A 72,089-nucleotide genomic window follows, 5' to 3' on the forward strand; every position below is an offset into this window, starting at 1 on the left:
AGTAGATGCCCGCGCCGGATGTCACCCTGACCGCCATGTTGTTTAATTTTCACCTTTTTTTATGTGCTATCGCATCACCATCGGCTTCCTACCGACACGTAACTAGGCTCTGTGTACCTGCAGCAACGCAACCTGTACTGTGTGCAGTTCGTATGGTGCTGTTGTAACAGCGTGTCGCATGTCGCAGTTTAAACTGCGTGGTATGCAGCTGCTGCAGCGAGGTTTCTGATTACGTTTGTGTCGATGACCTTATTTGCGCTGATGAAGATGTGATAGCGCATGAAGAGTTCAATGACAAGGTCATCTTGAACAGCGTGCTCGAAAACGACGATACCGAGGACCAGAGTGGAAGCCATGTGGAGAACCACGTTCGACATGATGCGAACGTTCTCAGCAACCCACGATGATGATGTCGCGATGGACCACTTGCTGCACAGCGAAGAAAGATGTATGCGTTTGCTGCATGGCAGAGGACGACAAGCCAAGCTTATAGACGTTTGGCAATAAACTTTCCTTTTACTGGCCATTTTCTTATTTGCATTGTGTAATTCCGCGATAACAAAATTCTTGCAAAGACGAAATTTTCCCGTTTCCCCATCAGTTGCGTTACTGCGGAGTTCTACTGTATTGCCAAACGTGCACCCGCATTTTAGAGCGCAGCCCTAGACGCCAGCTTCGAGCGTTGAGCATTGGTGTGCGTCGTCCGTCGCTAACCGAGAGAACCAACTCAGCGAAAGAGTAAACTGAGCGCGGAGTGCGGAGAGAATGCTGAAACGGGGAGGACAGACGCAGCGTGCAGCACGACACTACAAGATGGCGCCGTAGTATGTATTCGCCTAAAGTCACTGTAACGGGAAAAGTACCGCGTTCCTTTTGTCTTCGCCGCCGCGCCCTTTCGGCGGCTTCGCCCCATAAATGGTCCAGCTCGCTTGCCTGGCTAGTGTCTCCCGGCCGCAGACGCACGGCGCTTTAGAGGGCGATTGTTTTTATAGGCTCAGGAAAGCGTGCAGGAACATTACGACATCCCGTATCGTTTTGAGACTTCATCGAAAGCCTATCGAGGCATCGAAGAATGCCCGGGTAAGGCCCTCTTTGCCATTCCCAGCGGGAAAAATGATGCCAAACGACGGGCTGCACAGAATTAGACGGGAAAATTTTGTTCCCACGACTGGTACCCGCATTGTGAGGTAAGCGCTTCATTGAGAATTCGCGAATGTTTCGGGGAATGTTGGTGCTTACCCTGCACTAGTGCAGCTTGTTTCGCGTGGTTGTCGCAGGAGGTTCATGCACAATACCATTTTAATATGTTTGGCGTAAAATTGACGCCTTTGGGCTCACATATAATGATCAGCGCCCCATGAAAACTGACTGCTACAGATGGGTACCGCCTGACGTGACTGTATGACGAACACAAACAACAGATGGTAGCATGAAAATAATGGCTGGTGCTCTCGCGGCCGGTTCGCTTGCTTGATATGCCCCGAAATCGGTATTGCGTGACGCGACTGTATGACGAACATAAATACCGTGCGGTAACATGAAAATAATAGTACGCATGTCATGTAAGACATGATTTACATGCCATGCTCATGATGCACTCGCGGCCGGTTCGCTTGTTTGATATGCACCAAAATCGGTATTGCGTGACGTGACTGTAATGCGAACGTTAATAACAGGTGGTAACATGAAAATCATGGCACGCATGTCATGTATGGCATGATTTACATGCCATGCCCATGATGCTCTCGCGGCCGGTTCGCTTTTTTGATACGCACCAAAATCGGTATTGCGTGAGGCGACTGTATGACCAACATAAATAACGTCATGATTTTCACGTTACCACTTGTCATTCGTGTTCGTCATACAGTCACCTCACGCTATAGGTTGTATTCACGTGACGTCAGGTTGGCGGAAGCGATAGCGCAAAGTGCGCCGGCTGTGCTGGCAACCGCGTGGGCGCCAATTTGAAGGCCGTCCGTCCCGACCGGTGCATTCACCGTCCGCTGCCTACAAGCTGTATTTCCTGCAAATTCCTCTTGTCCTAATTTATTTGGCTCAAAAAGTATTACATTTACCGGTTGTGAAGCTGCTGCAGCCATAGATGATAAGCACTCGGCTCGCTTGAGCGTGTATGCCGAGAAATTGGACGCCGATGCGAAACGGCGATACACGGACAAAGTGGCTGTCTGCGGTGGCGTTGATCCACTCATTCTGACGAGCAAGGAAGCCTCATTCGACATCGCACTCGTACTGAAGGTGGAACTTTCAGACATAAAGGAGTACTTGGTGCACGCTACCAGTTTTGTGACGCATCAACAAGTGAATGACAAGAAATCTTTGGAAGAGTGGGTTTGTCCAGGAACCCTTGCTGAAAAGTTACGGCGACTGCGTCGTTGTGCGGAGAAAGGTAAGAGAATCTAGCGTTGAACTTGTATTTCAGCTGTAAGCGCGAGAGGCGAGCGTACCAAACAATTTCATGGCACTGCGATTCTCTACTAACCTCGTTGAAGCAGCGGTGTTAACAGCGCTTACGAAGTAATGCATGTAAAAGCACCGCTACACGGGGTACTTTCGATTGCAGTCGAGTGCGAGCGAGACTGAAATTTCGACGTGATTGGCTCCGCCACAGCTATGATCAATTGCGATGAAAATTTATTTCTAGGACTTTAAATTATTTTACGAGACCAAGGTTACAAGTCACCTGTGCATTGATGCAAGTGTACAATAGCTCGCAGCCAGAAGTCCACTTTAGCGAGAAAAACAAAAGCGTGTGTGTCATTTTAGCTCGCAATGTATCGCGCATGTGTAAATATGGACAGTCCAACGTTGAGTACTTTACTGTGTCCTGCTTTTCGCAGACGTCTGCGCCAGTGCAGTGCGGTAGCAACCGAATGCATTTGCTGTGTCATGAGATTTTTTTCGTGTTTCGTTCGCGGCTTTCCTTTTTTTTATACACAGCTGTCAGAATATGAACAGTTTCTATTCGCAGGTGAACCACTCTCAGGCGCTTATCACACAGCCTTTTGAGCGCGGCGAAGGCGGCTGAAACATTCGTCACGACGCTTCGCCGAAACCTCCAGACTACGTCTTCATTGACCGCGAATAACGTTCACCAATGAATAAAATTTATGCGGTTTTGCGTTCTCATGTGTGTCACCCTTCGATTTTGTGCGATTGCTACATTCAAATACGGTGCAATTAATCATCATATCGGATGGCGGGCGCAAAAAACGGCGGAACTAAATATCGCGCATAGGCACGAACAGGGGACACGGCCGCAGACATGGCGGCACAGAACAGCCGAAAGCAGGGCCTTCCCGGCATGCCGCGCGGGCTGTGGTGCGGGAGCGCAGGGTTGCTCGGGGGTGAATACCACCTATACCAATTTGGGTGCATTTCAAGGTAGCGAACCACCCGCCATCGCAGCATGAGCGTGGCAAGTAAGTCATGCCGTACATGACATGGAATTTATGATTTTCATGTTACCACCTATCACTAACGTTAGTCATACAGAAATAGCTCGTCCTAAAAATTTTAGTATATATGCATTTCATTAAACGACCGCGAGCGCCCTGAAACCATGTCATGTAAATCACGTTTTACATGGCATGTCTGTCAGGATTTGCACGTTATAACCAGTCACTTATGTTCGTCATACACTCTTGTCACGACATACCAATTTTGTTGTGTATCAAGCTATCGAAGCGGTCGCGAGCGCACCATGAGCATGGCATGTAAATCATGCCGTACATGGCATGCATGTCATTATTTTCATGTTATCACCTGAATTTAAATTTCTCATACAGTCATGTTATGCCATACCAAATTTGGTGTACTTCCCATTAACGAAGCGGCCAGGACAGCACAAAGTCGGGGACAGACAGACAGACAGACAGACAGACAGACAGACAGACAGACAGATAGATAGATAGATAGATAGATAGATAGATAGATAGACAGATAGACAGATAGATAGACAGATAGATAGATAGATAGATAGATAGATAGATAGATAGATAGATAGATAGATAGATAGATAGATAGATAGATAGATAGATAGATAGATAGATAGATAGATAGATAGATAGATAGATAGATAGATAGATAGATAGATAGATAGATAGATAGATAGATAGATAGATAGATAGATAGATAGATAGATAGATAGATAGATAGATAGATAGATAGATAGATAGATAGATAGATAGATAGATACGTAGTCACAGAAATTCGTAAAGAAATGCTTCGCATTTAATAAATGCAGACAGCCGAGCGCGTAAATGCCGCGCAGTTCGCATTTCTTTATCGCGTTAGTACGCGTGGGTGCGCATCTAGGCAAGTGAAAATTGCCGCTATTTCTTTCCTAATCAGTCAGAGAACAACAGTATGCTTCATTCGGGGTTGTAAAAGCGCACGCAATGCGCAACACATGCGTTACTCCACGTGAAATCAACACCACACCACCGCAGCTTCGGCGGCGCTGGACCAAATATGGCAGCGCGCACGACGGTCGCGGTACTTTTCCCGTTCCAGTGACTTTATATTCGCCATATGCTCTGCCGAAGCAGAAGCTTATCGCCGCCAACGCCGACGCCTAGAGGTCCTGCAGTTCACGCAGCCGAAACAGAAGATAAGCGCCGTTGCTGCCAAGAGCTGCCATGAATTAAAGTACGCGTACAGTTTCACTCATATCTCACGTTAGGACGTACCGCAATCGTGGGCAACTTTTTATTATCCGTTCAACAACTGTCCTAACTGAATAGGGCGGAAAGTCTTAGTTAGAAGTCTTCGAAAGTCTTAGAACAACAACCAAATGGCACATTTATTGTCTTTACAATGTCCTTGAGGGCAGGGAAAGTACCCAAAACAGGCTGCGTCTTCGAAAAAAGTTCTCACAAAGTTCCTTGAGTGTTTGCACTCGTTCATTTATTTGTACAAGCTGGCGGATGCATGCAAGGCGGTGATGCGGGCTAGTTGGTTTGAATCACTAGTAACCATATTTGTAGCGCAAAAAAACCAGACGTAGACACAAGTATGTTGTCCGTAGTAATAAATCAGTTGATGTCTAGCGCCCGTCCTGTGTATGTGTTCCTTACTTGTGTCTACGTCTGGTTTTTTTGCGCTACAAATATGGTTACTACGGATGCATGCGTTTTTTGCATTTATTTATTTACGTATGATCAGTAAAAAAACTATATGAAAAAATTCAGACGATCCCACGCGTTGTGGGAATCGATTTCATGCGAAGCAGTCAGCGAGTACTTCTATGCTGTATCTTATGGCTTTGAGCAAAGCGTTACGGCGTGGATCGACGTGTTTTTGTAAGTGAAGCAGCTGTCTGCACATTGTGGGCTTACCAGGCACGTCTACAACACTGGCGTTTAAAAAGTAACTTGCGGTGCGACGTAACGTCAGCCCTCACGTTAGAGTACACACGTCAGTATTATCGCAACTAAATGCACCTTATCGTGCAATCATGTGAATGTCACGCGTAGCTTTCATTAATGTATTCCTCCGTGGTCGAGCAATGCTTCAGTATAGCTTGCTGAACCATAGGAGTACAAATGTAATGTTTATTAGACTGCTATAAAAGCGGAGCCAACACTGCAACCACAGACGTCAACCTGATATGACGCCTGTATCGTAGGAGTACATATGTAGTATTCATTGCTATCTTGTAAAATCAGATAGCCAGCACCACAACCACATTCACGTTCCACCGACATTACGCTTAAATATGCTGTTTTTCCGAAGCAGTTTGTAGACCTGGCGTGGATCTGTGGTAGAATACCTGATTGCCACGCAGAATGCTTGGGTTCGATTCCTACTGGGATCCTAATCTTTATACTTTCCATTCGTCGGGTCAACCATGCCGATGTGGGTTTTTCTTAACGCTCTCCCATTGACATTACCAATATCTGTTCGCGCCGTTCCGGTGTGGATATAAACTGCCAATCACCTGTGGCGCATACCCGTACACCGCGTCCCGTGGTAAACGGGTATGTGCCACACGTGTTTGGTGGAAAGGGTTTGAGGACGTACGCGACAGGATTTTCACGTTATTCATGTCATGACCCGACAGTCATATTTGTCAAATCCTTTTACCTTCCCATGCCAAGTTTGGTCTACACCAAGTAAAGGAGGCGATCATGAGAGCACCCAGACGTAGGGGGCGATAGATAGATAGATAGATAGATAGATAGATAGATAGATAGATAGATAGATAGATAGATAGATAGATAGATAGATAGATAGATAGATAGATAGATAGATAGATAGATAGATAGATAGATAGATAGATAGATAGAAATGGCCAAAGTGCCTTTGGTTCGCTAAGAGATGCTTCGCATTTAATACTAACACAGTTCTCTCTGCGTGGCCGCGGGAGTGCTATCGAGAGCCCGTGCTCAGACTGCCCGTACAACGACTGCACACACACTACCACTTGTGAATCCCGTGACTTTTGACCTACAAGCATTGGCTTTTTTGCATGGCTCGTGTTGCCGCCGATGCCGCCGACAAGATATCCCGAAGTATCATCAGGTCTCGTGAAATCTTAAAAACTTGGTGCCTCATGATATATATAAAGCTTGCACATTAATAAAGCTTCTCTCAGCGCACTACAGAAACAAGGGCGACGCAGGAAATGTGAATAACGCCTACGTTTGTCGGTTATCTTCTGTATCGTAAAACTGCGATTCGGCCTAGTTGGAACACATTCATCTTGAAATATTTGCGCAGGCACACAAGGACACAGAAGAGACACAAACACGGGCGCAATGCGCCCGTGTGTGTCTCTCTTCTGTTTCCCCGTGTGCCCGCGCAAATATTTCAAGATTCTGTATCGTCCTTGTGTCTGATGTGATGTGTTTAACAGAGCATAACGTGATGTTGCCACAGTGCCGAACTGCTAACCTTGTCTGTTCTTGTCAGAATCACAAAAATCTACGTTTATATATATATAAACATATATCATCACCAGCAGCCTGTCTATGCCCACTCCAGGGCAAAGGCCTCTCCCATGTTCCGCCAATCAACCCGGTCCTGGGCTTTCTGCAGCCACGTTATACCTACAAACTTCTTAATCCCATCTACCCACCTAATTTTCTGTCTCCCCCTCGCGCGTTTGCCATCTCTTGGAATCCAGTCAGTTACCCCTAATGACCACCGGTTATCCTGCCGACGTGCTATGCGTCCTGCCCATATCCATCTCTTCTTGATTTCAACTATGATATCCTCAAACCCCGTTTGTTCCCTGACCCACTCTGCTCCCTTCCTCTCTCTTAAGGTTACACCTATCATTTTCCTTTCCATCGCTCGCTGCGTCGTCCTCAGTTTAAGTTGAACCCTTTTCGTAAGTCTCCAGGTTTCTGCTCCGTAGGTAAGTAGCGGTAAGATGCAGCTGCAATATACCTTCCTCTTGAGGGATAGTGGTAGACTACCATTCATGATTTGAGAATGCTTGCCGAATGAGCCCCATCCCATCCTTATTCTTCTAGTTATTTCACTCTCATGGTTCGGCTCCGTGGTTACTACCTGTCCTAAGTAGACGTACTCCTTTACAACTTCCAGTGTCTCTCCACCTATCGCAAAGCGCTGTTCTCTGCCAAGATTGTTCCACATTACTTTAGTTTTATGCATATTAATTTTCAGACCTACTCTTCTACTTTCCGTATCCAGTTCAGTAATCATGAGCTGTAATTCGTCTCCCGCGTTACTCATCAATGCAATGTCATCAGCGAATCGCAGGTTACTGAGATACTCTCCATTAACTCTTATCCCTAATTCTTCCCAATCTAGGGCCCTGAAAACCTCCTGTAAACACGCGGTGAATAACATTGGAGAGATCGTGTCTCCCTGCCGTACGCCCTTCTTTATTGGGATTCTCTCGCTTTCTTTATGGAGGACTATAGTGGCCGTGGAGCCGCTGTAGATTTCTTCCATTATGTTTATGTAGGCTTCGTCGATACCCTGATTCCGCAGTGCCTGCATGACTGCTGATGTCTCCACCGAGTCAAATGCCTTCTCGTAATCTATGAAGGCTATGTATAGGGGTTGGTTGTATCCCGCGCATTTCTGTATCACCTGATTGATAGTATGAATATGGTCTATTGTTGAGCAGCCTGTACAAAATCCTGCCTGGTCCTTTGGATGATTGAACTCTAATGTCTTAATAATTCTGTTAGCAATTACTTTTGTAAATAGCTTGTAGACAACGGACAGTAAGCTGATGGGCCTGTAATTTTTCAGGTCCTTGACGTCCCCTTTCTTATCGATCAAGACGATGTTGGCATTCTTCCAAGATTCTGGTATCCTCCCCGTCGAGAGACACTTCGTATACCGGGTGGCCAGTTTTTCTAACATAATCTCTCCACCGACTTTCAACAGGTCTGATGTTACCTGATCCTCACCAGCGGCTTTGCCTTTTTGCAGTCCCTTTAGAGAATGCAACTTAGATGTGCCTTCGTGCAACGTAGATGCGCCTACGTATAAACGTAGATGCGCCTTCATAAAAACAACTGTTTATGTTGTCGACGTTTCGACGGGAGCCCCGTCTTCTTCCTCTTATGCCATGTTAAGAGTAGAGGGGAAATGACGGAAAGGACGGGAAAGAGCAACGTAACAAGAAAGAAGGGGTAGGAAAAAAAGCAAAAGGAACAGAATGTCAAGAAGGTTAGTAAGAATGATTTTGCTTAACGCGAACTGGGCGAGTTTAGGAAGCCATGCCATATTTTGACAATACAGCCTCCGCTCCCCCACGTTCCCGTTAACGGAAAATGCAATGACCCCGCGCGTCAGGTATTGCACTTTCCGGTATAAGGACACGGGCGGCATTTGTGACGTCTTTCCTCGACCTTTACCGTGTTAAAGGAATTGGTGGGGTGGAAACTGAGGGCTTTCAGCGCATGCTTTCACATGTCGGCGTGGGTGTAAGATCTCAAGAGGCCGGTAGTGTTGCCGCGCCGTCAATATTCATTAAGTGCATTGGCTCTTCTTGAGAGAAAAACGTGTAGAAAAAGAAAAGGGGCGTAAAGAAAAAAAACCGAGCAAAAGCGTGTTAGTGTATTAGCAGTTTAAGTACAGTGCTATACGACGTACACTACACTGTGCGACGTCCGGAACCACTTATCTGTGCATGCCGGCTGTGATTGAAGTGGCAAATGAATCGTGCATAGTGAGACGCATAAGCTCACAGCGGCGCCCAGGAGCGGCATAATTCAAAACATTATTATTCTCGCAATGGGCGGCAAGAGGCCGTGCACTGATTAGAGAATGACGTTTGCGCATTTCAATTATCGTAATGCAGATAGGGTGCCTGGTTGTTCATTTATTCCGTTTTTTATCGTGTTGAATTTGTACAAAAAGCAAGAGTCACGCTGTTCCCGTTCTCTGGTTGTTCGAAAATGGTTTTGCAGTGTGTAACCCTGATACCGTCAAAGTGTTTATCTTTCAATGCGATATATTTAGCAAGCGAAAAGCCGGGCAGGGAATGTACATGCGACCGACAGTTGTTGAACCTACTTCTAAAAGGCGTGTCTGTCTGGCCTACGTATTGCATGTTACCTCTCCAACATCCCAAAAAGTATATGACGTTGCTTGAGTCGCATTCGACGGAATTAGGAGTCAGAGAGGAAAGAAGTTGCGACATAGAAGTGCGTGGTTTGGTCGGCCAGCGAAGACGTGTTGTGTTGTGATGTAGTGCCTTCAGTCTGTCTTTTAACAAGTGCTGAGAGGTGACGTCGTGCGAGCAGCGAAGAGTTTTGTAGGCAGCGTCACCGAAAGAACACACGTGATCACCGATTGCGGAAGCGAATTCAGTGCTCAGCGCATGTATGCGGTAGGACTCGGAAAGCCGGTAATATGAAAGGACTTTTAGTCTTCTCGCAATTCTCGAGCAGGGTTCTCAGGTCGAAAAGGAAATAAATAGCCAGAAAATTGGAAGAACTAAAGAAAAGTCGCCAACTTGAGCCGAGGGCAGTAAAAGTAGCCAAAAGTAGCCACGCATGTGGGAAAACGCCTTCCATATTTCCATTTATTGAATAAATGCAAACGCCTTTCGTCGAAAATGTAACTATGTGCAGCACAAACACTTCAGAATCATAATTTTTAGGATGCCAGGTTAAATTCTTGACTTTAGTTGCTTAAGTAATTTGCCTTCCCTCTATCATCCAAAAATTTTAGTTATCATGTACAACTTCGTTTATACCGATACTATGGGAACAGCACCCCTTAATGCTCAGCAGCTTAGAAATGCTCAGCATTGGCTCTGAATTTATCTGTTACTTTTTTTAATATAGATGTCCCTGGCCTCTTTTATACCTTTTTTATGTTCATGTGTAACCTGGCATATTTTTTTATTATGACAAGTCCATTTAGTTCGTTTAAATTTAGCGGATAACCACTTTCTCTTATTCATTAGTTGTAATACGCGTGATTTCACCTACGGCTTTCGCTGTTTTATATATGCAAACACATATTTTCTATATAACCACACCAGTTAAGCCTAGAACTTGGTGGAAATAATTGTCAGAAAATAATTTCCTATCTGGACGGTTGTAACTTGTAGGTATGTCGGTTCCTTGTCTGTTACAGCAATAGAAAGTGTACTGATACGACCATCTTTTCAATGAGTAATAGTAATAATTTCTGGGTATTACTTTTCAAAACAACAATCTGATTATGACGCACGCCGTTGCGGAAGATTCCCGAAATTTTGATCACCTGGTGTTCTTTAACGTGTGCCTAAATCTATGTACACGAGCCTGTAGCATTTTCGCCTGCATCGAAAATGCACCACCGTGGCCGGGATTGGACCCGCGACTTTCGGCTCAGTTTTAAAGAGGTAAATCTTTCGCTTTTTTGATGTGGCGTACGTCTGCGTATGAAGGCCCATAGCCAAACCTGCCGCAGTGGTCTGCAAGGCATCCTTCTCGTATGCGAGTCACATTCTGCTTGGGTTTTCTCAGTTCTTCATTCACACAATGGCACGTAAGATGTAAGGTTCTCTACAAGACAATGACATCCGATAGATTACGCCTTGTATGCATTCTCTAAATTCCATTTCTGTGTCTGCTATGGCGCGCTTGATTCAAATCACACACCTGATCACTCTTTTCATACAAAATGCAGAATTTTTCCCGAGTTCTAAAGATTAACACACTTAGCAACCTTTTTCAAGCTACTCAGAACCCTTCTGTTTCATTTATTTTATCAGCCCAATGGGAGAAATATCAAAGTTTATTTGCCCACTCACACACGCATACAGCCACTGCGCTCTTATAATTACCGTATATTGTACCAATGCTCATATACCGCATGAAAAGAACAATGCAAAGAATTTATAAATGACTGTCACAATCCATGCATGGCAAATACACACAAAGGAATTTACTAACCAACGAAATAATTGGTTAGGCAATACAATGTTACCTAACGACCTCACATTTAGCTCCACAATAAATATATCTGTACAACAAATATCAGCTCACTTCAAAGTATCACTATAGTGAAGATCAGCTTGCATTTTCGTATGATAGTCGGCTTGCCAATGCATCAAATCATAAGTGAGATTCCAGCTGCTAACAATCATTTGTTGTCCGATTAATTTCCTCTACGTATCGTTCGGCCACTTTGTTCAGGTCCAGAAAGTTCTCGTCACTTAAATAGCATTCAGCTGGAGAAAACAAAAGTATAGGAGCGTATTCTTCCGCTTCTTCAAGACTCGATGGGCAGTACAAGGAATACATGAATTCAGCACAAGCGACCTTGAGTGTCACCGCGTTTTCCTTCAACAGGGCAAAGCCGGCCTGGAGGAGCGCGCGGGCGTTCGCCCACGCACCTCTCCAGGCCGGCCGTTAACGGTGTTAAAATTTTTAGCTATGTCGAACGCACTGCCCATCCAGTGACAACACCTCTCTGAGGTACACTGTACCTGGTGTAGGTTTCAACGCTATGCAAGCGGTCGATGCATATAACACAACGATTCCCATATTTTCTCACATTCTAAAAACCACAGTGGGTAATTATGCCAATCACAGAATACACTCCCCAGCTGCTAGAGTCCTCGAATCATCTCCTTCCTCCGATCACCTCATCACCCTTCTTTGGGTCCCGGCACACAGTCTAACATGACCATTGGGCCGAGCACTTGTCAATCGGGTGAAAACGACCTGCCATAGTCACGAAGTGCCAGGAATTGACTCCTCAGCTGTCACGATCTATCCCTATTTTAGAGAAATTCCCGCTTAACCTACATAGGCGACTGCAATCACATTTTTTCTAAACTGCCTGAAGAAGCCCATACTTCCGTGGCTAGTGTCAGAACACCAGGAGCAATGGGAGGCACCTCCACGCAGCTGGCAACCAGAGCTACATCTTTGGACGGTGGGCTAGGTTAGAGAGCTCGCGAAGCCCGTCCATCTAGGTGGCCTGACGGTGGCCTTATACCAGACGCAACGCTGAGGGGGCTGTGCTTCGCACTACTGCAGCCTATTGTTTTTTGGCTGCACCAGATCCTACAAACAAACAAAATTTGGCCTGTCGCATTGTCTCATTCTTTATAGCACAACTCGGCAACAGCATTTTGCAGCACCCGCTCTCTAACATTTTAGCCAAAAGAAATGCTTTCGTGTTTTCATCTCATGAATATGAATATGCTTAGTGATCCTCTGCGACTTTCATGTGTTACAATTTTCTAGTACATCATGGCCAAAACCTGCGCCGACGTACCATATCTTTTTAACGCGGTAGCGTTAGAGAGCTCGTGTCGCAGAAATTCCGCTGTCGGCGTCGGCACCGTTGGTTGTGAGCGAAAAATCATCCGTGAGCGAAAAATCGAGAAAGTAGCAAATAAAATAAACGATAAAATCTCTGGTCCCAATGAGGATCGAACCCGGGCCGTTCGCGTGGCAAGCAGGTGTCTTACCACAAAGCCACGATGTTGCTTGCAGCTGCATCGGACAAAAACACTACATAAATGTCATGTAGTGAAAGGAGTCTCGACGCATTTTGTTCGGCAGGTGTCACGACGAAAACTAGCCCATACGGTAGGCGCATTCGCGCTGCCATCAAACTACGTCGAAAAACACCGGGATAGTGCAGCCATCGCCGCTAAATACACACACGAACTTTCAAACACAAAATGGACAACTATGTCCATCTAGAGGAAAACATATCAAGCCAACGCAGCAAACGCTAGATAATGTGCTGCCATCTGTGAGGCATTGTCAGAAATGTCTCGACTTTTCATGGCATCCGAGAGAGCCGGCGCGCGGCGTATATCTTGGAGGCCATGCGACTCTTGCTTTAGATCGAAAGCCTGTAAAATTCGCGCGCGTGCGTGCGTGTGTGTGTGTAACAATACACATTAATAAGTATGCACTTAGTGGTTGAAGTGCGCACTAGGGGCCGGATTTCGCTATCGCGTTCAACTCTTAAAGGCGAAGCTTAAGGGTCCCCCAATTTTTTATGCTAACCTACGCTTCCTGTAATATGAAACATGTTTTGCTGTAGCTCTCATAAATGTTTCCCAAAAATTACTCCCTGAACATATTCTGTTTTCTACATCTGTCGAGTAGCATCGTATTTGCAACGTCCCCTTGTACTTCAATCATTTCATGAAACTTAAAAATGTACCTCAACTGCGAGGAAGAAGATCGGCAAGCACGGAGGCCCATCGCCATCGGCCGGCAGACACCGACAATTCGCACTCTGTCTACGCCCTGCGTGCTGCTGCTACGATCGTCGCTCTCGTATAATACTCAATAAACATTATACTTTCCCTTGTAACAGGTCATCTCCAATATACTTCAACGCGGTACTTACAGTGGCAAAGTTGCTAAATACATAAACCGAATGCACCTAAGCGATGTGCCACGAAGCGAAAAAGAAAACGGTACATTCCGCAAGGAGATAGGGTGGTTATTCCGTAGCTGAGGACCTCCCAAAGCACGAAAGAATCTACCAACCAATAGTGATACAGAGCAACACGTTATACCAGTGGTGATACATAGTAACACGTAGTAACACCTTATAACGAAAAATCATAGGTCTAGGTGCGCGCATCGGGGTTCAGCAACTTCATTAACCCTTCCCTTCCATCGCAACAAGTTGCAACGGCTGCAGCCATAAGTACTCTATACAAGTACAGAATAAGAAGAGCGACATACCTACGTTAAATAGACAAATCAGTACCTGTAAAAAAAGCAGGAACTTGAGATGTGGGCAGCTAGAAAATGCTATGAATGAAGTTTACTGGTTATAAGGCTTTGTACGGCAAACTTTATCTTTCATATTGATCATGCATTTAGCTTCCGATACTAATTTATGCACAGTACTGCGTAGTAGCATCGCCAAATGCTTCGACAACATAAAAAAAATGTTAAGGTGATTCAGCGCGAACATGGATAATGCTATTCAGGTTTGTTAGCAGTACTGTATCACATACTTCTGCATTTGCAGGAAGAGAAGAACGACACAGCTGCAGCACTGCAACTAATTGTATCAAGTCAATAGCGAGGATAGCTTAAAGGGCCGATCGCCAAATTTCGGCATCGTAACCGTAGAGCTACGTTGCGCAAAAAAATGCTGTGTGGATTGTATCCCGAAAGTATGAGACGCCGGTGCTACGCGAAACCGGTCGCTATTTACAGATGGTGACGCACACGCGCTCTCGAATAAGAAGTACTTGGAGGAATAGAGTTCCTGCATATCAGGTGCATGTGTAGCAAAAAGGTTCTCGTGGGATCGTCTCTAACTACGGCCACCGAATGCAGTCCTTGATCGTGTAAGGAGCCCGCAACGAGCGTGTCGCGAGGCGAAAAATTTGTGCGAGTTCCACACTGTGAGATCTATACGAAGTGCGGAGAACAGAGCTGAGAATTCGCCTACCCGTGTTGACGCTTGGCTTGTGTTTGTCTGAGTCGAAGCTACGCGTTCGCCTGTCTTTCTTGGCGCACGATCGGCCTGCGCCTCACTCTCCCGAAGCTGAACATTACTCGCATTCGCTAGAGTTCCGCCTACGCTTTCCTGTTCCGTACATTTACGTCTGTCTCCCGGCGCTGGCGTTTCCCTGGCTCGTACAGACAAATTAGCTCTTCGTTGATGCTGGCGCTCCCGGACAAACGCGCGCTATCGTTTCAAAGGTGCAGTCAGCTCGGCATGGCGGGCCAGCATGGTGGGAAAGAAAAATATTTGTGAGGCGGTGGCACGTTCTCAATCTATTTTAGTATTGACTTGCCCTGTAGCGCCCTCTTTCGACCCATTTTGGTACTTTGAGCGTGGCGCCAAGCGACGACATGAGACGACAGCCCGCAAATCCACCCTTAAAGTGATCCACCCTTATATAAAGAGAACAAACTAAGTCTCCTTGCATTTCTACGTTTTTGAAATTTAGCCGTCGTGGCTAGAAGCGGAGCTCGAGTTCTCGTGCTGAACAGCCCAACCTCATAGTCGCTAAGCAATAACGACAGGCGACGAGATGATAACGAAACGGGTCAAGTAAGATAACACGCGTCATCTTTTGTACTAAATAACCCCACGCATACTATACGTCACCTTCAACTTTACTATTCTCGTTCACATATCGATTGCTCAAACTATACATCGCAGTAGGCATGTTCAAACACATCCTTTTTTCGATTCGAATCAGGAAAATCACCACACATTCATACAAACGAAAGTCGGTGACGCACTAAGAGTGTTTTTTTCCTGAATAATACAATGTGCGTTCGACAAAATCACCACACACTCATACAAACGAAAGTGGGTGACGCACTAAGAGTGTGTTTTTTTTCCTGAATAATACAATGTGCGTTCGACAGACTTCAAATTTCGCTGTGTGACCGATAACACCCAGAATTACGCGATGTATGATGCTGCACGCCTCCGGACGATAAGCGGCAAAGGTTTATCAATTACTGCATAGTGGTATTCAAGGGAGTGACAGTTGGGAATCGAATGAGTCTATTCTAATTGCTTACGTATTCGAACGTCTCAGTACCGGTTCAAAATAATATTCAAGGGAGTGACAGTTGGGAATCGAATGAGTCTATGCTAATTGCTTACGTATTCGAGCGTGTCAGTACCGGTTCAAAATAGCAGTTTGAAGAATACAATACAAAGCGCCAAGTGACCCTTGTGATTATAAAATCAAGTCGCACAGAGCCATTTCGTGGTGTATACTTAACTAATCGAATTATATCATTAGCAAAAAAACTGCTGCATTTTCTTTGTACAGGGTGAATTGTTCGCTTATGTGATTAGTTTAGATAGAAAAGTGGTTATTTCTCTGTCTGTTCTCTTTCAATGCAATGTACTCGTGTCATTTGAGGTTGATTCATATAAGCACGGCTAGAAAAACTGAAATTAACTCATTCTTGGATTGTGCGTTGTGTCGGCAGATGGTTTTGTTTAATATTATTTTGCACTGTGCCCTTGTCCCTGTCATGATACAGCGAAATGGAAGATGCCGTACCAAGTGGCCCATTTAGTCACCTTTATAATAACCAAACTTCTCTGTGCAAATATAACAATAACATTCTCTATTAATGGGTATCGATTCGGCCGAGTATCCTGGAAAAGCATCGGCTACTTAAAAAAAATATATAATTTCTCACCGATGTCAAGATTCCTGGAGCGTAGACTGTCTGCATCTTCATGTGGCTGTGAAATGGCGAACGCGATGAGAGTGTATATTGGCAATTCAATACGAAGCTTTTATTATGAGGGGTTTTACGTGCCAAACCCGCGATATGTTAAGGCACGCCGTACTTCAAGGCTCCGGAAATATCGTCCACCTGGGGTTCTTTTAACGCGCACCTAAGTGTAAAGCCGGCCTCTAGCATTTGGCCTCCTTCGAAAGTGCGACCGGCGCTGCCGGGTTCGTACCCGCGACGTTCTGGTCAGTAGCCGCAACAGCGCAACCATTGTACCACCGTGGCGGCTACAAAGGTTTTATTCTACGTGATGTAAGAAGGGGTTCCAGGTGCAACATTTATGGGCCCTTTTTTTCTTTTGCGTATTCATTTGTGTGTGCGATTGTTTATTTACAGTTAACGTCGCCGGTTCTATCCCGGCCGCTGCGGTCGCATTTCGATGCAGGCGAAATGCTAGAGGCCCTTGTACAGTGCGATATCATTACACGTTAAAGAACACCACATGATCGAAATTTTCGGAGCCCTCCACTATGGCGTGCCTCATGATAAAAAGCTTGGTTTTGGCACGTACAACCCCAGGTATTATTTTTATTTGTTAACAGTTCCCCAAAGGCATCAGTGAGGAAATGTTACATGAGGATGACTTCGTCCCCGTAAAACACTATTTGCATAATAGGATGAAAATTCCGAGTGGTGTAAAAAGAAAGACCACCGAACAATCATATCCTGTAATAAACAGAACTATGCACTAGCACAATGTGTCCCGATGATAGAAATTCGGCAGCATGTTACGCTTTCTTTTACACTTGGAGGTACAAGCCTGCTGCAGACTTGGTAATACATTAATTTATACCAGGAGTGTCCAACTGACCAACTGACATCAGCTACCTGGCCGCAGTCAGGAACTTTGTCCGGTGAATAAGTGGGAAGCGAGAACGGGAGGCGGGGAGATTGGGACAAAATGTCAGATAGCGTTGCCATTTGAACGCAGGCTTTTTTCATATTTCGCATATCAGTCCTTTCTGAAGGAGACTGTCAATACCATTCTGCACAATGACTAAAACCTGGACGCCAATCCTGACATATACAGCCTATGTTTCGCGGTTATCTTTCAGCAAGCGGTGACGGCATGGGGTGCGTCACGAACAAAAATAGTGAAGACCAGTTACGTCTGTCTAGCTTACCCGAACAAAGCGTTATCAATCATCATCGGCGAGAAAATATTGCGACCACTATTCAGCAATGTCCCGAATAGTCACAAAGTCATAAAAGAAATATGAAACGAAGACTGTCGTGTGCGCGCCGCAGGCCACTAGCGAAAGATCGGCGGGCCGCATGCGGCGCGCGCGCCGCGTCTTTGAGACCCATGATTAATACAACACGGGACGAGACCATCAATTCAGAACCAGCAGAAGGGAGAATATCTTGCGTGAAGCCTAGCACATGTACTCGAATGGAAACACTGGGTAGCGTTGGCTACTGAAGGCTACTTTACTTATTTATATAACATTTCATAAACATACTTCCGGAGCCTGAGCGCAGTAGAGGTAGTTGCACCTAATAATATGCAGCAAACAGAGTAATATATTAGCACGCGCACTTATTTTGTTATATTTATGTAACTGGTCCGTTACACGTATAACCACTGCCTTGCGCAAACGGCGCGCGAGCGTCTGGGAACCTTCGACATTATTTCGGAATCTTCTAATAGGCTTAAGCACGCAAACGCGAACAGTTGAGCTCATTCTAGAACTAAGGCGGCCACCGGCAATAAGGTTCGAATGTTCGATGCCGCCTGTACAAATACCGACGCGCCTTACCGCAGGTAAGATTACCGGCGGCCGACGCTATGTTCGCCGCTATCAATGTACAGCGTGAATAGCTTGTTTCCTTGTCTTTTCATTTTCCTGGCAAAGTTCACCCAAATACGTTTAGTCTGAACGCACAGACCGCTGTCTTCGTCAGCGTCACGACCACGTGAAAATATGTCATCGAGAAGTGCAAGGCAATCTAATTTTCTACAGTGCTAGTGATGCGGCAATCGAGGTATAAAAGTAGCATCATTTGGTATTACTTGTGCGTACAAGAGAGTTCTGATACAAAGTATTGCGAAAAAGATGCGAACGTGGTAGTATAAGGTCAAGAGAAAGCTAGGTACTTTTAACTGCTGCTAATTATTTCTGTAACAATCTTCTGAAAATGTCTGACTTGGCAAAGAGATCAGGTGGACTCAATGGACTTTTCGTTAATTTCTCTCTATCCTCATGTAAGTAATTTGATAGCTGGAAGCGAGTTGTTTGCTTTTAAACAGATTAAAAGTTCTCGGTAAGAGGATATGACTTATTAATGTCGCGAAATTTCGCATGCGTATTCGAACAAGCAATGCTTACAGCTTCAACTTCAGTGAAGTTGCAGGTAGCCAAGCGTGCGGTTGGCGTTAGTATACACTTATTTGACTAGCACCTTCTATGATGTTATGGAGTAAGAACATTAAACATGCCGATCACCCTATATGAAGCACCAAGGAAGACTACCAATACATATTCAGTTAAACAGGCGAATTAGAGTGTACTGTGCATAAAGAAACGTAGACTGCTCACATCGGTCTCCGCCTCAGGATTGGAGAATTGGAGATGCGAATTGGAGATGCCCCTCGTAAGCTCCTTTAAATAGGCCACAACAGATGGGAAGGCTACGTAGTTTATATATCTTCCGATCTTGTCACAGCCCAGTCAAAACATCTGGCCACCTAATATTGCCCATCATACTCGAAAACTTTGCGATCAATCTACAACATTATTGAATATGATTGAACAACCGCGTGCACCAACAATAGGTAAGTAGATCTGCTCTGTCGGCAGTGCAGATAGGCAGTGCATGCAGGCGCTGCTGAAAAAGTGCGTACGTCATGGTATCTGGTTCAAAAAAAGGTGCTTGTAAGATAACCTTAATATAGAGATACATCAGTCAGAGCCCCAACACATACAGCAAATCAGCTCCAAAGCTGACTGATCACGTAGCGAAAATTTTGACACAGGACAAGAGAAGGGACGAAAACGAGCGCAAGTGTTTGTCCCTTCTCTTGTCCTGTGTCAGATTTCGGGCTATGTAATCAGTTATGCAATACGAACATGCCCAACTTCATACTCCTGTCAGCTCCAAAGGTCATCTGTATCAATACATGGCAAATCAGTTTGACGAAATCTCGCAATGTTTTGTAAGAGGTTTGAAAAGTATGACTGGTATCTACCCGTTTGTAGCACAAAGCTAGAAGAAAGTTCATAGAAAAGAAATACACCACAAGAAAACATGGATAACGAACCAGAGTCGTGCCATTCATGTCCGCGTTTTCTTTCTTTTCTACTCAGCTCTGTACCAACTAGCCCAGGAGCGCATCTTAGTGTACAAGAAAATATGCACGTCTCGCTTAAAAGGTAGAGCTCCCAAGTTAACGAAAATTTGTTTTGGTCCAGCAATCGAACCCTGGACGAACACCTATTCGTGGCGGTTATGTACTGATTCAGTTTTGACCAGGCGCTAGCAATTGGCAGCGTCAAGGCTAATTAGTTGACAACTCGCAGTACATGGACACTGAATTAGTCAAATCTGTGCTGCGGCATGCCTCGAAATAAAGTAATGACTTGAGTAACCTGATATAATTGTCATTCATGGTACCTTCATGGTTTTGAGGGAAGATACTGAAAATATTGACGTCAGAATTTATGAGTGTGAATAAATTCCAGTGGCTGTGTAGCTAAGCAAGGCAACTCGCTGCGTCAATTTTAACGCGATACGTCAATTTTAACGAGACATGAATACAGTACAATGTTTCATCCAGAAGAAAAGGATGCCAACTCATAGCAGACTAAAAAAATATCCGGCAGGGGGGCGTGGGTGATGTATTGTTTAAAATATGTTTTGAGTGATCAGGAATGACATCTAAAATAATGATAGCCGGCGTTATTCGGGAAAATGCATACTACGGGAGGTTTTTTAAGTTACACTTAGTTCCTTGAACATTGCTTTAATGAAGCGTGACCATCTAAATTGTAGAGTATTTCGAGCTCATTGCTTTTTTTTTCTGATCTATTTTCGTTAGTACTGTCATTCTTGCCGTGAAATGTTGCTAAACGGTGGCCAATACAAGTTATTCCTAATGAATATATCGTTTATAAGGGATGAAAATCAGAGCGTCTGATTGTATAGACGTGCACAGTGCACATTAATATACGTGCGATTGAATTCTCGCACGCCGTCCCGATTGAAACGCAGAAATTGGGGTCGTATATGGTATCAAATTGATCAACGTTACCGGAAGGCACACTATACGGTCATTATTAAAAATAAAATGTTATCGTCCCTACACAATTACTCCTTTACTCTTCCACTGAAAAACGTTCGGCACTGCTCTTTTCACACACATTGTCTTGATAATTGAACCGTTATCCATTCAGAGTCAATAACAATTCTTGGAATAAACCTATCAATGTTTGAAATACAAATTATAACGACGCTGCATTTGGCTGAGACAAAAGACGCCATGTGGACTGCTCTTCTTAATGAGCGCCTGGAGATATTCTTGAATAAGCGTGACAAAAATAACATTCCGTAGAAATACATGGTGTCCCTACCAGGAACACAAGTTCACTGTCGCGAAAATACGCGTCGATTCGACTAAAACGTTGTCAAAAGAACACTGGCTATTTATGCACATAGCCGGGTCGTTTCCTTCTAGCAACCCTGCAGTACCAATAGCTGCTCAATCAACAGAGCCTTCCGATCATCACCTCCTCCTCACGCCTCAACACTAAAAGTCATAGATTCCCTTATGCATTCACCTAAGGCGACTCGATAGCGAAATCCATCTTTTTTCTTCCCAGTCAATGAATTGACCCTGCCCCCCCCCCCCCCCCCTCAGAGATATTTATTTACCTAACGTGGTTTTCCACTGCAAGCAGAATCGAAGGCATTGCAAGCTTTCTGCGCCTCACCTGGTTTTCCACTGCCTCCTGTGATCGGCCCACCATTGACCAAGCGACGATTGCATGCGATGACGCGTCATCACGTGATGATGATGTTTGCATCACTCGTGTTGACGCCGGCGCCGCGGGACGGCGACGGTCAATTTTTTTTTTCGAGGAGGCATCTACGGCTTTTGCCTTAAAATAAAATTGGATGATGCTTAGGGTTCACTCTGAACAGCGGAATGTTATAGCGTCATATGATACCATTCTCATCGCCTTCTCATTCGCTTTGCATGGACCCCCCCCCCCCTTGAGGCACACAACAGCCTAGCTCTCATGACACGCACGCTTACATTAGTCGTCGGTACCACCTTAGTGTCATTGTTCATTGTGACCAGTCATCTTCATATTCTACAACTCTACTTCAACGTTCTCCGCACACTCGAGATTTCTTGCTCGTAGACAGCAACGATGGCAGCAGTACATCATTCCCACAAATGTATTATTTTAATCATTCTATGCGGTGTTCGGGTCCACTCGAGGCTTATCGCCGCTACCGCTGTGTCGCCACACTGTGGTGCACAGGAAAACTATAAGTCCCTGTCCTTGGTCTATGACTTTGGCTCCGGCAGCGCGCCGTTTGCCCTACCGGAGATGATCACGGAGGCCACGCCCTGCTCACAAAGCACCGGCTAGCTATGCGTGCCTTCCGTCTTCCTCCGCTTCCACGCCTGTCCTATTCCCGGCAGAGCGAGAGCATGCGGTTCAGATATATTCACCATTTGCAGGCACTGGATATACCAGTGAGCGAGGGGGCCTCGATTTGATTATCGCTACCACCAGTGTTCTTCCGTTTTTTTTTGTTGTTATTATTGAGCGAATCGTCTCATACGCCGTGGCCCTCTAGACTGATTAGGATCTCTGTATTCAAGCCACCAACCCCGGCTCTTCTGCAACGCCAACGTACCGAAGGCGTTGCCACTGTATGCTAACAAAGAAAACGAAGGAAATGAACACGCATATTTTGGCTACACACTGCCACTGAAAGGCATACTGTGTTCTTAAACAAGAATTGTTTGAAAGGACGGAATACATTGGAATATGATTACATTTCACGTTGTCTCTAGCATATTTTGCCGTCATGTTCAGTTTTGTCAAACTCTCTTTACTGTTGTCATCAATGATGCATCCTTAATATGCTAAACTTTCTTTCGTTCTAAACAATATAAGTGCTACAGACATGTTGTGTTTACAAAAGTACACAATTTCAAAAATCGCAGTTTCGCCCCAAGCGCGAATCAGTGAATGCGATAGCAAGACACTGCAACGTTATACGAGGTAATACTAGTAGCTACCTCATTTCGATACGACCACCATAACTGAAACAAAATGGTGGCGTAAGGAACTGCGGCGGCTACAGCGAGCGAAGCGACCTTCGTGCTTTCTATGGCTTCAACGTGTCGAGTACCAGACACGTACAAAAGTGTGAGCCATCGGCTGATCCGCTGTAAGATACGGTGCGCGCGACAGTGGGCAAACAAAACCATGTGATCAAAGTACGCAATTCCTGCCGAAGCAGTGTCGCACTACCCCCCCCCCTCCTCCGGCATCTGCACCGTTTGCGTGATGGAGAGGGCTGGCCTATTTCATCTATGCTTGAGCCGCGTTTGTCGACAGCGCTCACCCGCTTTCAATCGCACACTGAATATGGTACCGGTGACACAATGACCCTTTAAATCGCGATCAGGGCCGATCCCGATGAGGCTTGATCCGGATCAAGTGATGATACACGTTCACTTTTAATCACGATAAGGTCCGATCGGGATCAAGACGATCCCGATATGCCCATCAAGATCTGGCTCCCAGATCCTGATATGACTGACATCTGCGCCAAACTCGATCCGGACTTGGACTATCTAGGAGCGATGATTGTTGATCGCGATCAAGAAATCCGATCTGGATCGACTCTGATAGCAATCAAACGTGCCACTGTGACACCGGTCTAAGCGCGGGTGTGGGGGAGGTTATCAATGTGGATATTACGGGGAACAAGACGGAGCTCCGATAGCGACGGTAACAACGCACCTCGAGTGTCCATGCAATAAACAAATTCGTTGCTTTTCAGGTCGGAATATTATCACATGAACACGATTACTTAAGAATTTTTATATCCATTGATCTGTTGCCGTATATGATGACATGCTCACTTCTCTTCAGGGTGCGAAATATTATCGTAAGCCGCTCCCGCGCACTCAAGAGCGCGGCAGCAAGGCTGCGAAGAGGCGGTCGAAGTAAGCCTTATGCTTTTCAGCCATCTAGGCTGTACTCGGAGCGCGTGGCTGCTGATCGTGATGGTGGTGGTGAGGACTTCGTGACGCACGCTTACTGCATCTGTTAAGTAGTCGTCGAGTTTGATTTTCTCGGCTTTGATGGCGGAGCACTGCATTCCTTCGTATGCACGCCCGCCAGCTCCAGCCGCTTCGTGGGGTGCGGCACGTGGGCGCAGTGTTTTGAAGGCATGACGTGCAGCGCTCCACTGACGCCACCGAGAACAACAGACCGAACGGTTGTCTACCGGATGCAGTCACCATGTGTCACGAATGCTCTCACCCCCACGGTCACACTCACAGCCAGCAGCCGCGCTTTCCGAGTATTGCTTTTCAACTGCCGAGCACTGTGCCTTCTTTTCCCCTTATATGTATGTTTTGCAAATACGGATGTTCCTAGCTCAATTTCCTATTGTGCGGAGCCATGAAGACAATACACTGAAGCTTCGCAGCAGCCGGCCCTTGGATATTTTAGCGATAGCAGAAGGGAGGCTGGTCTTGATCAACGCTGCCGCAACATGAATGGTTGACCTTGTTCAGATAAAAAAAAATTCTGGCACGTTTTGTGTGACTGAAAATGCAGGCATACAAGGCTGGTTGGATTCTGCGTGTAACTACTGAGACAATGACATCACGTCGGCTGTTTACTCGTCTGCAAGGAATAGCAAGGGCGTCGATAAAGAATCACGAAAGGCTGGAAGCGGATATGCTTGCAAGGAAAAGTGACGTGCCCTGTTCGCCAACTTCGCTGATAGCGGCCAAGAAGGAGCTAACATTTCGTGCGAAACCATCTACGGAATCAAACTGATCGTATCAGCCGGACGCGCTCCTCCTTTGCAGCCAAACGGACGACATGGCTGGTTCTGAGATATCCTGACTTTGGTCTGACATGTTTTAAAGAGGATAGAAGATGCATGCAATCTGCAGATTAAGGACTGTGGCACTGTCGACAACGTCATACGGGAGTGCAATTGTTTTTGAGAGCTCCTGTTGCAAAATATTCAAGTGTTCTCCAATTCCCTCTACTTACGAACACGGTAGCGACGTGGTCTAGAGATGACATAACCGACACAGCCGGCACCGCTAACCACAGCACAAGTGACGAAGATTATCAAACGGTAATTCGATGCTTTGTCTCCTGCTACCAACTGATCCCGTGTCGGTAATTCTAATTTCCAAATAATACTATTCATCCACCTCTCCTTCGTCAGAAGCTTTTCAATATTCACCTGGACTGCGCCGTAGCTCTCCCGACAAACCAATCGTCTTCCCCCGCCTTCGCATATTCGAAGTCAGTGGCTTTGCCCTCTGGCCCAAGGCTCTACCAACAAAAAGAACATAACCTATATTGCCTAATAAATGCTACTACAGCAAAAAAGAGTCCAATCAAACTAATAGCAGCGGCAGTGTCATGCAAGCAGCAGAAGTTTAAAATAAGTTGTGGGGTTCGATGTGCTGTAAGCAGGACATGACTATGGTGCGCTCTAGTGGTGGCATCCGCATTTCATTCTGACTGCCTGAAATTGTTTGAGGTAAATTTAATTCTCAGCAGACCGGTGTTCTTATAATTCGTCCTCATCGAAATAACCCGCCGCGACCGGCAATTGAACCCACATCCTCGAGCTCAGTAGCACAGCTGCTTAGCCGCAAGGATAACACGAAGTTGTAAGCAGCCGATGTGACAGCAGCACAAATTTGTATCAAGCCGCTTATATATTCATCGGTCTTGCTTCATTTTTGTCCTACGTTCCCACGTACTAACGTTGTGGAACAACAGTGCAGCTCACGACGCTGGCTAACAACGCGTGACTATGCGAACGACACAATTAAAATGACAGCCGGCTTACCTCACGAGTACGTTTCCTACGAGCGCGTGTAGGGCACCGAGCAAGCGTTGAACGAAGGCTTTTGGCCGTATCCAAGCGAACAGGAGCACCGAACACGGGACAACTTTCGACGGCGCAGAGTCCAGAGTTTTGTTGCGAATTCCAGACTTCCAACGTTCAAAAACAGTTTGTCCGATACACCCCCTAACAACAGAGAACATACTGATAGCCGAGCTGGGTAATCATCCGAAGCTTCTCTTCGTCGCTTCCGTCGCGTCGATTTCGCTTCATAGGGTGCTTGCTCCACTACTGGGCACGATGTACGACCCGTTTGTATTATACCGAGCGCACTTAAAGAACAAAATCATAAGAGCCAGCAGCCTGACACGCCACAACTGCGTCATCGGATGGCCATATCTGCAGACAGCGCTTTGCTTCAGAGATCGCAGCGGCGCGGCGCGCGTTGCGTCGCCTAGTGCAGCACACCGATCACGGAAGCTATATTGCCAACGCCTGCCTTTGCAACCCAGTTATACACATAACATTTCTCAAAACTTGTTGCCGTATTGAGCGCTATAGGCGAAAAAAACAAAGGTAGTAACTTCCACAAAAATGTTTTAATGCTTCCACAAGGTCTAAAAAGCCAACTTTAACGGCATTGAGCATGCAATTAGTATACCTCCCTGTTCTCCTTTTCACGATAACTTTGCTAAAAAACGAGTACGTTCTTAAGGTTGGTTAACAAGTTGACAAGCAAGGCCTCGGGGACAACATATGCAAGAGAGCCGAGCTATGAAGAAAAGAAAATGGGAGCGAATGACTATACAATATACTACAAATATAAATCAGTCTTGCGTTGTTGTGAAACTGGTATCAAAACCGGCAGAGAAAATTGTCCCTGGAATCGTATTGGTGATTACCAATAACGAACTACCTTGTTCAGCGTTGCTCTAAACGTCATGTCATCACCAATAAACAAACAATGTTAAGTGACTCAAAATAGGGTGAACACTGCTAATTGCTCTGCAGTAATTTTGTGTAATAATGGACGCATCTGTAAAACAAATTTTGCCTGTGCGAATGTGCTGCGTTGTATATCGAAAGCAGCTATAAGGCCACTCCAAGCGTGAATTCGCCGTCGTTGGAGCCGGGATGTTCTATACAAAAGTACAAAATCCCGTCGTACCTTAGACACGTTACGTTGTGGAATCGAGGGGCAGTGGTCGAGGCAGTACGTTCACTTTGGCTGCTCCACTGGTCAGCTCTGCTAGGAACTGTCAATCGTTCAACGATGGTCATAGCAGCCGAGAGAATATGCGGCGCCCTAACTTGCAGGCGATGTGTGGTGCGTGCAAATGTTGAAAGAGCAGAGGTGACTGGTCGCTTCATGTGCGCTGTCTTTTGCGTGCGCCTTATGCTGAAGTACGCGTTATCTCAATGTTTTCAGAGGCACGATTAAAGAGGGAGCCAGCGTAACGTTTTTTTACAGGAGAGTTCTTACGCCCGCCGTTTGTCCGCTTCACGGTGTAGACACGAAGTTATCATCATCATGCCGGCGCGGCCACGTCAAGCCAAGTTAAGCATAGCTGTGCCTCGTCATGCCAAGTTAATCATATCTAATCCTAATTGAGCCTTGTTGAGCATGGTCAAACCTAATTACCCAAGCACAAGTAAGCTAAATAGGTCATAACCTAATTAGTGCTAATTAAGCCGAGTGAGATTCTCATGTTCTTAGCCATGCTCAGCTGGACAAGATGTGCCGTGCTAAGGCTAATTAGGGCTAAGCCTGTATAGTGCTATATTGCCTAATTAGCTAATAAAGCAAGGGGGACTTGGGATGCAAGCTGATGGAGATGAAGCCTCAAATATGTCAATTATGCCCGTTACGCTAGTTAGTGTAATTACGATAATTAAGCTATAATTAAGCCTAGGTTTACTTGGTATCTAATCTAATCGATACAAAACCTCGAACATGCAAATTAGGTCAATTAAGGTTAATATTTTGATTACGCTAAATAATGTAATTAAGCTACTTGTTGCTGTGACTGCCAACCGATTCCAATCGAACCCGATCGATCCTAGCCAATACTCATGATTTACAATGTTATTACATGAATACTTCGTGCATCCGCGTGTGAATGCACGTGTGCCTAGTCAAGCCAGAACCAGCATAGGGCCGTCCAGCTTTGCTCTACCCCAGCCTTGCACGGCTCAGTGCAAGCTGCCCAATTTTTCTTCACTTCTATTTGCACTTTGGGCGCACGCCACCTTAGTGACAACGGGCATTGGTGGTCTCTGTGAGATGCGCGTTCATCTGAGCGTCCCTCCATGTTAACAGTTCTTCAGAATATTGTATATAGTATATCGCAGACAATAGTGCGCGGCATAAGGCTTCGTCTGAACAAAATATCGCCTCCAAGCGGTGCAATCTCTTTCATGCGGTGGAATGTCGCAATCAAGCTTCTGAAGGAATAAACAGACGTTACTATTAACAAATCCTGATTTGGAGATCTGAAACGCCCCTACGATAAAGGTGTCGGTGAAATTGCGTGGCGGAACGTTGAGTGCCTGTGGTGAACCGTTACTAAAAACCCATCATCAATTCAGCCCAGGCAAGTAAGCAAGCAGGGGGCCAGCCTCCCCCCCCCACCCCCCACCCCCGAAGTTTGTGCAGCCTTCTTTATTCCCGGGCAACTTCGTTTTCTTTTCTCCATGCCGTGGAAAGACTTTCCTTCGAAGAATTAGGCCTTGCCCCCCCTCCCCCCGAAAAAAAAATCCTGGCTACGTGCCTGATTCAGCCTTTATTCTACTCACGAAGCGGCAGTACCAGACTAGCGCAGCGTCCCGCCAGACGTCTGAGTCACTGGTGACGCAGCGGCATGCAGAAGCGTTGTCGCATATGGGGGTGGGCATATAGTTACCATACATCGGTATAGTGAAGTTATTGAGAAGATGTGAATTAACTGAACGGATATAAATTAGGCTTCCAAAGGTGTGTGTGTGGGGGGGGGGGGGTTTGCAGCGAGCCTGTTGGTGCACCTACTCAGTTCACCTTCAGCACTACCTTCCAGATTCGTTACCCGTCGCTCACATCTCTCATACTTCTTCTTCAGTGAACAGAGCCAAAGCTATTCGATGCTTCTGGCTCTGGAATTCCCTTCTGTTCTGTCAAGTAACTATGGCCCAAGTTCCAAACATCGTGCGAATTATGCACACAGTTTGACGAAAAACGCGTCACAACGGAACAATTGCCGATGTAACTTATTTCATCCGTATCAAACTGCTTTTCGGACGAACACCAACAGATGATTCCGTGAGTACGCCACGTGATGTTTAGGGCGTGTGGCGATGTTCATACATATTTTTATTTCGAAAGCCTGGCCTTTAGGCATAGTAATTAGTGGTGTCAAATAACATGCACATTTGCTTCGTGTATACAGTCGATAATGATAGCTGAAAACAGGGGCGTAGCCAGAAATTTTTTTTGGGGGGAGGGGATTCAACCTACTTTTGTATGTTCGTGCTTGTGTTTGTGTGTGTGCGTGCCTATATACGCAAGCAAAATTTAAAAATTTCGGGGGGGGTTTGAACTCCCCCCTAGCTACGGCCCCGGCTGTAGGGTCCACGAATCCCGCGGCGAGGTCAGGTGGTCGGCCAGGCCAGAGTCCTGTGCCCGGAGGTGGCGAAGCCGGCTTAGTTGGATGCCTGTGCAAGTCCACAACAAGTGGTGGCAGTCAATAGCGGAGTGAGGCGTCCCAAAATGGGACACGATGTACCATATCAATGTTGCGCCCTAATTGGTCAGGGATGGGGTAAGCTCAAACCCCGACCGAAGCCTCCGCAACGTAACTCCCCTTGGTGTGTTATATCACCGTCGATGTCTGACCCCACCGTGGTGTAAGAGCTGTGTGGTACGCCCAAGCTTTCTTTTTCCCGGAGCATCTTTCGTGATCGTCTCAGGAAATGCGCTAGGGGGTACTGGAACTGTGGGTGGGGTTGCAAATGAGCTTTGACAGGGTCCGGCAAAGAGGCCTGAGGCGCCCACTGAACACGTATCCGCACAGCTGCGGAGGCTCAGATGGTGAATGCTATCCGAGAGCAGATCGGATTCATTCTACGTATATCGTGAACAGCTTGCATCGAGTCCATAGGAATGATCAGCTGAGAATATCTATAAGGCTGAAGACAAGGAGGCAGCACTTCATTCAGTATTTTAATTTCGAGCTCTCATAACACACTATTTCTCCAGGTAAAAACCCCGTCACTGTGTACCACAACTTGCTGTGCTTCACTTTCAACCATTCGACATGCCTGCCAGCTCAGTGATGTCCAAGGAACAACCGTCTATTTTTGGCGTTGGCGTTTGAGAGTGTGTACACAAAATGTCCACTGAAGGAATGTGAGCGTCAAACGAACAGATCTGTGAATGAGAAGCGCAGATAGTTATTACATGCTGAGTACACATGTGTACTCGGAGACATGCGCGTAATTTACACTCAAGTAACATTTTGCGCCGTTGTTTTCCGACCTAAACACAAATCTCCAAGATACATTGTTCTGTCATTTCTTTGGCCCACATCAGGAAACAAACATAGTGCGAGGTATCTACTATTACACTCAAAGGATCCGTAACAGTCTAAGGGCGATTCATTACGATGTTTTAAAGCGTAGAGTGCTCATACAATCATCGCGACTCGATAGCTTCAACAGTCGAAGTCGTCAACCATCGCTTCTTTATTGCGATGGCAACAACAAAGACACATTGGCCCATTTACATTGTCGCCTTAATGTTCCATAAGTATAAAGGTCCAAATCGATAACAACGCCCCGTCTCGTATGTCCTAGTGCGAACGAAAGCGTGTCGACGATCGCGGCTCAAGCGGAAGAGGAAACGCGTTGGCCGTCTTCCGTCGCTCGAAGACCCGAAGTGGGCCCGATGGGGAGTAGCGGTGGTGGCTCCGGCAGAAACTGCGCACATTAAGCGGTCGGGCGCGGTCGTACGTGCACTATCCTGACAAAGACCAACAGAAGGCTCATACCTTTGTACATGTTGCGCTCTCACGTAAGATCGCGTTGAAGCGACGACATCACGATGGTCGCTCCACTCACTGCACCGACCACGTTTTTTTTTGCGCCAGCGTTTGTTGAGTTACGCCAGGTTGGATGCAAAAGGTGGTAGCTGCTAGTCTTACTTCGTATTACATTCCAATGTGTTACTACCACTTTTATTTTTCGCCTTTGGCGAAGCTGGCCTTTTTTTGTCCATATGCCCGTGGCATTAGCGCGAAATTCCAGCAAAATCTCGGTGCAGGAGCAAGTACACGGAATCACGAAATATTAACTGAGGGATCGTCAATTACTTCTGAGGAAAAGGATAAAGCTTCGCTTACAAATTATTGCCGTGTGATGCATCTCTCTTGTGACAGATGTAGTGTTAACAAACACACACAGTGTAAACAGGCGACATCATCCTCATTGACGTAGATATCCACCGTTGCCTTTCCAGGTGACTGCATCATAAACAGTACTCGGTAATAACGATTGAGGCTTCGTGATGTTAACTGCTCAAGCGTCAAAGCACAAGTATTGTGCTAGAACATGTGCATGTTGGTGCTGTGCAGAAAGTGCAGCTAAATACACTCAATGACACTGAGAAATTTCTTTGAAATAAAAACGTATAACATGCCTTCTGAAAAAAGCGGGATTCCAAACCAGTCCTGTTGCCCCAGTACGCTTCGGTAGTCTCTTTCGTGCAGTTATTGAAATCAAATTCATGTGGTTTTGCTCTAGCTTCTCGTAAACAACAGGAAGCATAATTTCTACGTTTGCTGGAAAAGGACTCGTATACCGCCGTTGACAGACCACGAGAAAAGCCCAGAGCAGTCTTGTTCTTCATACTCATAATGTGGTCCGAAACACACGGAATAATCCATCGACTCCACTTCCACCATCACGGATGCCTGCGTGCGTAATAAAAATGATGCCATCTGTTCGACTGCATTCACAGAAACAGCAACTCAACGCACAAAAGCCATAATAAAATGAGATCAGCGTACACGAACTTGTAAGATTGTGTTTCACTCATAAAGTTGCAATTACAACTCACTCGCCGAAAAAGGAAGAAACAGGCGAGAGAGGAAAGGGCAGAATGTTAACCAGACTAGACTGACGGGTATGCAATGCTACACTGGCCCAATGGGTCGGGGGAGTTTGAAAGTCAAAGTTAGAGAGAAAGGGGGAGCATAAACACATTCACAGTGCTCACAGTCACGACATCACTATTGGTTAGAACCGCGTGCTCAAGTCTGTTGTTTCCAAGAATTTTAACAGTTCCTTCAATGACCATAAATATTATTGAAATATTTTCAAGTGGCTTTTCGTGCTGAGTGGGAAATGTTGGTCATTGCTCTTAAGGAATGTACTCCACTTTGCAATGAATAAGCAAACTGTTACGACTACAATTTTCTCGGCTATTTACGCTCACTTAACTATTTAATGAAGTACGATGGGATGCTTTCTTAGGCGCTCTCAGCCAATCATCACAACTAAAGCAGTAATGGAGATACACGAGGCGCCGTTGAACTGCGCGGTAGTTCAATCGACAGTGCATGTGCATCCAGACCGAGAGAGCTTAGAACCACGCATGCAGCTTCATACATAATTTGCTAAAAGGAATGATACGATACTACGAGAGCTGTAGGTAGTACTTGGATTTGCCTAACCACTAGGCTTGTGACTCGAGGCATTCTTGTGGATGAGTTTACTATGAGAAATACTTCTATTTGTTGGCCTAAACATCCAAACATGCCTGTCTTTCTAGACGTGCAAAGCAAAATGACTATGCATAATTATACATACACTCGGGATTCTAGCGCTCGTTACGCAATGTTTTGTTAAAAACAATAATCATGCCGAGTAAAACCGCAGCTTTAATACATATAACGACGAAGTTTGGGTATATCAATATACGACCCAACTTTCCCATGGTGCCTTATCCTAACGTTTGCGGATCCATATACGATGCCGAAATTCCCTACTATTATTTTCAACAAACCCTGCGTCTAAAAAACTAAGGCAGCTTCCCGCTAGTGGTGCCAAGCCTGAAGAAAGTGCGGAGCTGGGCGGACTGCCTTGTTTCTCTCTATTTTCTCCTTCTTTCTTCCTCTCTTTGTTTTTCTTTTTCTATTTCTCTGTTTTTTCCTGTATTTTTTGTCTCTGTTACCTCTATTTCTTCTCGTCCTCGCTCTTTCTCTCTTTCTTTCTCTTCCGTTCTTTTTGCTCTCACTCTATTGCTCACTTCCTCTCTGTCCATGTCTTCCCCTCTCTCTCTGTATGTCTTTTCTCTCTTTTCTCTGTTTCTTTCTCTGTCTTTTTATGTTTTCGGTTCTTCCTCCATTCATTACTCTCTATTTCTTTCTATCTCTTTCTCTCTCTCTCTGAACCCGTTCTCTCGCCCATCACAGTTATTGAATCTCACGCCGGACAAACCGGCGCACATGGTCTGGGAGTGACGAAGAAGATGAAGAAGAGGACGAAGAGAACGCGTGCCGGTTCATGATGGCATGGCCGACGTAATTTCACACGGCCGATGGAGTCCCCCGAGCCTAAGCATCTCAGCTGTTAGAACATAAAATCGCCGCAATCAGCACATACGAATTGCACGACTGATGGCCTCACGCTATCAACCAATTTACTACATCTGCTACCGCCCTAAAGCAAGCTCTGTAATGAAAAGCGGCTCACATTTCCTGATGAGTTTGCCAGTATGCGTGATCCTTAGCGAGACTCCAGTTGTACACATGGCTGGCTGGTGTCCGATTGACTTTGTCTTGTACGCTCGTGTTACGTTTTCCAGGTGTAGCCAGTGGTGTATTTATATCGGATTGAGCTGGAGAAAAAGAGACGGTAGAGAGGTATCATTTAGCGCTCTCGTCACCAAGTATCAACGTGCGCGTGGCGAGGAGGAGCCTCAGCAAATATCAATGTGCACGTGACGAGGAGAACAATGAATTGAGCAATGCTCGGCGGTATACGCGCGTTTTTCTGTTATTGAAGCTCTATAAATTTTATTTACCTATTACACACTTACGGCTCCGACGTAAGGGTTCTGAGCCTACATTTAGGAGCATTGTAATTGGCGGAACAAATGCTTAGTAGCGCTCTCCAGTAGAGGCATGAATTAACGTTGTTATTTCCTGTCTAATTTGCCGTCTCTTTTCTAATAACGGTATCATTCTTTTTTAGTGAATATCGAGAAAAACTAGCATGGAAACATTAATCCCATGTTTTCTTCCTGTGCCTCTAATTGCTTGCAGACGCTGTACTCTATTATAGGGCTTTGGTTCTATAGATACAACGACCCAGTTTAAATCGCCTTAACAGTTTTCTTTGGCGACCTTATGTTCTGAAATTTTTAGCATAAGCGAGCACATTCTCGTAATCTACGTTGTGTAGCGTTCTTTGGTGGTGTCGTGTAAACGTTTTTGTATCACTGACCTAAGGCGCTGCTTTAAACCACAACTCAATTGTACATCTCTTGTACATCTGCATAAAATATAGACGTATTAACGTATTCCGCGTTCGGTTCTGTTTGTCTTGCTCGGCACTTTTGCTTAGTGTTATGAAACCTTTTGTTTTGTACATATATTTGTATTATAACTTGTGTAACCAATGTTTCATAATGTTCTTGTACTCTAAGAATTCTATTATGATGCCGTCTTCATCTGATTTTTTCTGCATTTGAATTGCTGTCCGCATTACCGCACTCCCATCTATAAAGCTACGGCGTTTGATGGTATTCGTAATAAATAAACACATTAGTGCGTAAATAAATCAATACATAAATTGTGGTATGCGAGAGAAATGCTTTGTACATACCTTGCTTAACTATAGAAATGAGTATCTGAAAGAAAAAACAAAAAAATTGTTGCTCGCTGTACATGCTAAGAATTACTTTAATAAGTAACCTTAAGAGTACTTTTTAAATGTGGGGCTAGTTAGAGTAACGCCACTTTTAAGTGAAGGGTACCCATTTGGCCAACTTTGTGCAAATCAGACAGTAAAAGAGCTACTAGCAACTGGTTTAGTAGAGCATCAAATTTAAGTTATACCTCCACAAAACGCAAAGTCATACGCGTAACAACGCAGCCATAAGTGAAAAAAAAAACGAACAAAATGGGCTTAAATTCTGCTTGGAAACTTCCAAAAAACGCTTTCTGGCGTATACATGGCTAAACACGTGTCACTAATACAACTTTCGGCGTATTTCTCGATATGAACAGACAGGCAGACAATGAACTTTATTATTGGTGAGGAGAGATTCGTAGAATTTTATTTTTCTCGCGACTGGGTTTTTATATTTTTCAATCAATGCTGCTTCTCTGAGGCGTGGTTCACAACTGCAGGAAGTACAATGTGCGTACATGTGTAGACCTTTTCCATCTCAGACTGCGTCACACGTTCCCGTCGCAGGTCGATAATGTATAGCCCAGTTTGTCCTATGTAGGACTTACGGTCGCTGTCATGCCCTCAGAATCCTGGCGCATTTGTGTTCATGGCCAACACACTCTATTTTTAACACGAACGTGTTTAACGCCGGGGTCCACGAACACTTCACTGACGTCATTTGCGTCACAATGTAACATCGGTAAAAACAACACACGAATGAGATGACATTGAAAAATCGGACGCAAAGTTTGTTGATTTCAGTGACCTGGCAGTCGAACCAACAGACTCTCGGTCCTCAACGATAGGGGCTGGGTGCTCTACCTACTGCGCTGCCGGTGGCCACCTGAATGAGGCGTCACAAACGCGCCTTATGTCTCTCACACCTACGCTCTTTCACAGTTGCGGGGGCGGTGTCGCGGTCTGGAATCGGCGTAGTGAAGTACGCATCATGAGACTAAGGAGCGCCGACAGCCCAGTAGCCGAGTGGTTATGGACGCTAGACTGCTGTCCCGAAGGTAGTGGGATCGAATCCCGGCCGCGGCGGATGCATTTTCGATGGAGGCGAAAATGGTTGAGGCCTGTGTACTTAAATTTAGGAGCACGTCGAAGAACCTAAGGTGGTCTAAGTTTCAGAGCCCTACACTACGGCGTCTCGCATAATCATATCGTGGTTTTGGCACGTTAAACCCCAGATATTGTTGACGAGCGCCGACAGAGTGCATCAGCAGTTTCAGCGCAACGCAGTGTTTCGGTGCCGGGAGAGACACTCCAGCGGGAAGCGGAACGCCTTCCCGCATTCACGGCTCAGGCTACAAGCTCTGCCTCTCGCCTTCCTGAAGCGCTGTATGGTATATGCATGAACACAGGCGTAGATTACCTATTACGGGGATCGCACACGTTGGAGTTTCCTTGCTGGAAATGACGACGCTTCGAATGAGAGCATATCGAGTACCAGTGTTATGCTTGCTGTGCCATCTTTGCGATGGATTCAGAATATGCTGTGTAAGGTGTATGTCAACTACATAAGCTACTACAAGGGTTAAATCATGATCTTTGGCGTTAGTCATTGGGATAGAGATGTGCCATTAGGCGTCAACGCGGATGCATCCACGTCAAACCGTGCCATAGGCACCAAACACCAACAGACATTGTGCAGGGTCTCATACACCAATGTACAATAAAATATCAACTATACTCCTGCGAAAACTCGGTTCACTGTCGCGTTATACCGATTCCTATTACGGTTGGATCGAACTTGTTTTTTGCTAGTAAGCGAATACTCACTCTTCTTTATTGTCGCATATAAAATAGTAAGCTTCATATATAGTGTACTAAAATAATATTCTAGTACACCATAGTTTCATGCAACTTTCCAAGTGACTGCTGCCGATATCAATGTTTCATCTTTAAACAACGTTGTTCTTTTTTTTTCGCTTTTCCTTTATCTAACGGATTGCCTTGCATTCAGTTTACAACGTGCGAAGCGTAGGAATTCAGTGACAAAGGCTAACATGTTTATCATAGCTACAATCTCAGAAAGAGCGGCAGCAAAGCTATTACAATTTTTCGTCTATCTATGCAAGACTCTTCTGACACAGGAGGGAACTGGAAAACTGTTTCTCACCGTTGTGAACATCACAATGGCGTAGACCATCTTGATCATCTAGTGGCTGTGAACTGCGAAACGCAATGAAACAGCATACCATAGTTAGTCACTCGCTCTAAGACAAAATGTATCGCGGTTCAAATTGGTTGCCGTGGCTTTCACTTTGAACGTGAGGAAAATTTACGTTATAGAAACGATCTATGTGTACTATTGGTGCCCGGGAATGCTACTTTTACCAGAGGAACTGTTTAGGCAGGCTTTTCTTAGCGCCGGGCAATGCGAACGCAAATTACAATCATGAACTGACGCACGTTTCCTTTGTCCTCTCTTTCCTTTTGTCCTGTGCTTCAACTTCTGCTTCGCTCCCACAACACGTGCGCCGATTTGTACGGCGTGGGATGCAATACCTTTGATAGGCGTGAGAACGAATGCACAGAGAAAGAAACAAAGAAAGAAAGAAGAAAGAAAGAAAGAAAGAAAGAAAGACAGAAAGAAAGAAAGAAAGAAAGAAAGAAAGAAAGAAGAAAGAAAGAAAAAAGAAAGAAAGAAAGAAAGAAAGAAGAAAGAAAGAAAGAAAGAAAGAAAGAGAAAGGAAGCTTCAGAAGCAATGAGAAAGAGAGAGACAGAAAGATATGAAAGAAGGACATGAAAAGCTCGAAGACAGAGAAAGCACTACAGAAAGAGAGAGAGAGAGAGCAATAGAAACATAGACAAGAAGTCATAGTAAAAACCGAGAGCAAGACCGAGAGAAAGAGAAAGACTATCAGGTAACAATGGTCACGTGTGTCACGTGATATCTTCCCGCCAAATTAACGTAACACTAGTCACGTGACATGTTCCTTCAATAATCCCGCAATGCCAGTCACGTGACGTAAAGTCACGTAACACTAGACACGTGACTGAAAATCACGCAACACTAGTCACTTGATATGTTCGCGTAAAATTATGTAACACTAGTCACATAACGTAGTAGCACTAATCACGTGACATATTCCCTCCAAAATCACGTAACACTAGTCACACGACGTAAAATCACACAGCTTTAGTAACGCGACATGTTCACGCCCAAATCAAGGGACACCAGTCGCGTGACGCAATATCACGTAAGACTGGTCACGCGACATGCTGCCGCCCAAATTACGTAACTTTAGGCACCTAACATAAAATCACACACCCTAGTCAAGTGACATACTTCCGCCAAAATGACGTAACACTAGTCACGTGACATGCACCCGCCAAAATTACGTGGCACCAGTCAAGCGACGTAAAATTATATAACACTAGTCAAGCAATATGCTGCAATAGTATTGAAAGTGGGCTGTTTGGTACGGTAACATGTTTGGGTGCAGCGCGAGGAACGACGGATATGGAATAGAACAGATATTTTACGTCCATGTGTTCTTCAAATAAATCTTTTCAGTTGCGAGTCAGCGCTCGTCCGTGTCTCTTCTGTTCTATTCCGTCTCGCTCGTTCCTCGCACTGTACCCAAACAAGCGATATGTTCCCGGCAAAATCACGTAACACTTGTCACGTGACATGTTCCCACCAATGACGTCTTTGAAGCAGGCAGGGACACTGCCTTGCGAGGGAAGCTTCTTCAGGAATCCGAACACTAGCTCCGCTGTTGGTTCCAGCGTTGCACCACTACTTCAAGCTGTGCACACTTTTTAAGTTGTCATATCTGGGTATTGATTACAGCACCATGTTACTTTCACGGAACAGACAGCAGTAGTAGCTGAAATTAAAAAGTAACCTATAGACCTTCAACAAGTCGTCTAACCTATAAAACCCTTAATGGGACAGTAAAGAGCAAAACGATTATTCTCGCAATAGTAAAGTAGCCTTACGCGATACCAAAAACACCGCTTTTCTGCGAGAAGACGCTTATTAAGCGAGAAAACGGGCAACAAGAAAACACAGGTGGCGACGCCACCTTGGAATTCCCGCATCATTCGCCGTGACTTCACATATTTTTGACGGCGCCTGCTTGGGCCTACGTAGTTCCCAATCGGTTAAATCGAAGTACATTGTCCTCTGATGGGGCCAGAGACTTGACATGACGAGTTTGAAATTTTGTCGAGCCAGTGGCGCCAAAATACGTTAAGTGCTCCTTGAAATCTTTTACGTCACGAATTACAAAGTTCGGCGCGAAATTTAAAAATGAAACTTTGAACTTGGTTTTCTCCTCCAATAATAAACCTATGGTCGTGAAATAAACTACACAAAACTTCTCTGAGCACACTTTATAAACCTAACCAATTCATTGTTTCTCTTTAGTGTCCCTTTAAAGTAGCGTAGCCAGAAATTCTTTGGGGATGGGGAGATGGTTCAGCCACACTTTATGCATGTTCTTAGGCTAGTTTGTATCTGTCCATGTATATATACATATGCAAATTTTTAAAATGGGGGAGGGATCTTGAACCTTCTTCCACCAGCTACGCCAGTGACCCCTAATGAGGACCCTAATGAGGACCTAATGAGGTGCACCTGATGAAGACCTCCGTGTTCCAGCTCTTGGAGATGCCTCATCGTGCCACATTTTCCTTGCACGCGCTGGGTATGTTTTTCTTTTTGTTTTTTTTTTGCTCACACATACAAACCACCTTCAGACACAATACTCGTCGCGGTAATCTCAAGAAACCATACTTTCACAGCAAGATTTACAAAGCCTTGTACCCTGAGCGGCCTGGTGACAGTCAAGAGCCATCGCGACAGCGGCCGGGACTTTTTGCGGTCACCAATACAATGCCAGCGACACGTGGCAGCAATACAAGCTTCGCTTGAAAAAGCGCCGGCTGTAGCAACGGGGGACGCGAGTCGAGTGTTGTGTACGTTTTGTAGCGTTAGCTACACTGGCCTAGCCGAGCCAGTTTCGCGTGGCTCCTCAACAGCCGTGCTGCGCATATGCGAGGATCAGTAATGTCACATAGCTGGTGCATCGGAGCCGGCACCTCCCGCGCACTCCGCCGCTGCGCGCGCGGCTCGCTGCCGCCGGTCTGCGCTTTCCAGAGGAGAGACGTCGTAGCCGAGGTAGACGTAATGGCGCCGGCGCGCGCGCAGCTATTCGCCTTCGCTGTGCAGTCGCCGTCTGACACTGCGCTGGAGCCGCACTGGCGTTTGCCAGTGTGGTTAAGCCATGGAGAAGGAGAGCGCAAATGCTGCTCAACGGTGCAGAAGAGCGGAGAAGCTTAACTCAGCGGATCCCGCAGTAGTTGCCTGGCAAAATAAATAACATGTGCCACATATATGTATACCATGTGTGTGTCATTGGAGCAGCAGCAAGCATGATAATCAAGCTAATCCTAGACAATCAGGAAAGGTAAGAACAATCAGCTGAACCTTTGCTAACGCTACGTTATCCTGGCATAGCCGAGCTAAGCCACTGCAACATTTTAATGTCAACTCGAGTTGTCATATATAGGTATGCTGCAGGCTAACATAGCCGCATCATAAATGCTGCTTATGTAAGTCATTACTGTCAGTGTCATGTATTCACGTAGTAGCCCGCATATGCATTCACAGCGTGACATTCGTTTATATACGAACAAAACAGTGAAACTCTGGTAGTCCAACATGAGTCGACATATTTGGAGCATAACATATATATTAAAGTGTAAGACACTTACATTCTCTGCCTGTCCAGGAGGTAATCGCTGCATGTTGAGCAAGAGCTCGTGAAGGCTCCTTTATACGCAATAGCCCTAGAAAAAGCTTAAGCCTGATCATACGATTACTTATGACGTTGAATAACTTCTGATGTAGAATCTATAATATATGCGGTTGGAATCAGACGCCTGTGATAGATGTTCTGTATGCGCAGAACTGAATTACCACGTGCACCTAAAAAGGGAAAGTAAAACCGTTCGGCTGACACCGTAATGTCAGTGAATACAGATGTGACACAAATTTAGTTGCGGCAGGACAGCTGGCTCACCGCTGCCGATTTATCCAATAAGTTACGCGCTGTACAAGTCGGCCAATTGTAGCCTTAAAACCTACAAAAGAGCAATCATTTTTATTGACACTTCCGTAGTTTCAACTTAGTTAATAAACTATAGCATGCCTTTACCATAAGTGAATAATGGCAACATGATAGATTATGTCTTTTGCAGAATATGAAGTTCGTTAGAAACCACCGTTCTGAGCAACGTCAGCTTTCCGTAGAGCGCGGACGTTTTTATCAATCCTTATCGGTCTTCTTCATCCTAAATACTACAGCGAAATCTGTTATGAGATTACTACAGGCGATTTTGGTGGCGTAATTGTCAGTCGCCGCCACCGGTGCCCGCAAGCGCAATTGCGCACACCAAAAATATATCCAGGATCGAGCGGAATTCTAACCCCAAGCCCTTTGCATGGCATTCGAGCATTCTACCACAGAGCCCAGCGTGCTTGGAACTCCGTTGCAACAAGACCCCATACAGGCTTTCTGTCTGTTAAGGAATCGCGTTAACATAGCATGGTGGAAGAGTAAAGGCCTAGATATAGTCCGGCGCGCTCAGCGCACAAAGTCGCGCGATGAGGTCTGCTACGCGACGCCGGCTACGCCAGCCTGCTCCGTGATTTTGCACTCTACAGTCGCGCGCGCGCGCCGTCACACTTTGCGCGAAGCCAGCGCCATCTGCTTGAAAACGACAGGGCGTGCAAACAAGGACACAAGAAAGAAGTCAGGACACCACAAATGCCGACTAACAACTGAAGAGACGCACAACGGCTGAAAAGAAAGAAGGCACGAAAACTTATCTGCGCATGCCCATGCAACAGGCGAACCTATCAATCCGGCACGCCTGGCGGTCTACGTGGAGGATAACTGTTAAGGCATTTGATTTCATCTTTATGCAAGTAATCGAAGGTTGGCTTACGCATGCGCTACCACTATTCTCGATATGCCATGCTTCAATCATCAGGCGCGTTTCTCTCATTTCTATGACGGTACAACACTGCGCATTCATCGAATTTTTGCGTGCACTTACAATCTCGACAATGCAAAGATAGATTAGAAGGTGAGCCTCCTGTTAGCGATCTCTTATGTTCCAACAATCTCTCGTTAATGCATCTGCCCGTTTGTCCTACGTAGAAGCGGCCGCAGCTGAAAGGGACCTTATACACCACACTCGTACGGCAATCAGTGAATTTGTTGTACTGTTTGTGTACTGTTTTAAGGCGAACCTGAAACCAATAGACGTTTTAAGTTTGCCGCGTACAATCACTAGACTTGTTCCTGAAGAAGAGCGTTCCCACTGCATTTCAGACTGCGTTGCTAGCATCAAGGGTTCTAATATGCATCTCAAGTGTTGATCCTATCCGGCCTTTGGTTAATTACTGTGTCGAGAACAAACTCAGGCCGGTAATATCAGATAAGGAAGGGTATTTTGTAATTATGCCGGACAGTTTGTTCTCAGAAAAAGCATTAGCAGCCATAGAAAAGATTTAGGACGGTAAAACTTAAGCCATCGGTAGTTAGGCAACGTGCTGTCGACCTTTGTTAAGACATAATCTTGAGAGAATAGCTTGTAATGTCAAGAAGGCTAAATCACTTACTTTAGAATTGTTTTTTTCAGCCAAAACACATAAGAACGAGACCCCCTTTCGAGCAATCGTTTCAGAGCAAGGCACCTGGCAAGTCGCTGTATCTAGTTATTTGCAGAACTGCTTAACCTCTTTGAGTTTTTCAGACCCTTTTCGTATGCGTAATTCTCAGGCGCTAGTTCAGTTCCTCTCAGAGGAGAACCCCGGCTGTTGTAAAGCTTTTAGTGTGGATATTGAAGACCTGTATTATTCTTTGCCGCATGAGGACTTGTTAATTGTGTTAATGAATGTATTAACGAACAAGCGCACCTGACGGTTTTCACCGATAAATGTGGTGTTTTCTACCGGGGCATTTCTAGAAATCCTTCCATGTATTTAAAGTCGGCGCTTGTAGGTTGGAAGGAAGGCGTTTATGTGCAGAAATCAGGGATATATTGGTTCTAAGGTTGCTCCGGTTCTAGTGATTTATACCTTAGCAAGATTGACAATATTTTTGGAAGGCTCCTTAGTAATTGGCTGTTATTAAGGTTTTTCGTTATGGGACGATTACTTGATCTTTTGTAGTGGTGAGGAGTTTGAAAACGTGGTAACTTCCGTGAGCGAAAAATTTGAATTAAATGGAGGTGGGCTGAGCTTTACTAAAGAGGTGCCTCAGAATAATAAAATGCAATTTCTAGACATTTCCTTAACGTTCCAGAAGAACCAGTGTGCTGGCAGTATTCTCCTAGATCTTCGAAACCGCTGTTAAATTTTTCGTCGAAGCACTCGAAGGTTGTAAAAAACGGCATCGCCATGTCTTGCCTTAAATCAGCCCTCACCAAGTCGTGTGAGCACAAAATGAGTCATAGCTTTAACGCACAGGTTACGCGTCTTTTAGATGTAGGGTATCCTCGTGATGCAGTGGCCACGGTCGCTGAACGTTAAAGAAGTCTATTGTGTTAAGTCCGAGCATGGTTGCAGAAAGCGATAGGAAGAAACGTGTCGTAGGTATACCGTACATTCATTGCGTATCTCACAGACTAAAGAAAGTAGGAAGTAGATACGGCGTTAATGTTGTTTTCACGGCTGCCAATAAGCTAGGTAAGATTTGTGCCGCTGTGCAGAGGAAGATTGAGCCAGTAAAAGAAAAGAAGCGGACCGATATTTGTTTCGTAAAACACACCAACAAATTCACTGATTGCCGTACGAGTGTGGTGTATAAGGTCCCTTTCAGCTACGGCCGCTTCTACGTAGGACAAACGGGCCGATGCATTAACCAGAGATTGTTGGAACATAAGAGATCGCTAAGGAGGCTCACCTTCTAATCTATCTTTGCATTGTCGAGATTGTAAGTGCACGCCAAAATTCAATGAATGCGCAGTGTTGTACCGTCATAGAAATGAAGAAACGCGCCTGATGATTGAAGCATGGCATATCGAGAATAGTGGTAGCGCATGCGTGAGCCAACCGTCGATTAACTTGCATAAAGATGAAATCAAATGCCTTAACAGTTATCTTCCACGCAGACCGCCACGCGTGCCGGATTGATAGGTTCGCCTGTTGCATGGGCATGCGCAGATAAGTTTTCGTGCCTTTTCTTTCTTTTCAACCGTTGTGCTTCTCTTCAGTTGTTAGTCGGCGTTTGTGGTGTCCTGACTCCTTTCTTGTGTCCTTGTTTGGACGCCCTGTCTTTTTAGAATGAATATTTACCAACTAGCTCAGCTCTCTGTTATTCTGCTTGAAAAGTCGCTCACTTTGACAGCTGCGGCAATCAGCTGATTCAGTGGCGCATGCGCAGTTTCCACTTGACTCCGCGCCCGCGGCCCCGCCGGTACAGTATTGTCGGCCCGCTGTTTTTGGTTTTTGCGCGCGCTTTTTGGTTGACACACGTCGTGTTTTTTCTCGCTATGCACTGTTTGACTTTGCATCGGAAACGACTTTCCTCACAAGCATTGCATTCAACGCTCTGGGAGCCAGAAAATAGCTACATTGCTTGCATCAGAAACGGAAGCGGATCATGTATGTACGTACAGTACGGTCCACTCTTAGAGGGAACACGCGAACGCGTGGATGACAGCCCGCGCGGCGCTGACTAGCGGCGAGATTCGTAAATGCGTCGCATGCGCATACACTTGTAAGGGCGGCACGCGCCCGGCATCGTCTGCTACTTCTCCGCCCATGCGCCAGGCAATTCCTGAAAAGCGCTAGAAAGCGGTTCCGTTTTTTCGGGGTGCGATTTATCTAGCGGTCACTGTGCATTCAACAGGCAGAAAAACAAATGTCCGCATTTTTATTGCTGCACTCTTTCGCAAGGTATAACTGCACTGGTTTCTAGGCTCGCTGAAGCATCATGCGCAGAAGCTCCTAAGATCGACTATTTTTTGCAACAAGATTGTTCTGTTACAACAACACATGCACACATTGAAATAAGGCGTGCACAGGACGATACCTGAAGGTAATCTTGAAGGAGACATCTCGATGATTATACTTTTTGTGGCAGAGGATATACGGGGCAAGACCTAGCCACAAGTCTTTTAAAGGATGCAAAGCTGGTGCGTTGGTGCACGTCCATACTCTTCTAAATAAAAGAAATTCAACTTGTGGAAGAAAAACAGCACCAAGGGCTTCGGCAAGCCAGTTATACATTTTCACACACTTCTACAGCAACTGGCCACTACTGATAACAGACAAGGCAATTGAAGCATGATACAGCGAACATATATACTAAGTTGCCCTTCCGACAATAAAACGTTCAACAAGCGGAAGGCAGACGTGGTATCACTTGCTTCTAACTTCGAAAATAAACGCGGTAAGGATCAGCCCACGCCGAGCGCTGCACATAGAAGTAGCAGACGACGCGGGCCAGGCACCGCCGTAATGAATCGCACGCATGCGCTGCATTTACAATCTCGCCAGCAGTTAGCGTTCCGCGGACAGCGGGCCACGCGCCGCGTGTCCCTCTAAGAGTGGACCGTACTGTACGCACGAGAAGCGAATTCCGCAGGCTTCCCAGGCGTGTCGCAGCAGACCGTGCTGTTCCTGGTCTACCACGCACATGTGATTTATAATCCCTTCGAGAAGGCGCACATCGTGTCATCGTCGATCAATGTGAAGTAAAACACGGCCGCACTTTCCGAACGCGGACCACACGCCGCCATTTTGCCGAACGTCGCTGCCGCGGGCAGTGCATTGTTGTCTAACGCCGCCGCATGGAGCGCGTGAAATAGGAACAGCTCTATCTCCGCGCCGGCCACGCAGAGCGCGCCGAATGTCGCCGGGCGCGACAGCTGCGCCGTGACGCCAGGCTATAAGTTCTCGCTTTAGGCCGGCGTAGCTTCAAGTACGAACACACTGGCGGCACGGCAACTCTCCCGCGCGCCGCTCACCGCTCGCTGAGACGCCGCGTTTCTCTCTTTCTCCCGCGGAGCGTCAACGCTCTTCTGCCGCCGACCCATTCGCTCCGGGACCTATTTTTTGTCGCTGCCGGCGACTGCCGCGCGAAGCAAACACCCAATCAGACGCCTGCTTTCCCTCCTCTTCCTTCTCACAAGGGCTGTCGTCATAGCAACCAGACATGTTTTCCGCACCCACGCCACCGGTATCCGCCTTTCGGGGGATTTCGGAATTTATGGGTAACCTCACTCAGTGAATTTACGAACAACACACTCAAGGATCAATCTGGGGTGATCTGCAAGGGATCTATATGGCCCTAACCAACCTCTGAATATGCAAACTAGCACGTTTGTCTACCCTGGCGTTCCCGTCTTTTCAGCAATTCGCGACGCCAAGGAAAAGACAGAGCATTGCGCTTTGCGATTGAAGCCCACTGGGTCCGGCGAAACTCGTGATCAAAGCGTCAGAGCGCGCGGTAGGTTTTAGTATTCACCGTTATGTTTTGAACCACCTCCGTGTGCCGGCAGAACTGCGCCGAGCGAGGACGCGCTTCGATTAAAAACTACCGCGCACCATGCCCCGAGTATCGGCAAATCTAGTTATTGCGTGATTTCACCGCAAAAGGTCGCGGATCAGTCGACGCTGCTCGCTTAAAACGGGTTGGCTTGCCAAGGCTGGCTGCGTGACGCAATGCTCCCTCCTTCGTTTTTCCTTCCTCCATCGCCTGAAACCTGTTCACGTGACCGTCGTAAAGGAATAAGCTATCGATTTTTTCCATATATGAGGGATCTCAGTCGGAATTGCCTCCTACCCAGCTTTCCCATGTAGTCGCACGCCCGTTCTGTCTTTTCTCGCATCACTACAGTGCCTAGCAAATGATTTCACCTCGTTGTTGTGCGTTTGCGACTGCGCAAGCGGAAATAACAGCGTTTAGCTGAAAAGCGCGAAATACTACTAGGCTCAACTTTTAGCGCTCACGTTGTATCATAAAAATAAGAGGGAAAGGAGGCGATAGTGCCTTTAGAAGGTTTGTGAAGGGGAGAAAGAAACCACGATCAGTCTTTGAACTCGGAATGTTTTAGCGGTCCCTTTAATGCTGCTAGATGCTAGCGCCATACTGTATTCTCAAACAATAGAGAGATTTCAACTTCTGGGTCATCAGAGAAACATGATATTCAATGCTGAGCTGCAAAATTTGCCGCGTTTCTGTCCAGGCTAAGCCTTTTTATTACTTAGCCCTCAACGCGGTGACTGTGCCGACTCTTGGCTGCTGTCGACATTCAAAGGATGCCATGCATAAACCGTAATGAGCGTCCTTTACATTGCGGTAAGTCCTCTTCTATTGTGTGGCTTTTTCTAGAAGCCGCCGTACGGTATATTGGTGATCTCTTACTACATGGACGAGGCAACGATGGTGCTGTATCGTTGGTCTCTGTAAATTGTTGTGTTTTCACTTGTTTTCTTGTTGTTTTTATTATGTGTGTGCGCGTACTGTTGTTCATAAAATGAACACATGCCTCTACTGCAATGGTTATTGGGCGATGCGTAAGCAAATAAATAAATAAATATCTTTATTTCACATATGTTGAATTGTTTTTACAACAGCTACAAGTGAATGCATATGTCAAAGTACTATATTGGAATTAAATCACGAGTGCTATGATGTCATGTTTCATTTGCGATTATTCTTCCCTGCCGTCGTAACATGATAATTCTTCCACATAGCGACCCGTAACTGTGACCAGCAACTTGCCGTCTTCTACTGCAAGCCAATATGACATGTTCGCCAGTGCTGTGATATTGACGGGGACAAATCTGCCCTTATAAAAATGACTATTGAGTAACTGTTGACAAATGATTGACGAATGATTGAATCAATGACTTTTCAACTAAATGTCAAATGTCGTTGAATCTTCTCAATAACTACACACGAAATTGTCATTGATTCTTTCCAATCAAAAGTACATGTTGAAAAATACATTGATGTTTGTTGATTTTATGTTGTACGGTGCTTGAGTTTAGGACCGGCCGCGCACGTATGAAGGTGGGCGTGAAACTTATTACAGATAATATCACGAGCACTCCTGCCATCTTATTAAGAAACCCAGACACACATGCGCATATAGTAGGTTTATTTGCCTTTTTTTTGGTAGCGGGCATACATGACATTTAATTTCCGGCAAGCAACAAATACTCTTGCACGCAATCAACACTACAGCACTACTTGCATCATAGACGCTCTCTATGCGTCAGCCAATGTAAAGCAAAATTTTTTAAGCATATGTAGAACTTGCTGCCCAAGTAATGTAATATATTACAAAAAATACAATTTTATTTTTAAATACGACTCCACATTTTACGCAACCTTGTACAGTAATGCAGAGATGTAGCAATGGTAACTGATATTCAGAAGCGCATGAGGCTTGCGAAGCCCCGAACTCAATGACCAAACCCTGGCCATCCAGAGTGCCCGCGATCGGGCCCTCAAGTTTGTCCTGGGGGTCCCTACGTGGGATTATATTACTAACAGATATAGCTCTAACAGAATGACCCACTTCATAACTATTCATGCGGCCACAAAGCATTTCTGACTTCTGCTTTAGTACCCGAAGCAACGCAGGAACTGTAACCTCCTATAGGACACGGTAACAGTGCGCAGAAACTGTACTGCAGCTGAATACACAAAGAAAGTTATTAATGAATTACTGGGGTTTTATGCGCCAAAACCCCAATATGATTATAAGTCACTCCGTTGTGGAGAGCTCATATCCGGAAATATGACACACCTGGGGCTTTTTAACGTGCACCTAAATTGAAGTAAATGGACCTTTAGCACTTTCGCCTCCATTAAAAATGCGACCGCCGTGGCCAGGATTGAATCCGCGATCTTAGGGTCAGCAGCCGAGCACCGTAACCACTGTACCACCGCGGCGGCCCCAAAGGCAGATTCGTTTGAGGATTTAACGGTCATAAGCAGTGTTTAAGGATAGGCACCATTTATGTACCGCCGTGGAGGCAAGCCAGTAACAAAAATTGATAAACCGTTAAACTGAACGCGATAGCGATATCCGCAACGCACGCACGCACGCACGCGCACACACACGCGAAATACGTATTGTAAAGGTAAAGGTTTGCGCCCTCTTCAACAGCACATTTATTACAACAATATTTTGTGTGTCCAATGTATACGGGTGAGTATCGCCTTGCCGATCGCTAGCCTGCCTTCGCTTCTCGAGTAGAGGACACCGTGGCCGCAAAGAAAGCCAAAGTACGGTGCCGATGGCTGATATCTTTATTTGCATCTACCTCGAATTTTCGCTCACGGCCAACGCTGCTTTTTCGCTCCGCAACCAAGAAGCCGCCGCCGACACCGGAATTTCGGCGAAACGAGCTCTTAACGCTATCGCGGGCATGACGTAAAAGTATCTACCTATGGATGGTGGGCCTCGGCGCGTAATACAGCGCCTGCCTGTACGCGGTGTCGACTAAACCATTATCTCAACCTCACCGCATACATCTACCAGAGAAACGTGATGTACCAGCGACTATCATTCCTTTTCATTTTATTTTATTACTATCCCTGCTGTCGCAAACGCACGCCTTTGCTCATGCAAACACGTTGAAACTTGAACGCTGAACTCGAGCTTGCGTGCCATGTCTTATTGCGACTAAGAAAATAACGCCAAAAGAATAATAAATTTGTTGTGTTGCATTGCGTCACCAAACATGCAGAGTGCGAAGGTCGTTAACCAGCAAGCTTTACGTAACTTTTTAATAATAGCAATTACGCCTGACTTCGTGACGGGCTTCGTAGCGCTGGTGCTCTATCCGGTGTATCCATCCGCGTCGTTGTGTGACGTCAGTCGAGTACGCGGAATTCGAACGTGCCGGTCGCGCTCGCCGCGCTAGTCTCCTCTCGCTTTGGTTCGTGCTCTGTGAGTGCCGTGATTCACGGAAATTATGAACGCAGCTGTGAAGAAGCTACTTCGCGGCATGTTCAGCACTCGTGTACCTGCATGCAAGGACTACGTTCTACTGGAGTGCCTGTTAGTGGCCGTTATACGCGTACTGGAGTTAAGCCTAGTCCCGGAACGTTTCCTGCGGAGAAATGGACGTCTCAGTTTGGGTGCGAGACTGTCGCATCTTCATTTCTGCTTAGATGGAGGGACGGAAGCGATCACCTTGATATGCGCTTACCATTGCTTGGATTTGCGGATTCTTTAAACTACAGGCCTCTGTCCTTGTTGAAGGTAAGTTAATTTTCTTTACCTGTGCACAATTATATTCGAAAGCCATGAAAAATGCGTGTTTTGTTGCATCGCGGGCTACATGCGCGACATGTTTCAGAAGTACGTGACTGCGTAATTTTGCGGCATCCATGATTACACTGTCCTAATATAAATGTAGGTTACGATTTACGTTCACTTTCGAACGTACTGACTTTTATTGGCCGCGCTTAACGGAGCTTGTTTCAAGGTATACATTATACGTTTACGTTCGAGCGCCTGTACTACGATTCTGACTCTGCAAAGCTACTTTGCGCTATTTGCGCTATTTTGGAATAGTTTCGAATGGTGAGTGAGTGTTCAAAATCATGTTTTTAGGACATAAGTTGGGCGTCTTTCTAGTGCCAAGATGTTACTTTGCCTTGACTGTTTCGACGCGCGCCTTCAAAGTGGACGTTCTCCCGCGCGTCGCTTCAGCCTGGTTAATTGTAGCATGTTCGCCCCTTTGTAGCCGTACGATGTTATCGAGTTTTCGCCTGTTCACACCGTCCTCTGCTAGGTACGAACTTATACAACAATTTCCTTTTCTCCTGTTTTTTTTTTTTTGCAGGTGGGAGTCACCCTTTTTATTTTGAAACAAGTGCTACACCAAACAAATTATGGCTTTCATCTCTGATGGTGGGGTTACTTGCAGTTTTTGCATAAATAAAGATAGATTGTCCACATATTTGCGTTTTCTTCTTTTCCCTTGGCTCTTGAAAGAAAACGAAAGGTCACAGAACTTATAAAAGAGTTGACAACTTCTAGTGTCTCTGTGTGTGTTATTCAGTTGACTTATGTGCCCGTGTCCTGGTATTTTATTTCTCGTCCACATTACCTTGTTTCCAGGTTTACGCGGGGTTGGAAAAATTGAAGCATTATATAACAGGCGATAAAAAGCATTTGCTATTGCAGTTATTGAAAGCGCGATCTGCCTCCGTGCAATTGTGCCTTACCTACTGTAATTCAGCCATAGTGAAAGTAAACTAACCTGATTTAAGTTATTCTTTGCTTTTTGTGTACGTATAGCTTGCTGTTTCCAATGCAGAATGCGAGTTGGCACAGTCTGCCACAATAACACTAACTGTGCAGGCCTCTTGTTGCTTTTTTATGCAAGCATACACCAGCAGTGCCTACCTATAGCTGTGTGCTCATATAAAACCCATAAAGGGCACTTAGCAGCTGTTATTAGAGTTATGAAAAGTGTTTATGAAGCCCAAGGAACTGCAATTTATATTGTAAACACGTGCCTCGGCAGGCATTCAAGAGGTTCTATGCAAGACCTTTTGGACCATGCCTACTGTGGCATGTGCTTCAGTAGGCATTGTTCTTTCAGGGGGAGGATATCACACTTGCATGTCTACAAGAGTTCAACAACTATTACGACATACTGTACATTTACTTTCAATAACTAGATCATCAAATTTCAATGCTGCTTGAATTGCAGCTCATAAACTATTCAATAACAAGTTCACTACTATTCAATTACTTTTGTGTCAATAACTTTTTTATAAAATATCACCGGCCAATTTTCAATGGGTGTAAATGGTGAGCTCAATGACTTTTCAATAACTTTTCAAATACCATTCAAATACTTTTCAATACAATGCGTCAACATTGACCACTAGCTTTTCAATTATTTTTCAATAAGATTTTTTGTAAGGGTGAAGCTTCCCGTACCGAGGTACGAGACAGTGTACGCGAAATGTCCACTGAGGACGATGCGTTCCAAAAACATACAAGTCTGGAAAAGAAGCAGTGAAAGTAATTTTTCTACTGCAGTACATAAAAACGCGCGAAAAGGTATGCGCGTACATATCTCTGAAACAAATAATTAACGCGAACATTTTAGATGTGACCCACACAGCTTCTGACAATCACGGCCACTACGTGTTTGGTCCACTGCAGAGAAGAACCAACTGTAACCGACACCAGCGATGAAGCATTTCCTATTCAGTATCTGTGTAGTTCAAAATCTGGCGTTTAATCTCTCGCTCGTTTTCCTCTATCGCATTACCTACCATTTCGTCCCTCTTTACCCAGACAATAGAGAATTTAGGAATACGGTTCGTTGCGTTCGCGTTCCTTGGGTACATACGCTAATTTCGAAATACAATTTGCGTACCCTTGAGGTTAGTGTATGACGTATGCGCAATGTCAACACAAACATATCCAAAGCTTCGCGTACCCTTTTCGAAATCTACCTAATGACGCTTCTTCGGTCTCAGAAATTGTGACGCTTAGCAGTACCATGCGTTACTAGCCCGCACCCACTTCTTTTTCAACCACGCTAAGACGCTACCCTGTGGGTTTGGCATTTTACTTTTACAGGTATTCGTGGTTCCGTGGCCAAAGATGGCGGCTTTTTCTCCTAAATATTTCTGACGTGCGTAAGTGTGTGTGTGTCTGTTTGTGCGCGTGCATACACACGTGCACGAATCTATCTATCTATCTATCTATCTATCTATCTATCTATCTATCTATCTATCTATCTATCTATCTATCTATCTATCTATCTATCTATCTATCTCTTTCTCTCTCTCTGTCTGTCTGTCTGCCTGTCTGTCTGTTTTATATATATTTATATTATTTAGCTATTTATTTCAGACAAAGAAAAACCCTTATGAAAATGACTGTTGATTTTCCATTGCCGGAGTATGATCGAATTATTGACTTTATTGATTATCAATGATTCCGCAATACTCATTGACTTGCTTCAATACTTCGTCAACAACATTTCTGTTGAGCAGTTCGCAATAAAACTATCATTGACTCATTTCTATCGAAATACCGTTGAGGGAATATTTCGTCAACAATAATTCTGTTGAGCACTTGGCAATAAATATTTCATTGACTCATTTCAATCGAAATACCATTGAGGGAATATTTCCTCAACAATAATTCTGTTGACCATTTTGCAATAAAAATTTCATTGACTCATTTTTATCGAAATACCATTGAGGACATAATTCGCAAACAATATTTCTGTTGACCATTTTGCAATAAAAATTTTATTGACTCATTTCTATCCAAATACCATTGAGGACATAATTCGTAAACAATATTTCTCTTGAGCACTTTGCAATAGAAATTTCATTGACGCAATTATTTTGAAATACAATTGAGGAAATATCTCACTAACAGTATTTCTGTTGAGTATAGTTTGGAATAAAAATGTCATTGACGCAATTATGTCGAAATACCATCGAGGCATTATTCACTGCCAGTGGAACTTGGTGCAATCAATGCCTCATAAATTTTGATACTGCATGCAGGTCAGTTCAAAACACACACACACACACACACACACACACACACACACACACACACACACACACACACACAAACGCGCGCGCGCGCGCGCGCGCGCACACACACATGCAAATACACACACGCGCAAACACACGCGCACATGCGCTTGCGCACTGGTCAAAGTTCTGACTGACGAAGGCTGTGCCACGGCCAAAACGTTCACAAACCAGTAAAATGCACGCAATTTTTGTAAGTACGCCCTTTCATTTCTCCAACCATATGTGTACCGGATCTATACTCTGTTCCAGAAGTTCCGTGCAGCAGAGCCAAGGCTACACGACCCTCGAGCGCAGGTTGTTGCGAAGCGAGATGTAGTGCCCCATATACGTAGCCCGTTGTTTGTCCTCATGACTTTTGCAAGCGGTCTCGTCGGAGGATTTTTACTTGAAGGCTTCTCTGCGTGTTGTAGCTGTGATTTGTATGACGATTTTGTCGCATTTTCTGTATAAAACAATTTTTGTGGCTCCATGATACTGAAGAAAGAGTTCTTGCTTGTACGTGTTATAACATGCAAATGACGAAAGAAATAACACTGTTGTGGCTCGTATGTGTTATGTTTTTACTTAAAAGTACGAAGGAATGGTACGACACTGTCTAAACTTTTATGAGTATTCCGCACAGCCCGAGCGTCCACAGCGCCGCGGAGGACCCAGTCTTGGGTTGTGATTACTCCGCGGTGGCAGATTTGGTCACTCCTTAGTCAAAATGGCGGCGCCTGGTTCACCTGTGCGATATCGTGCAAGTATCTCGAAGACACGCGCTTTTACTGTGCCGAGGAGAATATTTAAGCACTTTCAGCAATTACAGCTCATCTCACTGCGCAGTTGCACAGTGTCCCGAGACTCTCTTGCCGCTTTCGCTGCAGCGCTCGCCGCTAGCAGACGACAGGGCGCGGAAGGATACACTTAGATGTGCTCGCCCTCCAGATTGGTTGAGAAGGCCTGTAGCTTCCACAGTGCTGCACGGAACTTCTGGAACAGAGTATACAGAACTTCCTCGTACCCTTACCTTTGAAACCCCACGTTTCTTTTGTGAACACTCTTCGCAGTGCTCTCTTCTCGACCGATCCTTTATTGTAAAACCACGGCCGGTCTGGAGGCGCGCGCTCTCTCCGCCCCGCCCGCCCCCCTCATCCGCCCGCCACATGGTTACACCTGTGATGTGTGTGTCGTTCATTCTCATCGTTATTTACCACTAATGCCCTATTTACCCACCCGAGAAGAGACTTCTTTTTTTTTTTTTTTTGCGCGGGTTCTTTGACTCTAACCCTCCTGGGATCAATGATGCTATAAAAACGCATCGAAACTTGTAAATCTTGTCTTGTATTTATAGATCGCACTTTTAACGAACACAGTAACTCACAAAAGAAACTAATATAACTGCAAGGACCGTATGGTCTTTCCGCCTTCGTTTGTCCATTGCCAAGGACAACGTATTTCATGGAATACTGCAAAGCGCAATGTCGAAGCGGGATAACGGTCACGCACAGGAAAACAGCCTCTTTCAAGACATAACTAGTGGAATTCAGTGCAGTATTGCTGTTTCTGTTACTATTCAGTATACACAGTACGTTGACTTTCTTTTCGAATATAAACGAACTTGCCCAGAAACGAAGTTTTTTAAACTACTGTTTTGTCGATTAGCTGTCGCCTTTCAACAAATAAGTATTTTCTCCTGCTTTTATTACGACGACGTGCAATGTACTTTTGAATAGTGTTTAAATGGGCAGTTTCAAATTGATAGTAACTTGCTTACATGCCCAACTTAGAATATATCAATTAAGGCTAACAAAGTACACCAATAAGAAAGAAGCTGCAGCTGAATCACACTAAGGGCGAGGCATTGATGGTACCATTGGTTCGTTGCTCAATACGAAGAGGCAGGCACGTAGAAACGATTTTTTTTCGGGGGGGGGGGGGGGGGGGGGCTTGCTACGTGCCTGCGAAGAGGTCTTAAGTAGCACAGTGAACAAACCTCCCTGCCTTTCTCTCGTTTTATTATCTCTCTCTCTCTCTTGTTGTCAAAAGGCCCCGGTTTTCGACGTGCTTTTGTTTTGCACACGCACGGACGTGCACACTTAGCCAGCCGTAAAGACAGCAGCTGTTACTTTTAGCAGTAATTAAAACGCACCACTCGTGTAAAGATGCTGTATATTTTTAAACAGCAAAAGCGCAGTAGTAGTAGTAGTAGTAGTAAGAACCGATCAGACGCGGTTGACACGTTGCGGCCGCCCGATTGTACAGTACAGTACAGGCGCGCGTCCGAGAAAGAAGTGGTGAACAAGCCATGGCCTCTAAGATTGCGCGCCGGCGTATCGGAGGCCATGAACAGGGAGATGCAGTAGACGGAAGGGAGAGAGAGTTGCCGCAACTCAGTTCAAGGATTCAAATCGCCCGCTGAGCGAGAGAGCCAATCAGTTCAAACCGAAGAACGCGCACGCGCAGAGACGTTAGTGAACACGTGACGTGGTTCAAACGGGTTCCGTTGAAAGGCTGCCCGCGCTCGCTGCGAACTATGCTGCGAACGAAGTGGTGTTTCGCGCATCTATTTTTACCGTGTTTATCAATATTACGTGCGGTTATCGTTGTTGAATGAGCACGTACTACTTACATCGCGTGTCGGGACGTTCGGGTCGTTGTTTGACATGGAATCGACGGCGGCGATGCGTCGTCGCGGCACCAACCAACGGACGCGAGCTTTGAACAAGATCGCAAGCGCGGGCCGTTTGACGAGACAGTCGCCGCAGCGGATACAACACCTCGGTGAGTTCAAGAATGTTACCAAATTGCGTTACTGAGTTACCTTAGTGCATGGAAAACTTTTATGCAGGTAAGAGTGCCTGGGCGGGCGGCCAGTTACCACAGAAGGGATGCTGCGCAACAGCAAGGGCCTGCTAAAAAAGTATGCATTGTGCTAGTATCGCTGCTTTCTGTGCTCTTCGTTATACCTTTCTATGGAGCGGTTGCCGTGTGCGTTGATTACAGTTGAAAACAAGCTGAAGAATGCGTGTTCCATTACGGGATTCTGTGCTCCTGCAACGCACGCCTTGTGTTGTTGAGCCGTTATAACTTAGCTGCACGAGATCGTCGCTTGGAGCGACTTGCACAGTGCCTTGTCGCCGTAAAAGTGGGTCCGCTTTTAAACATACTGGTCGTTCCACACCCTTTCTGTGGTGTAAATGCGCAAGGTCGCGGCTCGTAGCACCTAGATGTGTGCTGGATGCCCATTTGAAGCAATGCATTTGTGTGAATCACGCTATGGATACTGGTAGTAACAGGACGTACACACATCAAACTTAACGGGAAGTCGCACAGCATGCATGTAGTGTGTGTGTTTTCTTTTTGGACATTACATATTTTTTATAAACGTTGTGTGACAGTCAGGCTCCTGTCATTTTCGCTCATGAACTTGAAGTCGAGGCGGAAATACTTTTCCGCAAGCAAAATTACACTTACGCTGTTAATTAACAACTCGTTCATCCACTTTTAAATTATTTAGGGAGGTAGTTTATATTAAAAAGATATTGTGCGTGCCATGTTGTCGCATGCCGTTTTTTTTTTTTTTTTGAAATCGCGAGAGTTGCACGTTATCCGAGATATTCAACTTCCAATTTTAAGGTTGATATCGAAACTGGCGCGGGACACGCAGCGTGTCTGAACTGCACGTGACAAGGAAGGGACGATATTTCAAGCAAAACTTGGTATGTGCTAAATTGTCATGCACCACAACTTTCTAATATAAACAACTTCACTCAAGTCAGCAATTAAAAAGTAGGTAATGAGTGCTTGATATTTAGTGTCAGTTCAATTAAGCTTATTAATCTTTGCGCAGCGCACGAAATTGACAAGGACACAAGAGAAGAGGACGGGACAAGCGCTTGTCCCGTCCTCTTCTCTTGTGTCCTTGTCAATTTCGTGCGCTGCGCAAAGATGGATAAGTTCCAACTCGCCCGCCTATCAATCCTACTAAAGCTTATTAACAATTACATGCTCTTTTTGTTGCTGTGTTTGTGTGATAAAAATTGGGTCAGATATCTGACATGCCATTTCATATTTTCTTTGATGAACCATACACATTCTAATACAAATTCTTGTAACAGGGAATAGCGCCATTGCAAAAGCTTCTTACCCCAAATGGTAAATGGTTTATTAGGCTCCGCTGGTGCATTGAAACACTACTTGATTGTGTTGTACTGTATAGTTCTTGTTTTCCTTCGTGCTTTGCTAAAGAAAGAGGAAATTGAAAGGGGGTTCTTATTTGCAGGATGCACAACTAAGATCTAGCATTCAGTGAAACTGGTGACAATGCTGCTTTAGTTTATGAAGTAATTAATTAGAGAACGCAATTTCTGATATCTGTATACATGTTTGCAGATCACAGTGAGGTTACTGGTTCTCAGGCGTGATTACAGCACTGAGAAATTGAACAAACTAAAAAAAATGGAATAGATCAAGGGGCTCAGTTTTTTTGTTCGACAAAACCTGATGAAGCCAAGGCAGCTATAGGGGAGATTATTTGTAGTTTTTAAAAGTAGTGTAGTAATTATGACATAAAGAGGAATTAATGTAGACAAAAATACAAACATTCTGCTGCCAGGGCCTGAACCTACAACAAAGTGTTGCATCTCATACTCCACCACTCTAGCTACGACATAGTCGTTCTCTCATCCACCCCACTGGGCACTTCTGTGTGTGTAATCCTGGCAGTGCCACACCAGCATTCGTAGTCATGCTGGTGTCGCATAGCCCGTGAAATCTACGAGCTGGTAGCTGATCAATAAACCGTCATGTGCTACCTGAGGGCATCAAGTTTGCTGGTACGAGGCCCTCGCTATTAAAGAACAAAAGAACGGGAGTGGATCAAGGGCTCATTAAATTGAACAGGCACTTCTAGTGCAAAAGGACCAGGTCTGCACATGAATGGACTTTAGTACAGCAAGGATAGTTGTTTCAGAGAGAGGAAAATTGGGCATGTTGCTAAAGCGTGCCCAAGATTTAATGAAAGTAAGAACAGCAGAGGGACAGAAAAACTGACACAGTGCTCAATCTTTTCTGTCCCGTCTGGCATTCTTGCTCTTTTACTGAATCTTAAGCTTTTTTGAAATCTCCACATTCATGATGTCATACAATAAATGGGCTCATTGTCATCCATTCTGCAAATTGACCACACGTATATTTATTTAATATTTTGGTGGGAGTGCTCCTGGAGTTTTCTTGTGTTCAAATTACCTATATGGCAAGCTGTATATCTCACCCTTTTGTAATACACAATTGTAGGAAAAATTCGACACCCAATGCAAATTACAATTATTTGCAGTGACCCACTACTACTCTAATGCTTGTTCTTAATGCATCCTGGGCCTATTTTCGAGGACAATTTTGGTATATAATGATATGCCTGTGTTAAGCCATCATGCTTAATATTACTACTTCTGTACTGTAAGGACTCTGTGCGCAAGTTGACGGAACTTTTTGTGTTATCTGTTATGCATGTATCCAGCATAGACAGCTGCTCAAGAGACAAGTGGTGGACAGCTTGCTGTGAAAGATGGAAGCATTCTTCCTGCAAGCCTGGACAAGGCCATATTAAATGGTATTTATTTGTTTCCATCACTACAAATCGACCGTTTACACCTTTTCAGTTGAGAGACTTATTGCTCCTATATTGTGAGCAACTCCAAGACAGGAAACAATATGTAATAGCAAGTGCATGTCATATACATGTTCCACTTGGCCGTTCATGCTTGTGGCCACCTGCTTCTGGTAGGATGTGCTGAAAAAATATGTTGTCAGCTACCTGCACAGCGCCATAGCAGGATATCTCACTGCTTGAGGAAACTTGGGACATCTATGCGAGGCAGAATTAAATTGATTTTCAGAGTTTCATGATGAAGTAAAACTTGGTAAAACAAGTTGTAAGGTATGCATGCTTGTGTGTTAGAGTGCCGTCTTAGGCATTGTATTTGCCCTAACCAAGTTGTGCCAATGAACTGGCAGCGGACTATGGCATTCAAGTATTATTCTTTACATTTATGTGTAAAACAGCAATAACGAAGAGCAAGACTGGTAGAGCACAGCCAGAGTGCTGACTACGAACTGAATGTTATTAGTAAAATCCAGCAATATATTGCAGTTTCAAAAAGTAATTTTCACAGAGGAAAGGAAAAAAGGGACACATGAGGTGTCTTATCATTGAGCAATGTTACTTCTGCTGCCATATCTATTAATGGTGTGCCGACTATCTTGTCACCAGATGAAGCAAATTTTTGCATGCACGCTCCTTGTACTGTAATGCTCAGTGACTTCCATATTCTTTTTTACATTGTTTGGCCCCTGCCACGGTGGTCTAGTGGTTATGGCGCCCGACTGCTGGCCCGAAGTTTGCGGGATCGAATCCCGGTCGCGGCGGCTGCATTTTCGATGGAGGCGAAAATGTTTGAGGCCCGTGTACTTAGATTTAGGTGCACGTTAAAGAACCCCAGGTGTTCGAAATTTCCGGAGTCCTCCACTACGGCATCTCTCATAATCATATCGTGGTTTTGGGTCGTTAAACCCCGGATATTATGACATTTTTTGCGCGTTCCATAGCTTGGGCGTTAACGTTGTCCCGTCTGCTGTTTAAAACTTCACAACAAGCTAATAGGATATTGTATTCCAGATGAGTTATTCGATGTCCTGTGTGATTGGTGGTCCCCTTTTATTTGCATGTGATGTTTGCTGCTTGTTTGCCAGTAAGCACCTAGCCCATTTATAACACGCCATCAATCAACTTCGCTGCTAAGTTAGGGAAAACGTGTTTAACTTTTTTCAACATGCTGACTAAATCAAACAGCTCTGAATAGGTGTTTGATGTCTGCTATTTTTCGCTTCTTACAAACTGTGACATGTACCTTAGAATCCCACTGTGAAACTGTTCAACTCTTTCGTGATTTCTTACTTCAAAAGGAGCATTTGGCTGTCGTAGACTGCTTGTCAGTAAGTGTGGGTTTATAGTTATAAGAAAAATAATATTCTTACAAGTATATCCCACAGTGAATATGCCACTTTTGAAACAGAACATTTCTGATAGCTGTTGTGTTCTGCAGGCTTTAGTCTAACCAGCTTGCATAACTGCAGTAAAGCCAAAGTAAAATGGTGTTCTGAAGTTTGAAAACACACTTCATTGGTCAGCCGTGTTAACGTTTGTTTGTAGAGAAGCCTATGAAGAGTAATTATGACATACAAAATGCACTTAACAGCATATCAGCTTGTACGATGCAAATTAAATTGAAGCGACTCTTAATTCTTGTGGCGTGGTGGAATTTTGTTTAGGAGCAATGAAAATATGCTACACGATACGAACTTCCAAAAGCTGTTTGCATCTCACTTGGGTAAACAGACAAAATTACTTCAAAATGTCTCGTAGTTTTTGTAAGTTTTCTTAGTAAACATATTGTTACTCAGTAGGCAAAGTTAAATAAGAGAGTTGGGCTAGTTTGTGTGATTGCTTTAGCTGTGACATATCTCCTAACGCCTATGCTGAACAGGAAAATGAAGAGTGAAGGGGCAGAGGCAGCTCAATCTTTTTGGCAGCTCAACTGCCAGAGAGCACTAGGCTTTAGCTGACGAAATTGAAACAATCAGACATGCAAGGAAGTCACTTACGTGCAAGCAAATCCACTGAGCAATGCACTCTATTTATTTGACTGTTAAAACTAAAAACCTAACTCGTGTTTTTAACTAGATATGTGGGCTCTGACTGCTCTCTAGACAGACAGGCAGTAAGACTGCTGCATTTTCATGGCTGGTGATAAATATGTAAGTGTGCCATTTTTGAACTCGTTGGGCAAGAAGTGGCATGTCTTAAGAAGCTTACCAACAATGACTTCTGTCGCCAGTGAAATTTTTTTGCTGGCCTGCTTGAATGTTATTTCTGGCACACTTGTTGGATCATTTGTTTGTCTATTGGGGATATTCTGGGTTTGTGAATGAATTTCAGCAGTTGAAGGCAAGAGCTCTGCCCTGTCTCTCCTCTTATGTTTGTTATATGTCTAGCTGGAAATTATGCTGCAGCCAAAGTGGTAAAGTATGGTTCACACCTTTGACATAGAAGGTGTTCATAAAGCTCTGGCACAGCGTGCTTTTCGTTCTTGCCCTCTTTTGCATTTTTACTGGGGAACGCAATGTGCTGGTCATGCACTGCAGTTCTACCCATACAGAACTAATCAAATAATTTCATCGTGACGTGTGCAAAGTTCGTTATATTTTTCTCGTGGAACTTTTAGTTATAAGTGTCCTGTCCTTCTGTCGCAGGCTTCATCTGTCACAAATCGCTGGCCACGAATGTAAAGAACACCTTGGCCCCACTTCTGTCGAGGGAACCGAAGTTGCCTGAACAGATGAAGAGCGGTGGTGCTACCAATAATGAACGACTGTGATTTTATAATGTGCAAGTGTACGAACAATCGCGTTACACTAATTTAACATTAATTGCATTCACTAGTCAAGTGTTGCAATATTGTAATGTGTAAGTTTATGTGCAGTTGCATTAAGTGAGCGCTCAATCAAACTTCAAGTTTGCAATCCCATATTTTGGTGGTATTCATAGGGCGCACATTCCACTTTAAATTGTGATCTGCTCCTTTACTGAGGGTGCATGCAGGTCCTTGAAACGATTGAAAACCCTTGAAAAAGTAAAAGTACATTTTTAAAGCCCTGAAACCCTTGAAAACCTTTGGAATTTCTTAGCATATAGTGGCCAATATTGACAATACTAATTTCTTTCTGTGTTCTGTAAACATTTGTCTAGCAAACTGAGGGAACATGTCGTGCTCAATGATGATTCCGCTACTGTGTTTACCTTGCTTGCATCACTGCTTGACCGATCATTCATTTCGTTTCCGCAAGTGTCGCTCTGCCTTCTCCCCCTTTCTCTTGATTTGGCTCCTCGGGACTCGACTTCACTTCCAGCGCCTAGCTTCTCTTCTTCTATAGCAAGCTCACTACGTGTGAAAGATCTTCTAGCTCAACAGACATCCACTGTCCTATAATGCAGGCAAAATGTGAAAAAAAGTTGATGCTTCGTGCTAGAAACCAAGTACTTCTGACTAAAGCTGATGGCATTGCTGCTCAGGCTTAATGATTGACTCCCATGTAGTGATTGTTATTGCTTTTTGTGTAGGCAAGAACCTTGACTTTATATGTAGAGGATATTTGCCAAGTTGATTGCTCTACTGGCATAAATCCAATTCGCACTTGACTCAATTGTTATCAAAGCCCCAAAACAGGAGAAGCATGATGACTGCATGGAGTCAAAAATGTATTCAACGATCAAATTGTAAAAATTGGGGATAAAATTTTGAAGCAGTCATTACTATTTTGCTTAGCAGGTCAGTACTTGGAAAAAGTAGAAGCGTCGTACATCACCGTCATAAAACTGAACAGTTTCTCAATGCCTGAAAAAGTGAGATGGGGGAACTGAACAAGATTACTTATCTAATATAAAAGATGTCCCAGCAGCTGCATCAATGCTGTGAATTTTGTGCACAGCAGGAAGCTAATATGATCAGGTAGAGTATCGGACGCATTATCTCAAGGTTGTAGATTTGGTCCCTATCAGCAGCAAGTTGATTTTTCATCCTCTTTAATTCCTTTTCATTTATGTCATAATTACTACTCTACAGTTAAAGCCTACGAATTATGTGCTTTATACTTTCCTTGGCTTCATTGTCTCTAGGTTCTCACTTGGCTGAATCCCATTTTTTACTTCAAATGCTTAAAGCTGCCCGTATTGTTTTGGAAACTTTGTTAGAGCAGAAAATTGATACTTGTGATGCTGCCTTCCATCCTCCAAGAACCTTCTATAGGAATCCTTGAAGATCCTTGAATTTGGGCTTTGAAACCAGTATGAGCCCTGTTCACTCCTTCAGCACATTTCTTCCCGTAGTGTGTGTGCCTTGTCGGCAGTGTTTATGCGCTTTCTTACCTTCTGGTACCTATAGTTGTCTAAAATTTATTTATTAGAGTGGTGCTTTACATAGTGTTTAACTTATTTTGTCAACTTGGATGCAGTTTGCACATTACAGTGGGAAGTTCTCGCTATGTCAAACCACAAATACTTAGGAACTTGAACAAAAGTTGTTGCTTAAAAATAAATATTTTACTTAGAAAACTGTTCTCTTCTTTCTTCCCAAGTTACACGGAAACTCGGCTAGTGTCCATTAAAACAAGCTGATAGAGAAGAACAGAAGTTCATGGCAGCGTTAATGTGTTGATGCTTGGCATGTGCCTTGGTGTCGCCAACCTCGGGTGCAAGTATAAGTGTCGTTTACTCACAGGTGTTTGCACCCTGCAAACACTACATGAATGGACAAAGGGAGCCATGTACACTGCTAAAATATGACCTGTGTGAATATCTGTTGGTAGAGGAGACTGGTATATAGCTTTGGCTGTGATAGAGTTCGAAATATAATACAGATTTGAGTAAGTTTTAAACATTACCTCCTTTGCTGCACCTTACAGCGTGTGAAAAACAAGCAGTGTATTCATAAACGATGATGTTAAAGGTTTTATTCCAGCTGGCAGCAATCTGAAGCTATGTCGCGTAATTGAGATTATTGTTGTTTTGAAAGAATGGGCAAATGAAAATGTAGGCACTTAAGTACTGCAGGCCCAAGGTGACCTAGCTAGGCCTGCAGTACACATGTACTTACATTTACATTTGGCCGTTTTCCCAAATCAAGAATGATCTCAGTCAGGCTATGTGAAAACCCTATCAACAATGCTTCAATTTGACGTTCACCGTTTTTTCAACGATAAATCAATATTGATTTCCTTAATGGTCGTTCAATTGAAAGTCGTGGGCCAATTTTCAATACTGGTCAACAGCTAGCTCAACGAAATTTCACTTGATCCACAACGTATTTTCAATTGACGTTTCTTTTCCTCTCAATGATAAATCAATGTTGATTTGCGTAATGGTCTTTCAATTGAAAGTCGCGGGCCAATTTTCAATACTGGTCAATAGCTTGCTCAACGGTTTTTCTATTGATCCACAATGTATTTTCAATTGACGTTTCTTTTCCTCTCAACGATATATCGATGTTGACTTACATAATGGTCTTTCAATTGAAAGTCGCGGGCCAATTTTCAATACTGGTCAACAGTTTTCTCAACAGTTTTTCTATTGATCCGCAATGTATTTTCAGTGCCATCTGTTGACATTGCTCAATAACTTCTCTATGGTTTTTCAATGAGAATTTTTGTAAGGGAAAGCCTTGAATACCAGGGCAAAAGGCAGATATGTTTTGCCTGATGGGACGCTAGCACCCGAATACACACTCAGAGGATAGACGACAGAGATGACATTATACATTGTTAATACATACAAACGCAGTTTCATACAAAAAGAACAAAATGCATAGTTTTACAATGACAAAGTGAACTCATGATACAACGAAAACGAATATGGCTTCTGGTACACAACTTGTTAATCTTGAAGACTGGAGGTGAGGTAAGTTCTGGCATTTTTCAAAAAGTACGGGGACAGTGATTTCTGTATAATATCTAGGGCCTGTGCATGTGCGTTGAGACGATGTGGAATTAAGTATGTTAGCATTTGGGCTCCATAGGTGTTTCGCACAAGTGGAATTTTGTAATGGTCGCGCCTTAATTTATAAGGCACATTGCTACTGGATTGCAGTTCAGTATATATAAAAGGATTGAGCTTGATTCCCTTATAAACACGGGAGAGCAAATTCAACTCATAAAACTGATTCACTTTTAGAACAGAGTGTTCTAAAAACTACAAGAATGAGTGGTCATTGTATGAAATGTTCTCGACATATCGTATTGCCTTTTTCTGCAATATTATCAACCTCACAAGATTAGTTATGGTTGTCAACCCCCAAATGAATATACAATAGTGAAGACGTGAATCTATCTATCTATCTATCTATCTATCTATCTATCTATCTATCTATCTATCTATCTGTCTATCTATCTAATATTCAGTTGCCTGTATGTCGGTCTGCGTAGGTGCGGGGTGGTGCCTAAAGACGAGACGCAGGCGACATTGCCGAGACGCACACAGGCGACATTGCCGTCTTCAAGATGGCAATGTCGACCATTCCCTGTTTTACTGATTCTTTCATTGTAATAAATGAGTCGCGAGCAGGTCTTGAAGCATGCTGAAAAATTACTCGTGAAGCGGCAACATTTAGTTTTTCTGTTCGTATGAATGTGAGGCGCCCTCCGCATGAAGTGAAAACACGCGGCGTCCATCTCAGTAATTGATTTAACAGACAAATGAATAACTTGCCTGGTGGAAATGGCGCCTATTCAGGCCTGTTCCGTCACCCCACTTTTTTTCAGTGGACACTTCATCACGACCATTGAGATCAAGCTGGTATTCCATTTTCGTTAGGTTTTGATACACCACGGGAAGTTGTTCGTTTACTTTTGTTGAGAATGGGCTAGTTAGACCTCCCCTGATGACCCACTTGAAAGAGCCAGCACAGTTTGTTTCTAAAGGTTTCAAATCATTCGTTCCAGCACACTCGGTGTAATACGTCTTTTCTTGCACAGTAACAGGTCGTCTGCGTGCGTAATAATAATAACAGAAATCGTTTGTTCAAATTACGGAATAAGCGACTCATCAGACAAAAGTCAAAATGAAATGAGCTAAACATTAATCAACAAGAAGTTTTTGTTAGCGCCCAGAATATAGCAATCACTATAGACACAGTCAAAACAGTGCATTAAAATTTTTAAAATTTGCCAGAAGAAGCTGCTTCATTAATCTTGTCCCCACGGAAGGTAGCCCGGTATGACTGCTTCTCAGAACAGGTGATCCGACGGACAAATCTTTACCATTTGCCATCTCTGAACTATATACTATAGTTAGGCATCGCTATAGAAATTATAGGGGCACACGACGAGTCTTTGGGGGTAAACACTAGGGCTGTCGACTGCGCTACTCTTTTAAAGGCCTGCTACAGAGGATCCGGCGCTCTGCGCGTGTCAAGCTTCTCAGAAAAGTCTACTTTTCGCTTCTACACTCGAACAAAAACTACTGCCCCTTAGTAGGGTTAAATGTAAATAAAAGTGATTTAAGGAAACTGGCGGTATTGCAACGGCGAGCTTTTAGCTTTCTTAGCTTTTCAACACATTTCATAAGCTCTTTTATATTAATGATATCCTGTAACATTGCTAATATTAGAAACACCAACAGGAAAAAAAGCATACGTATGTATAATGAGGTGTCCATCAACTTTCAACAGTTTTCAATCCACTACCTGAGCAAAGATAAAGCATATCGCCCACGTCGCGCTTCTATAGTAATGTGAACAAACCCGGACAAAATATGATATGCACACTATTGAATATGAAACTATGCATTTATGCAATTGTTGCCCTAACATTATCGACGAAGCTAGAAAATGTAAATCAATTCGCAGTATAAACTTGTAAAGCAAAACGCACTCTATTGTGCTCAAAATATGTTTATTCAATGTTAACGTAGTCTTAATTGTTAGATATCAGCAGGAGTCATATCAATTTTATGTTCGAAATTGGATATATTATGCCTATAACAAAATATTTTATGCTGTGTCTTGAAATAAGTGCGTCAGGAGCAGTTTCATAAATTTTATTGCATTAGTTCTAGAACTTAAGCTATATTTGTAATTACTGACAAACTTCCATTCCTGTCGCTCAAGTGAGGTAAATGGCTTAGTAAGGAGGATTGCGCCTTCCTTTCCGCCTTGGCTTGCGGGCAATCCTTCCGCTTCAAAAAATACTTCTGAAGTAGGGCACGCGCAGCAGATAGCCAAAGAACATGCCTTGAACGAAAAACTCCGAATGCCCAACAGATGACATCCCAAACTTCACTAATTTAACCACATCTGGTCAAAAGCTTAATGCAACGCTAGATCGAAATACAGCTTACATTTCTCGAGGAGGTGACCATCGCCAGTACGGGTAATCACTAGTGAGAGACCAGGTGACCACGTGACCGACTTCAGTCTCATTAATTTTCTGCACGTATTCCTTGACCAGGTCATTCAGGTTCACCCAATAGTAATTGCCAAGGTTGGATTCAGCTGGAAGAGAAAAGATGTTAAACCGGCGTTCTTGCGTTGCATTGTCTATGATTAATGTGCTTATGGCGACGCGAATAAGTTGAGCACGAGTACAGGTACACTTGAGCTTTTGTAAACGTGGACAGCATTCACAGTTGTGCCTAACTCAATAGTGTACTCCGAGAGTGCGAATGGCTTACGCAACACCTAGTCTACCTGTGCTATTTCATTATTACTCCTTCATACCTGCGACTAACACCAGTCCCACGACTATTTGTGACTGGCGACCAAAAAGCGACACAAGGCGACCGATGCTCACAACTGCGTGTGACCTATACTCGTCGCCGCACAGAAATCACTTCTACTCGCAGTACAACTGGCGTAGGCAAGGCGGGGAGGGGGGGGGGGGGCAACCCACCCCCACCCCCGAAAAAAGTGCCTGTCTATGCCCTTGCGCATTACCATACCCGGTAAAACAAGCTGACGTCCTGTTCCTGCGCATCTCATTGGTTCAGTGGATTGGGACTACACTCGCACGACTGAAAAATCGAGCAGCGAGAGACTTGGTCAAGCGAGTCGGTTTGTGAACAAAGCGGCCATGTGCGATCATTTGCGACTATCTTGGTCGTACAACCGGTGCTATTCGCAAGTTTAAATAAACCTTTAATTTTTTTATTTTGTACGTATTCGCTTCGTATGAGCTGATATTCTACTGATGATCAGTTAATAAGCTAATAATATTGAAATTGCAAACGTGAATATTCTGTGAAACATATAATTAGATGGGGATCTGATCAGCGTGGTAAATTGAAGTTGTTCCTTCGTTGTCTTTTTTTCTTCCTTTTTTTAACGCGATAGCGTTAAAGAACTCATTTCGCAGAAATTCCTGTGTCGGCGTTGGCGTCTTGTGACCGAAAAATTGGCGTTGTCCGTTCGCGACAATTCGTGATAGATACAAATAAATTAATAATATAGATCTATAGTCCAAGTGAGAATCAAACCCAGGCCTTTTGCTTGGAAAGCAGGTGGTCTTCCATGGAGCGATGCTAGTGCCTGAAACTACACCGTAAATAAACAATATAAGAATGTCATCCAGAGGGAGGAGTGTCCTTAACGAATGTAATATTGCGTGGCATAATCGCGGAATCGCACCAGGTGTCAATACATGTGAATTGCGCAATGAGTAGATGGTTTAAAGATGCCCACCCATTACAGAGTGTGCAGCTGCGCAGGTGGGCGTGGCAACTTATGCGCACGCAGTGGGTACTTCGAAAATTTACAAAAGCAAGAATAATGGCGTAGTGGGCACGTTGTAACTGCACTTTGAGTAGGCATTCTAGGACAATTTGAAACGCCCAATCTTACGCTCAAAAACTTTCCTTTTCTTGCGGCATGGTTCAAGGCGATGCCCACGGGGTCCGATTACGCTATCGCATTTCACTCTTGAAGGCGAAGCTCAAGCGTCCAACAAATGTTTTTTATTCTATAGCGACATCATTTTTTTAACGTTGCTGTCTTCTATCTGCACAAAGAGGTAACGAATGCAAAAACATTACGAGTTAGAAATACCAGTTACGAATTATAATTACGTCAAAACGTCTTATAAAGCGTACACATCAAAACAGTCTACCAAAGAAACAGTGAGCTCATCTCTTGTTGTTGCAGATACGACAATCATAGTACAGGACTGCAATCCTATAGGTATATTCAACCAACCCAAATTAACACTTCTGTTTCGTGTCCCCGTGACCTGCCAAATATTGCCATAAGCACGCACGTCGCGACAAGCAAATTTCTTGAGAGATGTGGCGGTGTCGCGAATGGCACTCGCTGTCTTCAGGAAAGAAGTGTTAATTTCAAGGGCTCGTTTTCTTTGTTATACACAATATTAATGAGAACCAACAGACAATAATGCCAAGGAAAGTATAGGGGATGTTTTTAGTAATAAATGTAAGGTAATTGTGAAGAAAGAAAAGTGGACGAAAAGATAGCTTGCCGCGGGCTGGGACCGAACCTGCGACCTTCGAATAACGCGTCCGATGCTCTTCCAACTGAGCTACTGCGGCGGCCATCCCCCCGTCCACTTTATGGGGTATATGTGTGCATTTAAACGTGGGAGCGTCAGTCAGCGCCGCCAGTAGCCATGACGGCGATGTTCGGTCATGTTCGGTCCCTGTTCGGAGCCATGTTCGGTCCCTGCCCGCGGCAAGCTATTTTTTCGTCCACTTTTCTTTCTTCACAATTACCTTACATTTATTACTAAAAACATCCCCTATACTTTCCTTGGCATTATTGTCTGTTGGTTCTCATTAATACTCGCTGTCTTCAACACACACCGCCAGTCCACGCCTTAGGGTCATTACAACTCACTAGTAGTAAAGAACAGAGATACAAAAGATGGCCATATACTACGTACCTCGGTTAAATATACAAACTAGTATCTGAAACAGAAAGACAAAATATAAAATGTCTGCTCCTGGCGGAAGAGCTTACGAGCATTCATGTTTGGTCTAGTCGGCCACAGATAGCTATGACATGAGGACAAACACATAAAGTGAGTCGGGGCGCAGCCATCATATATATATATATATATATATATATATATATATAATATATATATATATATATATATATATATATACATTGCGCCCTTCACTAAATCATTTTCTAAGGTGTAGAACAAGGATACAAACCTGTCGCTGTTGCAACTTTCGAGGTTATCATTTATGTACAATTCGTCTAAATTTTTCTTTAAGAACCACTACACGTCGTAAAGTCTTGGTGTTAACTGGAAAATGACATCGTATGATGTCAAAACTGACCATCAGAGCTTTCTGTGACAATAGCACAATATGATTGCAAGGCTCGCCGAATGAATTTTCACTAGCTGGAATTCATTACCGTGTTCCTTAGTCAAAGTGCATGGTTAAACTATATCTCACATTCCATCGAAATATGCTTGCCGTGGCCGGGAAGCTAACCCATGCCCTCGATCTTAGCAGCGCTCGACCTTCCAAACGCCACACTTCAGCGACTAAGCTGCGCTCCCTCAAGTGTGCGTACGATTCTGCCCATCTCTCTTTTCTTATATATCTGTTTTCGCCATTAGATCCTTCCCCCAGTGCAGGGTAGCAAACTGGATTTGCCAGACCTCCCTTCCATTCCTTGCTTCTCTCTTCTTAGCTCTCTCACTCTCTGCCACGGCTAGTGTGTACCCAGACTAAAGCCAATGAAAATGCCCCTTAACAGCTACCCAATATTCTCGCGCAGGTATCGGTGAAGAGTTGCGTTCCCGCCCAGAAAGATACTGAAAAAAGTTTCTCACCGTTGTAAACGCCACTCGGGCATAGGCCGTATTAATCATCATGCCGTTGCAAACTGCGAGATATATTGAAACAGTATTAAATGCGAAGCATTTCTTAGCGAACCTCTGGCACTTTGAGCGTTTCTATCTACGTATCTATCTATCTATCTATCTATCTATCTATCTATCTATCTATCTATCTATCTATCTAGCCGCCTACGTCTGGGTGCTGTCGTGATCGCCTCCTTAACTTGGTGTAGACCAAAATTAGCATGCGAGGGTAAGACGACTTGAGGAATATGACTGTGTGGTCATGACATGAATAACGTGAAAATCCTGTCGCGTGCGTCGTCAAACCCTTTCCTCCAGACACGTGTGGTAAATACCCGTTTACCACCGGCCGCGGTGTACGGGTATGCGCCACAGGTGATTGACAGTTTAGTATCTACCCAGGAACAGCGAGAACAGATATTAGTAATTTAAATGCGAGAGCGTTAAGAAAAACCGACATCGGCAGCGTTGACCCGACGAATGGAAAGAATAAAAATCAGGATCCAAGCAGGAACCGAACCCAAGCATTCTGCGTGGCAATCAGGTATTCTACCACAAAGCCACGCCAGGTCTACAAACTGGTTTGGAAAAACAGCCTATGCAGGCCGTAATGTCGGTGCAACGTCAGTTGTGGTTGTGGTGTTGGGTATCTAATTTTACAAGAAGCAATAAACATTACATATGTACTCCTACGAGACAGGCGTCCATATCAGATTAACGTCTGTGGTTCCAGTGTTGACTCCGCCTTTATAGCCGTCTAATAAGCATTGCATTGTATTCCTATGATTCAGCAAGCTTTATTGAAGCATTGCTCGACCCGGAGGATACATTAACGAAAGTTACGTATGATATTCACATCATCGCAGCCTAAAGTGCACTTAGTCCGCCAGAACGACGTAGTGTCCTCTCATTTCTTACGAGGTTGGCGATTAGCCTCATGCTGACCGAGGATGACAGATGATTGACAGCCGCTTTGTAGACTAGCTGCGTAGGTCACATACGCCCAGGTAGTCTACGAATGCGGCAAGCGCATGCACTGATGCTCTACGTAGCCTATCCAGGCCCTACCCGCCTCAACGGACCTAAACCTCACCAACGCGATGGCGACTTCAGATTCCGACATGTCGCCGGCTCTATACAGGACAATTTGTCGACGATATGACTGAGGCATCCACGATTTCTAAAGCTGTACTATACCTCATACTTCACTACACATGGACCCCTCGCCACCGCGATCGCGACCGGATCCGATAACAAGTCATGAACAGCGTCTAGTGCTCAGAAATCACGGTGATGATGACCTTGTTCAAGAACTGTTAGGAACCCCCTTCCACACATGCACACGGGTTCGTGAAACGTGCGTGCTTTCTC

General features: G+C 44.6%; 1 long non-coding RNA gene across 1 annotated transcript; it reads right to left on the reverse strand.

Annotated features, from left to right (window-relative positions):
* Positions 1–34,649: 34,649 nt before the first annotated feature.
* Positions 34,650–40,517, reverse strand: LOC119372662 (uncharacterized). The gene is made up of 3 exons (XR_005179621.2): positions 40,453–40,517; positions 36,844–36,896; positions 34,650–34,674 (listed from the first exon to the last, which is right to left on the reverse strand). It is a non-coding gene; the product is annotated as an uncharacterized LOC119372662 (long non-coding RNA).
* Between the last annotated feature and the right edge of the window lie 31,572 nt (positions 40,518–72,089).

The sequence above is a fragment of the Rhipicephalus sanguineus genome, chromosome 10, assembly GCF_013339695.2.
Source record: "Rhipicephalus sanguineus isolate Rsan-2018 chromosome 10, BIME_Rsan_1.4, whole genome shotgun sequence".
Taxonomy (NCBI): domain Eukaryota; kingdom Metazoa; phylum Arthropoda; class Arachnida; order Ixodida; family Ixodidae; genus Rhipicephalus; species Rhipicephalus sanguineus.